This window comes from Salvelinus alpinus, chromosome 2 (assembly GCF_045679555.1).
Source record: "Salvelinus alpinus chromosome 2, SLU_Salpinus.1, whole genome shotgun sequence".
Lineage (NCBI taxonomy): Eukaryota > Metazoa > Chordata > Actinopteri > Salmoniformes > Salmonidae > Salvelinus > Salvelinus alpinus.
Window position 1 is genome coordinate 74,541,496 of NC_092087.1, and position 72,089 is coordinate 74,613,584.

General features: G+C 42.4%; 1 long non-coding RNA gene and 1 pseudogene across 1 annotated transcript; both read right to left on the bottom strand.

Moving 5' to 3' along the window:
* Positions 1 to 8,599: 8,599 nt before the first annotated feature.
* On the bottom strand, positions 8,600 to 44,138 carry LOC139541307 (VPS10 domain-containing receptor SorCS3-like; annotated as a pseudogene).
* A 380-nt stretch (positions 44,139 to 44,518) lies between these two features.
* Positions 44,519 to 53,296, bottom strand: LOC139567739 (uncharacterized). The gene is made up of 3 exons (XR_011673461.1): positions 53,023 to 53,296; positions 52,136 to 52,254; positions 44,519 to 44,608 (listed from the first exon to the last, which is right to left on the bottom strand). It is a non-coding gene; the product is annotated as an uncharacterized lncRNA (long non-coding RNA).
* Positions 53,297 to 72,089: the final 18,793 nt, after the last annotated feature.

Sequence of the window (72,089 nt, forward strand, 5' to 3'; positions counted from 1 at the left end):
ACCACAACATTGCACATCACATGACATCACTGTTTGTGCCATACCACAGTGGGCCTATATTAATACTTATTTTGATTAAGTACATTTTTGAGTGATTATACTGAAAGTCAAGTTCATTTTAGTTGACATATTATGATAAACAACATGTGGGAGGTATGGAGTAATCCTAAAATCATTTATTACAGATAATAATAGCTGTTGAAATGTTTATTTTTGTTATGTTTACTCACAGTCAACTATCCTAAGCACCACAACAGTCTTGGGCCTTGGGTCTCAAAATGTACATCCTTATGATCAAACCACCTCTCACAGGAGTGCCATCCTAACCAATATCAGTGTTATCCTACATGTGGGAGCTCTGCAAATGCGTGGGAGCCCAGCTCACATTAAAACAATGTGTAAATACACTTTTGCCTGGCTTCTATTACCCTACCCACATGTCTATCAGCAAATCTTGCCAATCATTAGAGTATATGTTTGTGGTTCTAAGGCTGTGTTTACACAGGCAGCCCAATACTGATATTTTGTCCACTAATTGGTATTTTGACCAATAACATCAGATCTTTTCACCTCAGTCTTTTTTTAGAGCTGATCTGATTGGTCACAAGACCAATTAGTGGGAAAAATATCAGAATTGGGCTGCCTGTGTAAACGCAGCCTAAGAGACCTGTATAACATTGTGATGGGTCCCAAGGTGAAAGAGGGAGAAAGGCCCCAATATTAATCTAACCCTAGGTATAATGAGGCTGTTCTGAAGGCTTTCACCTCTGATGGCCCTTGTTTATGCCAGGCTTTGCTGTCCAGTGGTATCCTTTTCATTTCCAAGTCTGCCCATCTGCCAACTACCGCAGAAACTGCGAAAGTTAAATAAACTATTCGAAGGACAGTCTTTATTCGCCAATAACTGACAGAGTACATTTATAGTCTGGTGAAGGCCCAATCCCTTGAGAGGACGGTGGCTTCGCAATGCTGCAATCTTTCTTGACAAAGGGTATTTTATCAAGTGCAAAAATTCTGCCTCCAATCAATTCTTCACCGCTTCGTCCACTCTTACCGTCTACGGGCGGCTCGAGGATAATGAAAAAAAAGTAGCCACTTAGACAACGCTCATTGTTGATGTTCGAGTGGTAGCAGGTGTCACATGGCGCGGCTGTCAAATTAAGGGCGATTTACCTGTCAGTGTCAAAAGAATGGCAGTAGAAAAGATCAGAAGGGGAAGTGGCATCCCATAATACAGTGAAGTCATCCTGTCGCCGTGGTGATAATTAAACCAGTGCCTCATAGCAATACCTCATCACCTGTTTGGGTTCAGAAAGGAGACACTCAGTGACCTCGCTACCATAGAAGGAAATTGAGAAAATATTCTAAAGAATTATGACTTCTCTAAAATAGCCAGAGACAGTATATTATCTACAATAACAAGATACAATATAGTATCTACAGTAACAAGATACAGTATAGTATCTACAATAACAAGATACAGTATAGGATTTACAATAACAAGATACAGTATAGTATCTACAATAATGAGATACAGTATAGTATCTACAGTAACAAGATGCAGTATGTTTAACAGGATCTTACTGTATAACATGCCTGCAATATCGGAAGATTAACTTGTAACACATAACCGATTTTATCATTTCTGAACAAGTGTCGGTGACCGCTATCAGAAACTATCCCATTAACAAGATTCATTCTCTACCTTTGTCTTGCAGCCTTTGCAAGTATTTTACAATAACTGTTGTAGCTGCTATTTGCTAATTACATGCCCGTCACTAGAGACACACACATACATATCCCCCTAATAGCTGTAGATAATGTTTTCTCCACACAGTAACATCGTGACACACAGGAATACAGCAGTATATTGTATAAATGCCTGCAGCAGTGAAAGTAAGTGATGGCTGATTCTGATCTGCAGTTTTGGTGCTAGGGAGAGCATTGTGTACACTTTAGCTCCTGGCTGTAGCTTCTGTAGCTGGCTGAAGCAGGTGTAATGTATCAAGGTTTGTCAGACAGTGTACAGTGATGCGGTTTGCTGGCTCCTTAACGACTTCAGTGCTGATGAACTAGGAGAAAGTGGAGTTGTTAGACTTTGAGTAAAGGTATGTGCTGAAGTTGGGCTTTTTAAACACTTTTCCCCAACACTGTTGACACTGTTTTTCAACACTGGTTTTCCCGAAACTATATTTTTCTCTACACTGTTTTAACACTGTAATACTTGGACAAGTGTAATGAAGAAGGAATGATTTGCATAACATCAGTTTAACGCCCATCAATCTATCAAACAAATGTATTTTATAAAGAGCTTCTATCATCAGCAGTTGTCATTATGTGCTTAGACAGATAGCCAGCCTAAAACCCCCAAAGAGCTAAAAAAAATGCAGATGTGAAAGCACAGAGGCTAGGAAAAACTCCCTAGAAAGGCAGGAACCTAGGAAGAAACCTAGAGAGGATCTAGGCTCTGAGGGGTGGCTCCTCTTCTGCCTGTGCCGGTTGGAGATTATAAGAGTACATGGCCAAAAAGGCTAGATCATTCTTCAAGCTGTTCAAACGTTCATAGATGACCAGCAGGGTCAAATAATATAAACAGCGGTTATAGAGGGTGCAACCGCTCAGCACCTCAGGAGTAAATGTCAGTTGGCTTTTCACAGCCGAGCGCTCAGAGGTCGAGACAGCAAGTGTGATAGAAATCTGTGATGGTACTCAAAGTTGTTTTTAACTGTATTGCCGTTGATTGGTCAAGATGACATCCATACAAGCATTATACTCCGATTTCTACCTCAACATAGTGAAGAAAACAAAAGCCTAAATGTAGGCAAATTTTGCTGTGTGGCAATGAGGAGTTTCAGGAAATTTCCCCCACGTCATCTTTCCCCCACGCGTTTCCATGGCATTTCCATTAATTTGGTCGAGTTCCACTGACCTCATTACTGCATCTGTGTACACAAAGATTTCTTAATTTCCCTTTCCCACAATCTTGATTCCCTTTCCGATTTAATAGGTAATCTTATAATAGGTGTTCAATATTTGTACCCAAAAAATAATCAAACCAACTTAATAGAATCTGATGTAAAGCAATGAACACAAGAGAAAACTATTCAAACGAATATTGTAGAATAAAATATCTAAACCAATAAATAAGCAGACAAACTGTAACAAATGTAACAAAACCCAACTACTTTCCCTACAAAACCTGCAGCAGTACAGACAAATATAAACCGGTCTTGCCTCTGAGGGATGTCTGAAGAACTGAGCACTGTTGAATGATCAACGACCAAGGCTAAAATGCCAACGCGTGTTTCCCGCTCATAGGGTAAAAGGAGCTTCGAGGCTCATGGGATGAATGGTTGTAATCCACCCTTCTAATGGCCTTACGTGTCAAAGGAAAGTCTTTCCGAAGAAATTCAGGAGAAATAAAAGGGATTATACATGTGGATGAACTCTGAGTGACCTTTTAGCTCAGCTAGTTCATCTTTGTCTGCCAGTGGAGGAACTGGAGGAGTCACCTTAGGAACTGGTGGTGGCAGAGATGACACAAAGAAAAAACACTTTAATGTTCCCGTTATCTGTCACGACGTTAATCATGTTTCTTTTTAATAAGTATTTGAACAAAGCCGACGTGACATTGAGAACATCAAAGTGAGTTGTCAACAACAAACAAAATAGGGACAATCAGATGAGTGAGGATGATGCAATTGTCGTTCAACAAAACAAAGTGTTGCGTTGTTAAGTCCTGTCAGGAAGAATGCCTCTGTGGATGAAGTTTCATTTATCATAACAACGTTAGATTGTTGCTATGACAACTGCTATAACACTCATATTAAAATGTAACTCCACTCTTGTTGAGTTACTCCACAAATGTAACTCCACAATGTAACAAGGGACTACAGACACAGAAGCTCCACCTCTTTCCTTTACTACTGAACACACTTATATTTATTATATTTTTATTTTTATGTTATTTTACCAGGTAAGTTGACTGAGAACACATTCTCATTTACAGCAACAACCTGAGGAATAGTTACAGGGGAGAGGAGGGGGATGAATGAACCAATTGTAAACTGGGGATTATTAGGTGACCATGATGGTTTGAGGGCCAGATTGGGAATTTAGCAAGGACACCGGGGTTAACACCCCTAGTCTTACTCTTACGATAAGTGCCATGGGATCTTTAATGACCTCAGAGAGTCAGGACACCCTTTTAACATCCCATCGGAAAGACGGCAACCCTACACAGGCAGGGCATTGTCCCCAATCACTGCCCTGGGGCATTGGGATATACTCCAGGAAAGAGTGCCTCCTACTGGACCTCCAACACCACTTCCAGCAGCATCTGGTCTCCCATCCAGGGACTGACCAGGACCAACCCTGCTTAGCTTCAGAAGCAAGCTAGCAGTGGTACGCAGGGTGGTATGCTACACAATCATGGGAATCACTTTCCTTGTGCAACAAACAATCTCTAAACATTCCCATCCTTCTCTCACTCTCCTGTGTGTCGTCACATGCCGACTCCAGGCACGGCATTGTGGGATAGCTCGGCATGGTGCATTCGGTGCTTAACCATCCACCCATCTCCGCTTACCGCCAGACTGGCTACACCTGCTGCCAGGGACCTGTGCGTGACTGGATCTCCTGCTACTCCTGCTAGTGACAGCTTTCAGAGGACTGCATTGCACAGCAGTGTAGTGGAGGAAACTAGCTACTAGATAGCATGTACACTATTGTGTGTATTTCAACACGTAAGGGAATTCAAGTGGTGGAACTTGACTCAACAGTTGGTTTCTAACTTCTAAATGAAGCTGATGAAATGTCTTGATAGTGGGATGATTTGATAAGACTCATATGGAGGAGATGGTGGTTTCAAATCATTGTCTTGTGTAGTTTTTACTCTAGACACCTCATCAGATGAGAGGAAAGTCAACACAAAGTTGTTCTGTTCTCTTCGAGTATGGAAATATTGTTTGAGAGATAATGTTTGAGGAGATTACCATGAAACTCTATGAGAGTTGACATGCTTTACAGAGACAGAACACTCTGTGAATAGATGCCAGCAAAGGACTTGATAAACTATAGAACTGCAAAATACCCCCAAGATACTTGTCCTTGTCACGCTGATGGGCCTTATACAATATACTCATCAGTAAATGCAACTGGCATGTACAACAATGTGTGTGTCACGCCCTGGCCTTAGTATTCTTTGTTTTCTTTATTATTTTAGTTAGGTCAGGGTGTGACATGGGGTTAGGTTTGTGTTTTTGTATTGTCTTGGGTGGTTTGGAGTGTCTAGGGGGATTTGTTAGAGTGTATGGGTTTGTGTTGAGTGGATGTGTCTAGAATAGTCTATGGTTTAGTGTATGTGTCTAGTATAGTCTATGGTTGAGTGTAGGTGTTTAGAAAAGTCTATGGCTGCCTGATTTGGTTCTCAATCAGAGACAGCTGGTCATAGTTGTCTCTGATTGGGAGCCATATTTAAGGGAGCCATAGGCTTTAGGTATTTGTGGGAAATTGTCTATGTAGAACGTTTGTAGCCTGTATGTATGTGCACAACGTTTGTAGCTTCACGGTCGTTTTGTTGTTTTGTTAGTTTGTATAGAGTTTTGTGTCGTGTTCATCTTCGTGGTGTTAATAAAAGAAGATGGCTTATTTTCCAAATGCTGCGTTTTGGTCCGTCTCTCAACCACACGATCGTGACAGAATTTCCCACCAAAGGACCAAGCAGCGTGTGAAACGGCAACAGGACCCACCTACACAGGATTTCTGGAGATGGGAGGACGAATTGGATGGAAAGGGACCTTGGGCTCAACCTGGAGAATATCGCCGTCCCAAAGCTGAGCTGGAGGCAGCGAAAGCAGAGAGGCGGCGATATGAGGAGGCAGCACGGAGGCAAGGCTGGAAGCCTGTGAGTACTACCCCAAAATTTCTTGGGGGGGGGCTAGGAGGTAGTGGGCCGAGGGCAGGTAGGAGACCTGCGCCCACTTCCCAGGCTAACCGTGGAGAGCGGGAGTACGGGCAGACACCGTGTTACGCAGTAGAGCGCACGGTGTCTCCTGTACGTGTGCATAGCCCAGTGCGGGTTATTCCACCTCCCCGCACTGGTAGGGCTAGATTGAGCATTGAGCCAAGTGCCATGAAGCCGGCTCTACCTATCTGGCCACCAGTACATCTCCTCGGGCCGGCTTACATGGCACCAGCCTTACGCATGGTGTCCCCGGTTCGCCTACATAGCCCGGTGCGGGTTATTCCACCTCCCCGCACTGGTCGGGCGACGGGGAGCATTCAACCAGGTAAGGTTGGGCAGGCTCAATGCTCAAGGGAGCCAGTACGCCTGCACGGTCCGGTATTTCCGGCGCCACCTCCCCGCCCCAGTCCTGTTCCACCAGTGCCTACACCACGCACCAGGCTTCCAGTGTGTCTCCAGAGCCCTGTTCCTCCTCCACGCACTCGTCCAATGGTGCGTGTCTCCAGCCCATTACCACCAGTGCCTACACCACGCACCAAGCCTCCTGTGTGTTCCCAGAGTCCTGTGCGTCCTGTTGCTGCTCCCCGCACTAGCCCTGAGATGCGTGTCCCCAGCCCGGTACCACCAGTTCCGGCACCACGCACTAGGCCTAATGTGCGTTTCCAGGGTCCAGTATGCCCTGTTCCTGCTCCCCGCACTAGCCCTGAGATGCGTGTCCCCAGCCCGGTACCACCAGTTCCAGCACCACGCACCAGGCCTACAGTGCGCCTCAGCCGGCCAGAGCCATCCGTCTCTCCAGCGCCATCTGAGCCATCCGTCTCCCCAGCGCCATCTGAGCCATCCGTCTCCCCAGCGCCATCTGAGCCATCCGTCTCCCCAGCGCCATCTGAGCCATCCGTCTGCCCAGTGCCAATAGAGCCGCCCGTCTGTCCCGAGCCGTCAGAGCCGATCGTCAGTCAGGAGCCGCTAGAGCCGATCGTCAGACAGGATCTGCCAGAGCCGCCAACCAGACAGGATCTGCCAGAGCCGCCAACCAGACAGGATCTGCCAGAGCCGCCAACCAGACAGGATCTGCCAGAGCCGCCAACCAGACAGGATCTGCCAGAGCCGCCAACCAGACAGGATCTGCCAGAGCCGCCAACCAGACAGGATCTGCCAGGGCAGCCAACCAGACAGGATCTGCCAGGGCCGCCAACCAGACAGGATCTGCCAGGGCCGCCAACCAGATATGAGCAGCCAGATCCGTCAGCCAGCCATGAGCAGCCAGATCCGTCAGCCAGCCATGAGCAGCCAGATCCGTCAGCCAGCCATGAGCAGCCAGATCCGTCAGCCAGCCATGAGCAGCCAGATCCGTCAGCCAGCCATGAGCAGCCAGAACCGTCAGCCAGCCATGAGCAGCCAGATCCGTCAGCCAGCCATGAGCCGTCCAGCCAGGATCCGCCAGAGCCGGCCAGCCAGGATCAGCCCTTCAGTCCGGAGCTGCCCCTTATCCTGGGGCTGCCCCTTATCCTGGTGCTGTCCCTTAGTCCGGTACTGTCCCTTAGTCCGGTACTGTCCCTTAGTCCGGTGCTGCCCCTTAGTCCGGTGCTGCCCCTTAGTCCGGTGCTGCCTCTTAGTCTGGTACTGCCCCTTATTCCAGTGGGGCTAAGAAAGCGGGTAGTGACTATGGTGGGGTGGGGACCACGACCAGTGCCGGAGCCGCCGCTGTGGACGGAAGCCCACCCAGACCCTCCCCTAGACTATGTGCTGGTGCGCCCGGAGTTCGCACCTTAAGGGGGGGGTTATGTCACGCCCTGGCCTTAGTATTCTTTGTTTTCTTTATTATTTTAGTTAGGTCAGGGTGTGACATGGGGTTAGGTTTGTGTTTTTGTATTGTCTTGGGTGGTTTGGAGTGTCTAGGGGGATTTGTTAGAGTGTATGGGTTTGTGTTGAGTGGATGTGTCTAGAATAGTCTATGGTTTAGTGTATGTGTCTAGTATAGTCTATGGTTGAGTGTAGGTGTTTAGAAAAGTCTATGGCTGCCTGATTTGGTTCTCAATCAGAGACAGCTGGTCATAGTTGTCTCTGATTGGGAGCCATATTTAAGGGAGCCATAGGCTTTAGGTATTTGTGGGAAATTGTCTATGTAGAACGTTTGTAGCCTGTATGTATGTGCACAACGTTTGTAGCTTCACGGTCGTTTTGTTGTTTTGTTAGTTTGTATAGAGTTTTGTGTCGTGTTCATCTTCGTGGTGTTAATAAAAGAAGATGGCTTATTTTCCAAATGCTGCGTTTTGGTCCGTCTCTCAACCACACGATCGTGACAGTGTGATCACCTTGATGAGTCAGACAAAAATTATATCCATGAATCATAAATGGTTGATTCCACTTTTCTCGTTACATTCAAAGGGCAAACAATATAAATAATCCCATGATGTTTATGTCGTCTGTTACAAAGAGTTTAACAGTTGAGATGCAGGTAAAAATTACCACCAATTATGTGTTTTAGTTCATTTCAAGCAGGGGTGGCGTTGCGTTTTCCTGGTTTGTTATTTAGAAAATTATGTCCATCTTAACAGTTAAACCCTTTGTACAAGACAGATACATTGTATAGCCATAAATTAACTAAATTAAGAATATGCGAGTCTGTATATATACTGTATTTAAAAATGACTGAGCTCTTTTAATTAATAGAAAATAACTATTTACAACACTTGCTTATCTACAACACATACATCTCGTCCTTAATAATAACATGCACAAGTCAAGGACCTCATTAAAAACAAAGTTGGACTCTTTCTATCAGTAACATCTTGCTTTTTAACACACTTTTAAGAACTGATAACAGGCCATGACTAGATCTCCTGTGTTCGGCATTGTACTTTTACTACAAGCGTGTGGAAAGTAAATATACATATATTATATACAGAGCGATAACGGATATCTAAAGATAATATGGTACAATTTCAATAATATTCCCTGTTAGATCGGAGACCTAGACATGATGGCTCATACAAACAAAAACTCTTATACCTCATGAAAAGTAAAACATGAAGAAATGTACATCACTCTCTTCGTAGGTTTTGATAAAGGCTTTGATAAAAGTCCATGAAATAAGACAATTACAGAGTGAAAATGTAGAATCCAAATTGTGTAACAGTAAGAAGCTCATTCTTGTAATTGAAACTCGTCACATTGAGTGGATTTCAGATTCGCCGCAAGACACACGTCAGTATAAATCAGGTCCATGGAAAACCGTTAACATTGGGGTTGTGTTTGAGAAATTACAAAAGAAACCAAATAAGAGGGAACCCTCAAAATGGCAATACTTTAAGTCTGTACACATTTGTTGCATTCCTTCCCTGGCTTTACACGCTAGTACAGTTAGGAATCTCCCTTGTGCTCTCGCAGGCATTTCCAATTTGCCCTGGGGTAGAGGGAAAGAATTCAACATAAGAACAACGTGTGTTAGTCCACTGGTATTAGAGGCTTTGGTGTCTGTGAAACAAATACCTACCTTGACAGTGATACTGCCTGTTAATTACTGGGGTTTCATTACAATGTCTTATCAAAAGCTCTTAAGCTGTTGTTTCATATGTGGGACATTAGTGGCTGACCCATTGGTTCGTTTGTTTCCTTATTTCCTTCGGAAGATACACTACTCCTCCTTTTTCCCACCAGTTAATTCCATGTAAAGAAACAATGAAGACTTTATACACTGCAGGTTAAAAGTCAACACTGTTATACATGGAGAAATGACCCATATGTGTTCCTGTCCAATACAATTAGCTTCGACAATATATGTGTCATATTGGTGGATCTTTCTCAACAAGGAAGTTCATAGTCAACAAATCAGCAACTTCCTAATAACACAATAAACAACGATTTATCAGACTATGTATCTTACATTTAACCCTAGTGTCCATCTCCTTCTCCATGACTTCTTTGGCCGTAGAGAACTCACTGAGGGTGGTCTTAGGCGGGCTGTCACTCTGGCTGACCAAACCGATCATCTTCTGCTCTTTCTCCTGGTTCACCTCCGCGTATATGTTAATCCAGGCAATTTTTCTACAGATCGGTAAACGTAGACAGACAACAGCCATGTTACAATAGGGAATGACTATTCAATGATGGTCTGTCCCATTTGCAGCATTTCTCAAAGATGTACACTACCGTTCAAAAGTTTGAGGTCACTTAGAAATGTCCTTGTTTTTGAAAGAAAATCAATTTTTTTTACAATTAAAATAACATCAAATTGATCAGAAATACTGTGTAGACATTGTTATTGTTGTAAATGACTATTCTAGCTGGAAACGGCAATTTTTTTATGGAATATCTACATAGGTGTACAGAGGCCCATTATCAGCAACCATCACTCCTGTGTCCCAATAGCACGTTGTGTTAGCTAATCCAAGTTTATCATTTTTAAAAGCTAATTGATCATTAGAAAGCCCTTTTGCAATTATGTTTGCACAGTTGAAAACTGTTGTTCTGATTAAAGAAGCAATACAACTGGCCTTCTTTAGACTAGTTGAGTATCTGGAGCATCAGCATTTATGGGTTCGATTACAGGCTCAAAATGGCCAGAAACAAATACCTTTTTTCTGAACCTCGTAAGTCTACTCTTGTTCTGAGAAATGAAGGTTATTCCATGTGAGAAATTGCCAAGAAACTGAAGATCTCGTACAACACTGTGTACTACTCCCTTCACAGAACACAGCAAACTGGCTCTAACCAGAATAGAAATAGGAGTCCCGTGTGGCTCAGTTGGTAGAGCATGGCGCTTGCAACGCCAGGGTTGTGGGTTCATTCCCCACGGGGGGACCAGGATGAATATGTATGAACTTTCCAATTTGTAAGTCGCTCTGGATAAGAGCGTCTGCTAAATGACGTAAATGTAAATGTAATGTAAATGAGTGGGAGGCCCCGATGCACAACTGAGCAAGAGGACAAGTACATTAGAGTGTCTAGTTTGAGAAACAGACGCCCCACAAGTCCTCAACTGGCAGCTTCATTAAATAGTACCCGCAAAACACCAGTCTCAACAGTGAAGAGGTGACTCCGGGATGCTGGCATTCTAGGCAGAGTTGCAAAGAAATGTAATGAAGCTGCCAGTTGAGGACTTGTGATATTCTTGTCATTTCTCAGAACAAGAATAGACTGACGAGTTTCAGAAGAAAGTGCTTTGTTTCTGGATGTTTTGAGCCTGTAATCGAACCCACAAATGCTGATGCTCCAGATACTCAACTGGTCTAAAGAAGGCTAGTTTTATTGCTTCTTTAATCAGGACAGTTTTCAGCTGTGCTAACATAATTGCAAAAGGGCTTTCTAATGATCAATTAGCCTTTTAAAATAATAAACTTGTATTAGCTAACACAACGTGCCATTGGAACACAGGAGTGATGGTTGCTGATAATGGGCTTCTGTACGCCTATGTAGATATTCCATAAAAAATCTGCTGTTTCCAGCTACAATAGTCATTTACACCATTAACAATGTCTACACTGTATTTCTGATCAATTTGATGTTATTTTAATGGACAAAAAATATGATTTTCTTTCAAAACAAGGACATTTCTAAGTGACCCCAAACTTTTGAGTTGGTATTTCAACAAGACCAAATTAACCCCTGGATGTGTAATTATCACGAAGCTACTAGATATGTATCTAAGAAAATCTTCATCTCACCATGATTAGAATATGTGTTAATCCACTCGTACTTCAATTTATTTGAAATTACAAGAAACTTAATTGTTGATTGATGCAGGCCCTACCAATCTAGCATATTATTACAATATGCATTTTTAATGACGATTGCAGGTGATTAGAGCAGTGCTGCGATACAGTGTTCAAAGATATAATCATACAGTGCTGTACGTACCTCTTGAATTTGTAGATGAGAAACACTGCTAAACCCAGGAATACTACTGATAGGAGCATCAGCATGGCTGAACTGCTGTGTCTCGGGCTGGAATCCACCAAGGGTGCTGTAACAGAGAGTAGAGGAAGATGAACATTAAACATAACAAGAACAGAACAACACAATAAAGGCTAATCTGGGAATGCCTTGGAAATGTCCCTGCTTCATTGCCAATATTGATCCTGTACATTATAATATTGTGTCACTAATCACAACCATGGAGTACAGTTGAGATATCTATTTTGCATCACAACAGTCTGCTACAGTAGGGCTAAATACTGTGCAGTCAATGCAAACGCTTTACTTGAATCAGTTTTCTTTAAACAAAATGGTATTAAACAGGACCACAGTGTACAATAAAGAATGTTGGTGCCACAACATTGTCAAAAACTAAGCCCTTCCAGTGGTTCATATACAGCAACTAATTGCATTATTTTGTCTGTTTTGTGTGATGATGTAGTCTAGGCTGAAAAGAACAGAGCTGGGACGAGGGATGCCTCCACCGCCAAGTTTATTCAACAGTAAATAAATCCGGTTTTGGACTTTGGGTAGATCCACAGCAATGATAGTGCATTTTTAATATCCCACATTTAAAAGACCGTGATAGCGTAAAATTGCTATTTCTAAATGGTTGCCTTTTCTCTAACTAAAAGCCATCTGCTTAAAACAAGCATAGCGACATTCATATTCCAAGGTAAATGTTAAATTATGCTAAAAACAAGCCTTTTACAATGACAACTTACACAAATAAAGTGCAACAGTTACTGTGGAATAAACTGGAATATTGTGATGCTGATTATACTATTCAACACATCCATCTCACCCTCTCTCTGGGGTAATACATTGACTTTGTAATGCATATTAATATCCATTAGCTAGCACACCGTATATTTTCTACTTTGTATTTTTTTTCCAGCCCCAGCTCTGAGAGGCAGCCTGTGATGTCAATGGCCTTTCTGGAGCAGCTTGAAGGCTCTTCCCATTTTTTCTAAGGTGAGACACACACAAACACAAACACAAACACACACACCTACCCCCCACCCACGCTCCAACTTTAACCCTCAACTCTTCAATATGGACCCAGCTGGTGTGGTAAGTATGGTGTTGTATGAGTATATAGAAGGAGGCTGGACTACTGCTCTGAATCCATTCAATACTCTTAACTCTCAATACTCTCTTTTCCATTGTGGAGGAGATTTTGTGTTGTTTTTGGGTAGACGCTGGCAAATCATTTCAATTGCAGCCAAGAGTAGTTATTTGTTTGTAATGTTGTTGATTATTTTTAGGACATTCTGAATTCTGCATATATTTATAACCAAACTTCTCTTTTTTTGTCATTTTCTCAAGGACTAAATAATCAACAAAATGAAACTCAGTGCAACACTCAATTTGTGTTTGGATGGTTGTTAAAGACAGTGAACAGATGTCGGGCGTCTTGATGGTAGATATAAAATATGCCTTGTCTCAAGAAGTTCCACTTAAAATAAAATCCATCCTTCCCTTCCTCCATTGTCCTCCTCCAATCTTCATACACCACGGATGATGACAAATATATAATGCGTTATAAAAACAGAACAAAACATGTGCTTGGCTTATCCTATCCAAATATGGCTCATGAAGCCATTATCTCCAGTAAATGACATTGCATTTCTGACATTACAAAAATGAACAAACACAGCTAAAAAAACAGAAGAATATGTAGAGAAAATAATGATTTCTCTTGCAGGTACATACAGTTAATATATGTAATTATTTTGATATTGTCACACCCTGATCTGTTTCACCTGTCCTTGTGATTGTCTCCACACCCCTCCGGTTGTCGCCCATCTTCCCCATTAACCCCTGTATTTTTATACCTGTGTTCTCTGTTTGTCCGTTGCCAGTTTGTTTTGTTTGTTAAGTAAACCAACATTTTTGTTCTCAGCTCCTGCTTTTCCCAGTCTCTCCTTTTTCTCGCCCTCCTGGTTTTGACCCTTGCCTGTCCTGACTCTGAGCCCACCTGCCTGACCACTCTGCCTCCCCCTGAGCCTACCTGCTGACATGTACCTTTGCCCCACCTCTGTTTTACTGACCCCTGCCTGCCTTGACCTGTGTATTGCATGTCCCTGTTGGAATATTAAACCATTGCCAATTATACGTGTCTGATTCTGGGTCTTACCTTGTTTCCTGATTGATACTAACTTCTTTCCTTACCCACAGCTAGCTGTGTGATCTAAACGATTACTCTTGCTTCTGGCTTTAGTTCAAACTCCACCAGGTTCTGGTTCAGAGCTCTGGCAAGTATCTCAGAGATCTGTTGAAGGAGATGAAAGAAGCATCATTTAGTCAAACAATTTTCGCCCTTTACAGCTCTTTCAATTCACACACACTGCATAATTAAATATGCATCTTGTCATGATACCGACCACTTTGGTTCAATTGTCGGACTCGGGCGCATAGAATTAATGTGTCTGTGTCTGTCATTTCAACCATGACAATGCCTTTATCCTATTGTGTGAATTGGCGTGAAGGATTGGAAACAATTTGTCATACATGCAATGACATAATTACAATGACACTCAACATGTCAGTGTTCAATGTAACTCTAGATTGCTCTAGCTCCACTTCGCTCTGTTTCTTGCCCTCTGATTGGTTCTTGTGTGGTAACAGGAAGAGCTCAGCGGCCGTTGGCACACCTGGAAACACTGCAACCAATAGCTGATCCTCTGGAAAGTCTGACACCTGTTGACAATGAACAATACTGTTGCAATATGTTCATACTTGTATGGTATTCTTAGTCTACAGTCCAAATTACTGCCCTTAGATTATATACATATTTAATATGTTTGAAATCAAAGGAGAGGGAGGTGACAATTAAATACATTTGGGCTTGACCAAGATGTGGTAATAACCAATACAACCTCCAGGTAAACAATGCTACAATATGTCACCAAACCAATAGATGACAAGTCAACATTAATACAACTTAATTTTTTTGGTGACACTTTATTTGACACCTAGCATTATAATACGTTATGACGCGGTTATAACCATGTCTTAATATGTCATAACATTTTACATAACGTGTCATAACATTTTCATTACACTGTCATTACATATATATTTAGACTTGTTGTGACACACAGTACCAGTCAAACACTTGCTCTGGGAGTGCAGAGCTGCCAGGGACCTGTGGAAGGAAGCAGGCCCAATGATCTCCCCGTGTCTGCCAGCAGGGGAGGACCTTACGCCCCAGCTCGTGCTGTATGGGGTGGGCCGAAGGCCTATACCAAGCTCTGGCCTACCCTCATGTGTCTAGGATGCACTGTGGTCCTCCCGCAACCTGCTGGTAGTTTTTATGTGTATAAAATGATGTGCAGAAATATATGGGCTGTTATAAAGGAATTGAAACAACATTGTAGAATTGTAGAATAATAGTGAAGACATCAATACTATGAAATAACAAATATGGAATCATGTAGTAACCAAAAAACTGTTTTTATGTTTGAGAATCTTCAAAGTAGCCACCCTTTGCCTTGATGACAACTTTGCACACTCTTGGCATTCTCTCAACCAGCTTCACCTGGAATGCATTTAAATTAACAGATGTGCCTTGTTAAAAGATAATTTGTTAAAATTCTTTCCTTCTAAACGTGTTTGAGCCAATCAGTTGTCTTGTGACAAGGTAGCGGTGGTACAGTATAGAGAAGATAGCCATATTTGGTAAAAGACCAAGTTCATGTTATGGCAAGAACAGCTCAAATAAGCAAAGAGAAACAACAGTTCAACATTACTTTAAGACATGATGTAAAGTCACTTTCAAGAACTTTGAACGTTTCTTCAAGCGCAATCATACAAACCATCAAGTGCTATGATGAAACTGTCTCTCATGAGGACGACCACAGGAAAGGAAGACCCAGAGTAACCTCTGCTGCAGACAATAATTTCATTAAAGTTACCAGCCTCAGAAATTGCAGCCCAAATAAATAATTCAGAGTTCAAGTAACAGACACATCTCAATATCAATTGTTCAGAGGAGACTGCATGAATCAGGCCTTCATGGTCGAATTTTTATTTTTATTGTTTTTATTTAACCTCTCTGGCGCAGGCGTGCAGCTAGCGACCCATCTCGACAACAACCGGTGAAATTGCAGAGCGCCAAATTCAAATTACAGAAATAGTATTAATAAAAAACTTTAAAAAATAAGTGTTATACGTCGGTTAAAAGATTAACTTCTTGTTAATCCAGCCACATTGTCAGATTTCAATAAGGGTGGGAACTCTTTCAATACTGTTGGAAAAGCATTCCAGGTGAAGCTGGTTGATAGAATGTCAAGACAGTGCAAAGCTATCATCAAGGCAAAGGGTGGCTACTTTGAAGGATCTACAATATAAAATATATTTTGATTTGTTTCACACTTTTTTGGTTACGACATGATTCCATATATGTTATTTCATAGTTTTGATGTCTTCACTACAATGTAGAAAATAATACAAAATACAGAAAAACCCTTGAATGAGTAGGTGTTTCCAAACTTTTGACTGGTACTGTATGTTAAAATATTTGATGTCTGGTTATGACATCTATGTAAGTGTGTCAAAGCCTACAAAATCTACCACACAAGGCAAACCAATCCATTCTACTTGTACCTAGTATGTTATATAACATTTCCTAAAATTGGCAATTTTACCACCATTGTAATTGTACACACATTGATGTCAAACATGTGCCGAGCCCAATGCTCTGCTGATGACTGAGATGAATGCAGGAGAAGGACACCCTCTTTGGAACGTATAACTGACATATGGTCATGTACGTGATAGACTTATCTGGCTTATATTATTATTACCCTTACAACAACAAAACAATTCCATATTTTGGAAACAAAGTTTGTTTGTTCACAACATTATGTACATGTATACTTAGCGTGTTAATTAACTGCTAACATTAGCTAGCCAACCATAGCTAGCTAGTTGTTGTTCTTTGTCAATGGGTTTTTGTTACATTTAGCACACAAGACTCTTCTATAATGAATTTGTACAAGTAGCACTATATAGAGAGAGTGAATCAGATGTACTGTTGTTGTCTCAACAATGCATTGGGTGTAATTAGTTGTTTTGAACACCCCCCATATTTAGTGGTAGGGAAGCTAACCTTAGCTAAACATACACTACTGTAACTAGATGGTAGCTAACATTTAAGTAGCTAGCTACATAAGTAGTTGAGAGCTAGCTTTAGAAAATAAAACATTTAGAAAACAGGATTGTAATGTATTTGAGAATGTGTGAAAGTGTTTGCTGTTTTCCATAATACAGTATATTTGGTATGGAGTTTTTAGCTTTCTTTAGTGGTGTCACTGCATTGTAGCATACTCTATTATATTCAACTGCTGCATCCAAGGGAAAGGAACCTTCTTGGCAGGGAAAAAACACATTTGAATAAATACTACAATTTAGAGTTAACCTTTCTAGAACCTCAACCCCGGATCCGGGATCACCCCCCACCCCCCACACACTGATTAGCATAGATAGCATAGCTTCAGAAGTAGATAGTAGCATCTAAATATCATTAAATCACAAGTCCAAGACACCAGATGAAAGATACAGATCTTGTGAATAAAGCCACCATTTCAGATTTTTAAAATGTTTTACAGGGAAGACAAAATATGTAAATCTATTAGCTAAACACGTTAGCAAAATACACCACTATTCTAACTCCATCAGTTTCTTACTCCTTCAGGTGCTATCACCAATTCGGCTCAACTAAGATATTGATATCCACTAACCAAGAAAAAACCTCTTCAGATGACAGTCTGATAACATATTCATGGTATAGGATAGTTTTTGTTAGAAAAAAGTGCATATTTCAGGTAGAAATCACAGTTTACAATTGCACCGACCATCGCAAATCGACTAGAATTACTAGATAGAGCAACGTGTATGACCAATTTACTCATCATAAAACATTTCATAAGAATAGACAAAGCATAGCAATGGAAAGACCCAGATCTTGTGATTCCAGACAATATTTCAGATTTTCTAAGCGTTTTACAGCGAAAACACAATAAATCGATAAGTTAGCATACTACATGTGAAAACGTTACCAGAGCATCGATTCCAGCCAAAGAGCGCTATAACGTAATCACCGCCAAAAGATATTAATTTTTTCACTAACCTTCTCAGAATTCTTCCGATGACACTCCTGTAACATCATTTTACAACATACATATACAGTTTGTTCGAAAAGGTGCATATTTAGCCATACAAAACCGTGGTTACACAATAAAAATACTAGGAAATCAAGCCTCAATATGTCTGACGTCATCTATCAGAGTGATCTAGTTTAATTAAAAGCTAATCATATACTTGACTAAAAAATACAGGGTTGACAGGAATCGAAAGACAAATTAGTTCTTAATGCAACCGCTGATTTACATTTTTAAAATTATCCTTACTTTTCAATACAGGGTTGGCCAAGTGAAGCTATACCAAACAAAATGGCGATGTATGCGTTTAAAATATTTCGACAGAAACACGGTTTATCATATTAAATATTGCTTACTTTGAGCTGATCTTCCATCATATTCTTGGGCAATGTATCCTTTCTATGTTATAAACGTCTTTTGGTCGATAGATGTCCTCTGTCCTTCGAAATGTCCACTAACAACGACCGAGACCGCGAAACGTTCCCAAAGCTAGAAAGTGCACGACAAATAAATTCCTCAGAATCGCACTAAACGGATATAAATTGCTATAAAACGGTTAAAATTAACTACATTCTGATGTTTTTAACAACTATAACGACTGAAAACATGACCGGAGAAATATAGCTGGTTAGAAAACGATTTGGAACGAGGCATGTCCGATGGCCTTCACGCTTGAGGCGCACGTTGAGAAAGGGCGGTCTCTGTACATTTTGGTCATTTATAATGGCTGTGAACGTCCCATCGATTTCATTGAAAACGTGATGACGTACAGACACCCAGAGGAAGACGTAGGCAGTGTCGGTTTCTTCATAGCATTCACTGTGGCCTTATAAACAGACCCCAGATCAGAGGTAAAAATTTCTGAAATCTGAACCCTGTCATGAAAAGTGCTGTAAAAATTGTTCTGTACCACTCAGAGACAAAATTTCAACTCCTATAGAAACTATAGACTGTTTTCTATCCAATAATAACAATAATATGCATATTGTACGATCAAGAATTTAGCACGAGGCAGTTTAATTTGGAGACCCAAATATGCTAATGCGGAACAGCACCCCCTATAGTTGCAAGAAGTTAAATCCTTCGATGTTGTTGTAATAACTTTTTTTCATCATATTTTGAATAACCTATGGAAAAAACATACTGTCATGAAGCATTATGACCATCCTGTGTGACTTTACTTGGACTAAGAAAATACAGTTTATGTCACTGTCATTAAGCATTATGACCATCCTGTGTCTCTTTACTTGGATTAAGAAAATGCACTTCATGACACCAGAAAATGTAATATAACATAAACATACTGTTTACAAGTAGGCTACGGTGTAATGGAATGATTTGCTTTGTGTGGTAGGTTTTGTGGGTTTTGACACTCTTATGTAGATGTCATAACCAGCCATAAAATAATGCAATATGTCACAACAGGTCTAAATACATGTGCCATGACAATGTTCTGACCATATAATGAGAGTTTGTTGTTTCAGCTGTTATGACCTACTATGACATGGTTATGACCGTGTCATAATGTGTTATGACCCTAGGTGCCAAATAAAATGTTACCCTTTTTTCAATCCAATCTCAACCTCCATGTTGTCGCGAAAGTGTATTTATTTCTTGATGGGAAAAGTACATCTTGCCAAACAACTATTTTTCCACGACCTCAAAATAGCTGCTACTAAATGTTTTTCTATATAACGGCCTTCATCCACTTTAGATTAGCAGCGAGGCACGGGTTCCAACCAGCAATAAGTGTCCATTTTAAAAGCCACTAATGTTTTTAGGGGTTCTTTATAGGGCTATCGGCGGACAATGGAGTGGCGTAGTCGGCAAGTCACATACACATGAACCACATACATTTTCAAGCCTTAAAATCACTATTTGAGTAGCAAAGTAGTGGACAAATAGAGAGCAAAGGAATGACTTGCAATGAGGGAAAAGAGGTAAAGAAGGAATGGGAGAGGTAAGGGGATAGGATGCAATTGCGATTACTCATTAGTCTAAAAAGCATTCTGGCTCTGAGTACTTGGGTAGCGCTGGCATTTTATGCCCCCCAAACTCATTGGAAAAGTCAATTGAAAAATCTGATATGGGTTAAGGGAGGAGAGCAGGTGAGTCAGACAGATGAGTGAGCGTTTGAGGGAATTTTGTCCAAGCTCAAATGTGGCTGAAAAACCACCTCTGCAGGGCTGTATCTTGTCGCTTTAATAAAGCTAAATAAATAAGATGAAATAGTTGTCAATTACTATTATAAACACACCATGAAGTGGATTCTGTTTTTCATTCGTCGTGAACGATATTGGGTTATTTTATCTCCCTAACTCCGTCCATAGTGCATTATTTCCAACAATGTTGTTATAAATAGGTTATGATGATTCACCTATAACTATCATTTTATTCTGTGAAGTAAAGTACAGTCGTCACCCAGGAAAGGAAGGGGGGGGGGCGAGAATGAGAAAGGGATGCCCACAAGAACTGCACTCTCTTGGGGAAAAAAGAGGACATGTTAACCTCTTGCACCACACTGAGACGTGCATTAACAGGTGGTGGTGAAACCAGGGGTGGCATCTGCAAAACATACTAAATTATATGAATTTTCCAATGGAACTCTTAGCCCCGGCCAGTCACTGTCTGGAACATGAGAGATGGAATGACTTCTGAAAATAACTTAAAATAGCCTCTATTACTGAACTCCCCATTCAAACCTCTATTAGGCAGTGGGTTGGAATCAGCCAAGGAGCAAAAGTGCAGCCCTGCCTGACTCTCACTATTGTCAGCCAAAGAGCTGTACTGTAGTACGGCAAAACTGCAGTTTAATGGACCCTGACTTTAATTGCGATGTGGATGCCCCTTCCTCTCCTCATCTTGGCTTTATTGTGGGGAGTTGTTTACCTTGACATGGAATATGTTTGAACTTGGAGGTGAACTGAATGCGAACCGCAGAAAAATACAAATAAATGAAGAAAGAAAATCGAATAACAATATCTAGGCTATGAACCCTATGTCCACTCTAGCAGTACAAGGATGAATAGGCCTTAATATGATTTTCTTTTAGAGAAAGGGTGAAAGAGATGAAAGGAGGATTAAACTGTATATGGAGGAGCATATGACACATGAACTAGTGTTCATAAACTCAATAGAGACCCATATACCATATAAAGTATCTATTGTAGAGCCTAAAAGGTTGTATAACAAAACGTTTTATATGAAAAGAGGTGCTGTAACACTCTATTGAGGCTAGCAATTAATAGCCCAAGCTAGATCTCTAGCTTTCTATGACTGAGTGTGCCCCTCAGTTCAACACAGTTCAATTGGCTGGTGCTATACTATACTGCCATGGACATATCATGTGGCTCCCAGGCACTCAGGTGACAAAGTGCACTTTATCCCTCACAAAGCCTCACTTTGACCTCTATCACAGTAGCTCCCTCCACTGGCTCTCAGCCTAGCTCACCTGAGTCCCATCTCATGTCAAATCCACGTTGGAGTTGGTGAAGACACAGAGAGACCACAAGTTGCACGCTATAGGCTTAAACCTCCACACAAAGTGGAAGAATAACACACTTAACTATGTCATATCAGCGCTAGCCCTCCTCCGCAGATACTACGCACATCCAATGCCACTAATGGCTAAGATCTCCTTCATTCCAGGCTAATTCCGAAGAACGCAATTCATCGCTCTGACTTCTGAAAATAAGTTATTAGCGCTCATCAAGCTGCCTCGTGGGGGGGTGAAGAATCCGAGCCTCTCGCACCTGTGTGATAACGAATAACATGACTGCCCAAGGGCGAATGCCGAAGCGACTGAGTGGATAGAAAGAGACGAGAGAGAGGGAGTAAAAGAGAGAAGGAAGGAATTAACTCTTACTTGGAGCTGAGCCTTCTCAATGACTCTCCCCAAATCCTGTCTTCACTCAGGGAGATCACTACTGATCCTTACCTTGGACATCTATCGCCTTGGTGTCTTGCAGTATGGCGTTGGCTGAAGACACTTGGACCGTAACAGTGTTCATTGCCTCGCTGGTGAAGGTGTACGAGATGCTCCCGTCTAAGCTGATCACTGGCTGGAGGAAGAAGGAACATGGACAAAATGGATGATCACACTTTGATCAGGTCATAATCCCTTCACCTAAAACATTTACCTAAAACCCCAGAACATGAAACAAACCCATTTCAGATGATAACAACTTCTCCTTCAACTTCTCACTAAGAATAGTCATAACTTCTGACTTGAGTAGTTAGAGTTGATGAAATTCTGACATGAGTAAAACCTTAAAAAAAAACATCCTCCCCATTAGACCTAGAACCAATACAGCTAAGGAAATAACTTATGACACACTAATAAGATGTTTGAACAAAATACAAAATCAGAGACTGCTCTGCCTGTATCTTAGCCGCCTTCAATCAAAGAAAAGGTTAATGTACGTAATACCATTGACATCATGTATAACCCATATATATACAGTGGGGAGAACAAGTATTTGATACACTGCCGATTCTGCAGGTTTTCCTACTTACAAAGCATGTAGAGGTCTGTAATTTTTATCATAGGTACACTTCAACTATGAGAGGCGGAATCTAAAACAAAAATCCAGAAAATCACATTGTATGATTTTTAAGTAATTAATTTGCATTTTATTGCATGACATAAGTATTTGATACATCAGAAAAGCAGAACTTAATATTTGGTACAGAAACCTTTGTTTGCAATTACAGAGATCATACGTTTCCTGTAGTTCTTGACTAGGTTTGCACACACTGCAGCAGGGATTTTGGCCCACTCCTCCCTACAGATCTTCTCCAGATCCTTCAGGTTTCGGGGCTGTCGCTGGGCAATACGGACTTTCAGCTCCCTCCAAAGATTTTCTATTGGGTTCAGGTCTGGAGACTGGCTAGGCCACTCCAGGACCTTGAGATGCTTCTTACGGAGCCACTCCTTAGTTGCCATGGCTGTGTGCTTCGTGTCGTTGTCATGCTGGAAGACCCAGCCACGACCCATCTTCAATGCTCTTACTGAGGGAAGGAGGTTGTTGGCCAAGATCTCGCGATACATGGCCCCATCCATCCTCCCCTCAATACGGTGCAGTCGTCCTGTCCCCTTTGCAGAAAAGCATCCCCAAAGAATGATGTTTCCACCTCCATGCTTCACGGTTGGGATGGTGTTCTTGGGGTTGTACTCATACTTCTTCTTCCTCCAAACACGGCGAGTGGAGTTAGACCAAAAAGCTCTATTTTTGTCTCATCAGACCACATGACCTTCTCCCATTCCTCCTCTGGATCATCCAGATGGTCATTGGCAAACTTCAGACGGGCCTGGACATGCACTGGCTTAAGCAGGGGGACCTTGCGTGCGCTGCAGGATTTTAATCCATGACGGCGTAGTGTGTTACTAATGGTTTTCTTTGAGACTGTGGTCCCAGCTCTCTTCAGGTCATTGACCAGGTCCTGCCGTGTAGTTCTGGGCTGATCCCTCACCTTCCTCATGATCATTGATGCCCCACGAGGTGAAATCTTGCATGGAGCCCCAGACCGAGGGTGATTGACCGTCATCTTGAACTTCTTCCATTTTCTAATAATTGCGCCAACAGTTGTTTCCTTCTCACCAAGCTGCTTGCCTATTGTCCTGTAGCCCATCCCAGCCTTGTGCAGGTCTACAATTTTATCCCTGATGTCCTTACACAGCTCTCTGGTCTTGGCTATTGTGGAGAGGTTGGAATCTGTTTGATTGAGTGTGTGGACAGGTGTCTTTTATACAGGTAACGAGTTCAAACAGGTGCAGTTAATACAGGTAATGAGTGGAGAACAGGAGGGCTTCTTAAAGAAAAACTAACAGGTCTGTGAGAGCCGGAATTCTTACTGGTTGGTAGGTGATCAAATACTTATGTCATGCAATAAAATGCAAATTAATTATTTAAAAATCATACAATGTGATTTTCTGGATTTTTGTTTTAGATTCCGTCTCTCACAGTTGAAGTGTACCTATGATAAAAATGACAGACCTCTACATGCTTTGTAAGTAGGAAAACCTGCAAAATCGGCAGTGTATCAAATACTTGTTCTCCCCACTGTATATATATATATATATATATCAGTGGAGGCTACTGAAGGTAGGACAGCTCATAGTAATGGCTGAATTGGAATGGAACTGGAATGGAAACCATGTCTTTGATGTGTTCGATGCTGTTCCACTGATTCCGTTCCAGCCATGACAATAAGCCTCTCCTCTGATTTAGTTACAGTGACACCAGCCACCACTGCAGTACATGTACACTATATGGCATTATAGGGCAAGACCCCTTTTGAATACTGTCAGTTCCCCTCTACTAACGTTGTATAGTTGGTACCCCACATACAGTATACTGTATACTATACACAACATCAAAAGAGGATCTGTGTCTGCACCATGTGGTCGCACTAGTGGAGTCCCACAGGGCTCGGTTCTAGGCCCTCTTCTCTGTACACCAAGTGTTTAAAGTCCAGTTTACTTCATTGCTGTTCCCCAGTCACCAGAAATAGGTGAGGGTCCTAGAGTGGACGGGCCAGACCACCGCTGGTTTGCTTCCTTGTTCTTGATGGCCACAAACGGACGTGATACATTGCCACAGGACCTGATACAAACACAGAGAAGGATTCAGATTCAGTGTTGGATGATTCAGACTCCGTATTGGATGATTCAGACTCCATATATGATTGTAATTACATGGATATTGTTTCAGACTACCTACTTCACAATATGAAAAGCACTCGCACATTGAAATATTATTTTTAGATTATTTTTTGTTTAAATATGAAAAGCACTGGCACATCCGAAGATTACTTTTACAGTTGTGTTGAAAAAAAGAAATAGCAACTGTGTTAAATGAAGAATTAGAGAAAACAAGATCTCCCACACTGCGCTTGCCAGTATCATTTATCAATATCACTGGGGTAATGTGTGGGATCTTCTTTTCAATAAGACTACTTTATCTGAAAACGGAAGGTGAATGAAATCTTACTCAACAATTATCATAACTGTCATAAAGTTTTATAGTTTTGATGGAATTTAGTTGAAGAACTAGATTTATTCTCGACTTAAAACAAGTTGGCGTCATCCTGTTTATGACGTGATACCTTGTGAGTAATACTGTGGTCTGCCATGCTGAGACCGTAATGGGAGTTGACGTGGGTGTACGTGGCATTACCGTGATCTAAGCGGTGAAGTTTCCTATAGTGGAGATGTAACGATTCTTGTTCGGTGAAGGAGAAGAGGACCAAAATGCAGCGTGGTAAGTGTTCGTCATAATTTAATTGAAACTGAACACTACACAAAAATAACAACGAGGAGAAAATGAAACAGTTCTGCAAGGTGAACACACACTAAAACAGAAAATACACACCCACAACCAAAATGGGGAAAACAGGCTACCTAGGTTTGAGACAATGATCGACAGCTGCCTCTGATTGAGAACCATACCAGGCCAAACACAGAAATACAATAACATAGAAAAAAGAACATAGACTACCCACCCCAACTCACGCCCTGACCAACCTAACACAAAGAAATAAAAAAGGAACTAAGGTCAGAACGTGACAGGAGAGATATAACACAGTATTTTAACAGTAAAACTCCGTCCGACAGTGGTGTGACTTGGCGCTCTGACGTGTACGTCTCTGTACGGCTTCTGTTAACTCTTATCATCTTTAACTGAGACTAATCTTTATCATTATCTTTATCATCCTAGCTTTGAAACGCATGCTGTGTATGTGTGTGTGTGTGTGTGTGTGTGTGTGTGTGTGTGTGTGTGTGTGTGTGTGTGTGTGTGTGTGTGTGTGTGTGTGTGTGTGTGTGTGTGTGTGTGTGTGTGTGTGTGTGTGTGCGCGCATCTGTGCATGCGTGCATGCGTGCGTGCGTGCATGCGTGCGTTCGCGCGTGCGTGTGTGTGAGTCATTTGGCTCCCTAAACTGTGTCTGTTGTAAAAAAAATATTAAAATTGTAAATATGTGGTGGTATTGTGCTAAAAGCATCACCTGCACTCTCTCTCCCCTGCAAATGACCTCAAAATGTTGCAAACCATTGAGAAAAATACACCAGCAGCATATATGCCATCAGAAAAGTGTTGTGCTGACCAGACACAACATTTAAATGGCACCTTCACTAATTGATGAAAGCCTCCCTGATATTATTTACTTGACATTTGGCTGGCTTCTTCACACAACAGTATTAGGCCTGATTACCAACAATGACGAGACAGAGTACAGGGAGGAGGTGAGGACCCTGGAAGTGTGGTCCCATGAAAATAACCTCTCACCCAATGTCAACAAAACAAAGGAGCTGATCGTGAACTGATCGTGAACCCCCCTATCCACATCGATGGGACTGCAGTGGAGAAGGTGGAAAGCTTCAAGTTCCTCGGCGTACACATTTCTGACAATCTGAAATGGTCCAACCACACAGACAGTGTGGTGAAGAAGGTGTAACAGTGCCTCTTCAACCTCAGGAGGCTGAAGAAATGTGGCTTGTCACCTAAAACCCTCACAAACTTTAACAGATGCGCAATTGAGAGGATCCTGTCGGGCTGTTCACCGCCTGGTGCGGTAACTGCACCGCCCGCAACCACAGGGCTCTCAAGAGGGTGGTGCGGTCTGCCCAATGCATCACTGGGGGCAAACTACTTGCCTTCCAGGACACCTACAGCACCCACTGTCATAGGAAGGCCAAAAAGATAATCAAGAACAACAACCACCCGAGCCACTGCCTGTTCACCCCGCTATCATCCAGAAGGCGTGGGACTGAAGGTGAGAGACTGAAAAACAACGATTCTATCCCAAGGCCATCATAATGTTAAACAGCCATCACTAGCACATTAGAAGCTGCTGCCCTATATAAATAGACCTGAAATCACTGGCCATTTTAATAATGGAACACCAGTTGACATATTTTGCATTATTATCGCCCAAATATTTGTATATTCTTACTTCCATTCATTTACGTGTATTTTGTGTTTTGTTGTGAAATTGTTGGAGCTAGAAACACAAGTAATTCGTTACACCCGCAATAACATCTGCTAAACACGTGTATGTGACATTTTATTTGATTACAAGAGGAAAAGAGCAAGAGAGCATCAATGTGCTGTACTATGTGCAAAGCATTCTGGTACTTTGCCTATACCTGGCTCCAGTGTACACTGCTGTATACTTAGAAAGGTGGTTATTTACAGAGAAATATGAGGCAGAGATATTTAATTATGATCCGTGAGAACCACATCACTGCTGTTTTCTATCCTTTCCCTCCAATCAGGGACTGATTCAGACCTGGGTCACCAGGTGAGCAACCACTCTGGCCAATCAATGGCCGACATAACAGTAACTGACCAATTATCTACCAGGTATAGTAGAAACAAAAACCAGAAGTACTTCATTCCTCGATGGCGGAAATTAAATATCCCTGACAAATAGATTAATGTATAGCGGTGACGTACACGTAACATGGAGTTACAAGGTGGAGGTATCAAATCCCACGGTGTTTTCCGCCAAGGCCGAGAAACGGAATATCCAGCAGCCTTGTAAATGTGTCTGATCCCCTCGTCGATCCAGCTCAGGTAGGATTAGGAGACTGCCGTGCCATCTCCGAAATCCAGTTGGATGTTGGTTCTCATTGGGTTACCCTGGAAAACAAGTAAAGTCTCAAGTACGGACTACAGATGAAGAAAGAAAGAAAGAAAGACAGAAAGAAAGAGAAAGTTCATCATTACTAAAAAAAATACAGCAATTGTATTTGAGAGCCCAGCCAGATGCTTGCACTTGTGTTTATTCTAGACCTAAATGCATATCATTGTTGAAATGGGGTTTAATACAATGCCCCAAAACCACAGTACCACTCAGTAATCAGCACTGAGCATGCATGGGCACAGGCAGGGCATCATTCTTTGTTTTTGTCCAAATCCTAACAGCTGGTGTGACACATTAACGTGCATCCTGAGTCTGACATGTTACATAACACCACTGGGAGTCTCTGGCTCCTGTGGTGTGTGTGTGTGTGTGTGTGTGTGTGTGTGTGTGTGTGTGTGTGTGTGTGTGTGTGTGTGTGTGTGTGTGTGTGTGTGTGTGTGTGTGTGTGTGTGTGTGTGTGTGTGTGTGATGGAGAGAGAGAACCACAGGGAGGTCGAGGCAGTGTAGTAATCAAGAGACAGTAGTGTGGCAGGTACACTAGTCAACAGACTGCTGGGTTAAATTCACACACAGACACAAGCAGTCAGAACTACCCTAAACATTGGGGTTGCATCATATTCTGCCCCACGGTGAGAGCAGTGTGTTTGCCTGTTACTGCTAATGGGGTCTCTCTCTCTCTCTCTCTCTCTCTCTCTCTCTCTCTCTCTCTCTCTCTCTCTCTCTCTCTCTCTCTCTCTCTCTCTCTCTCTCTCTCTCTCTCTCTCTCTCTCTGTCTCTGTCTCTGTCTCTGTCTCTGTCTCTGTCTCTGTCTCTGTCTCTCTCTGTCTCTGTCTCTGTCTCTGTCTCTGTGTGTGAGAGACTACCTGCTCTGCCTCTACAGAATCTGCAGCAGTTGTCAGTGGCTCCAGCTGCCACTGTGACCAAATTCTCCCACTTATCCTGCCGGTACCCTGCGAGCAAACACAACTAACTCCCAGCCTCCCTGCAGCACATTGTAACGCAATTCAATTGGGATCTTTATTTGTAACAATGCATTTGCACAAGGGGGCTCCAGGCCCGAAACAAACACAACAATAACAAAATGCAAAAAAACGATTTCTCTCTCTCCTTATTCGCTATCTATTTTGCTTCGTTTCAAGCGCAGCAGAATGTGAAAACACGGGAGGGTTGTGTATGGGGGAAGGCTTCTGGGGGTATATTTCACGCCATTATGCCCAGAAAATGTAAAACTATGAATAAGCCAAATAAATAAAGGCAGAATAAAATGGAAGAAAAGGATTACAGTGATAGCTACTGTGTGGAACTGTAATGGCCCACTATCCTTTGCCAAAATGGCACTCGGAATAGGTCTTCGGTGTCGTCGATGTAACACAGGCTTTTGTTGGTATCCGTTGTTCACACTCTGGACACTTCTAGTTCTCTATCAAGGTGTCCTGGGATCACTAGCTAATCTGCATGAGACTGATTCTGGCCTGCTGGCTAAATGTCAAGCTTTGTGTCCGTGGCTCCATGTGTGACTCAGAGGGCCTCCAAATCCAAAATGCATAATAGGGTAAGTGTCATGGTCTGGACAGCAGTGCTGGTTGACAATAAGGGGTTTTGTTAGTTCAGGTCCAGACACAGTAGGACTGTGTAAAGGACTCTTGTTCAGGTGAATGTCAACACACAAAGGATGGTATAAACAGTGTGTTGTCAGTGCTGTCGTGTTGATGGAGTGTCATACCTGGGTTCAAATAGTTTTAGCTTTCTTTCAAATGCTTTGAGCGTTTGATTGAGCCTGCTTGGAGAGCTAGATGGACGGATTGGCACTTTTGGGATTATTCCATCTGTTCTGGTTAAGCGGTACCAGAGCGCCAAGTCTAGGTCCAAGTGGCTTCTAAACAGCTTCTACCCCCAAGCCATAAGACTCCTGAACATCTAATCAAATGGCTACCCAGACTAAATGGCTACCCTCTATGCTGCTGCTACTCTCTGTTATTATATATGCATAGTCACTTTAATAACTCTACCTACATGTACATATTACCTCAATTACCTCGACACCGGTGCCTCCGCACATTGACTCTGTACCGGTACTCCCGGTATATACTGTAGCCCTGATATTGTTATTTACTGCTGCTCTTTAATTTTTTGTTATTCTTATCTTTTACTTTTTTGGGGTATTTTCTTAAAACTGCATTGTTGGTTAAGGGCTTGTTAGTAAGCATTTCACTGTAAGGTCGACACATGTGGAATTCGGCGCATGTGACAAATTCAATATGATTTTATTTGATTTATGGTTGGTGTAGACATGACATGCTATAAGATCACTTTGTGATAATGAAATCTTGACTTGTGATAGTAATAGTTGTTTTGACTTTTTGTTGGGACTGGAATTATTATATGATACATTTCATAAACGTTTTGACCACATGGCATGTGTCTCTCTTATCAGAGGATGCCTTTCTTGAAGAAATAAATATATCTTCATTTCCTCAACTCATCACACTGTAATATGTCAGCTGGGCCCGGGAGAGACCTCGTGGGAGAGACACTTACGTCTTAGCTGCAGTGCAGGGGGAAAGCACCGCCGCACCGAGCAGAGCACTACCTCACTTATTCCACCTGTATTTCCAGATAGGACGCCTGAGGCTGTATGAGGTCTGAGGAGAATGGAAAATCCTTCATTTATGCATTCGCTTCCCCAAGGTTAAAGGTCAAGTTTTGTCTGGAGTTAGTAAGCATGTTGGAGTTTTGCCAATGTGACCGACAACTACTGTACGTCTTGTGTCAGACATTAACTTTCAGGGTTAAAAGTCATGTTTTGTTTAGTAATTACTAAGCATTTTCAAGTTTAATCAAAGAATAGCAAGTCTTGTTCACTAGCTCTGTCACTTCCACAATCACTTTCAGGTTAAAAATTATATTTTTGCGATTTCTTGTCAACCTTCATTGATGAACGTGACCAATGCCTTAGCCTTGTTAACTAGTAGTGTCATGAAGCCATAACCTCAGTAAACCATACTAAACATGTACTAACTCATTCATATGGTATCTTCTTAAGGTACCGAAATGTGGTGTCCAACAACTGCATCAAGGGAGTCAAGGACATGTACACACCCAGGAAGCAGATGTGTCCCAACAGGGCTCCAAAAGGCCTTTCTCTCTCCACCAGAGAGGGCAAGCTTACCGCCGACCTGCACACCAACGTCACCTTCCTGGTGCATCTGGATGAGGTAGGACTGGGCCAAAATCCAAAATGGCCTCCTTTTTGTATATCATTCTTATGGGCCTAGGAGCCCAAATGAATCTGTGTCCTAGGACTCTTGAAAGACCTTTGTAGCTCTCAGCAGTACACAATGTCACGCAGTATAGATCTACTGTCTTGTGAATGACTCAGGTCTAAATAGCCAATATCACTATTCACAATAGGAGCCGTGCCAGAGGGTGTGACACCCTGACAGTGTTTCATTACAGCGGGAAGATGGGAAGATGACGAGCATTGGCTAACCTATACAGAGAGATACTGTAGCCACTGTAAGCTTTAATGTGTTTTTGTACCTCTCTTTTGAAATGTGAGATACCTATTCAGGCTTTTTAACATGGATCATATTATAACCATCATAATGTTTTACAAAATGAAATGGAAAACATTCAATGAAAAATATTTAACCTTTCATTGAGCAGAAATATACAGAAGGGTTGCCTTCACTTAGAATAGACAACATAGAAATGCTACAAAATAGTGTCCCTATGTGCAACTCACCCTGTGCTGTTGAGGTAGTTCTGTCCTTGGCTGCAGCTCCTTGATACAACAGCTGGGTTGAACCAGAACGCTGGTAGACAGTTCCCTTCTCTACGCCGTTCATAACCATAATCACTATAACAAATCACATACAGAATGTGATCAACATCAACACTTTACCTCTACCTACTGTATATGTACATATCTACCTCAATTACCACATACCCCTGCATGTCAACTCGGTACTGGTACCCCGTGTATTTAGCCAAGTTATCGTTACTCATCATGTATTTATTATTATTTTTCTATATTTTCTCTCTGATTGTTGGGAAGGGCCCGTAAGTAAGCATTTCACTGTTAGTCTACACCTGCTGTTTACGGAACGTGATAAATAGAATTTGCACAGAAATACTTTGACGAGGCCCTGAGGCCCATTGTGAGGCCCATTTCTTTTAGGTATCTATGACCAACAGATGTATACCTTTACTCCCAGTCATGTGAAATTCATAGTTTAGGGCCTGATTAATTTTTTCCAATTGACTGATATCCTCATATGAACTGTTTCTCATGTTGCATTTATATTTTTGTTCAGTATATAACCTCTGATTTCAGTTTAGTCACTGTCCCACTTTGTAATCAACCCCGGGACCTTTTGTTCACAGCACAACAGAACAACAGGCCGGTGCATTGTCACCCTCTAACACAATACACAATCAGTAAACATTTCAGACCTTCACTTTTGTGTACACTTCAAGGTCAATTAAAAGTTTTATTGTTATTCACTCTGAATGTTGAAGTTTCTCAAAAATATTTATATATTTATTTATTTGAATTTCACTGTCTCTATCACCAGCTGTAGAGATAGATAGAGAGAAGGAGAGAGAGAGAGAGAGAAAGCGAGAAAGAGAGAGAGAGGGAACGAGAGAGAGACAGCGAGAGAGAGCGAGAGAGAGATACATGCTATGTGGTCAGGAAGTTTGTGAAATGTATCACATAAAAATTTCATTCCCAAAATAATTAAAAACAACTATCACAGGAGACTAATGGATTGCAATTAAAACTCATACAGTCTGACCTGAAACCGCTGGCATTTATATACAAATGTATCATTAATTTTCTCTTCCCTGACTTTAGAAAATGAAAAAAACAACCCAGCAGTCCTATTAAAAGCCTTCATCTTCTAAATGAATGGGATCCTGAAATAGTGAATTAAATGCAAAATTGGCTTAAATGGGACAACTTACACAAAACATCATACAAAATGTCTCTCTCTTTTATGGACAATGAATGCTGAACTTCTGTTTATCTACTCATGTTTAGATTTGAGTTTAAAGGAAATGTTTTCATGTCTTCTATTTTACTGCAATTGCGAGTTATTATACTAGTATATTATAATTACCATTCAAAGTTGTGGGCCTGACATATACACAACTCAGCAGAGAGGACTTTTGCGTGGTCTTTTCCCAGCATGCAATGGTTTCCTGGTCTACATTTCATATAGATATCTACCATGGAAAAACATTTCAGTCAGGGGGAGGGTTTAGAATTTTTTTATTTAGTCCAGGGGAGGGTCAGGACTTTTGTAATCGATTAAATGCCAAATTTCTCAGGGTTTGAGAATTAGTTGCTTATTATATTATCTTGATGTGTGCCCGATGATGCCCTTCTGATTCTCTGCTGGGCACGCAATATCAAGTGCACCTAGTGTGGTCTCAATAAAATGATCCATAGCCAGTGCCTTCGGAAAATATTCAGACTTTTTCCACATTTTGTTACGTTACAGCCTTATTCTAAAATGGATTTAAAAAAAACTAAATTCTCAGCAATCTACACACAATTCCCCATAATGCCAAAGTGAAAACAGTATTTTGATAATTTTTTAAAATGTATTAAACATCTAAAACAGAAATACCTTATTTACATAAGTATTCAGACCCTTTGACATGAGACTCGAAATTGAGCTCAGGTGCATCCTGTTTCCATTGATCATCCTTGAGATGTTTCACCAACTTGATTGAACTCCACCTGTGGTAAATTAAATTGATTGGACATTATTTGGAAAGGCACAAACCTGTCTGTATAAGGTCCCACAGTTGACAGAGCATGTCAAAGCAAAAACCAAGCCTTGAGGTCAAAGGAATTGTCCATAGAGCTCCGAGACACGATTTTGTCAAGGCACAGATCTGGGGAAGGGTAGCAAAAAAATTCTGCGAAGTTGAAGATCCCCAAGACCACAGAATGGAAGAAGTTTGGAACCACCAAGACTCTTCCAGAGTTGGCCGCCCACCCAAACTAAGCAATCGGGGGAAAAGAGCTTTGGTCAGGGAGGTGATCAAGAACCCGATGGTCACTCTGACAGAGCTCTATAGTTCCTCTGTGGACATGGGAGAACCATCCAGAAGGACAACAATCTCTGCAGCATTACACCAAACAGGCCTTTATAGTTGAGTAGCCAAACGGAAGCCATTCCTCAGTAAAATACACATGACAGCCCTCTTGGAGTTTGCCAAAAGGCACCGACCATGTGAAACAAGATTCTCTGGTCTGATGAAACTAAGATTGATTGAACTCTTTGGCCTGAATGCCAAGTGTCACGTTTGGAGGAAACCTGTAATCATGCCTACAATGAAGCATTGTGGTGGTAGCACCATGTTATGGGGATGTTTTTCAGCGGCAGGGACTGGGAGACTAGTCAGGATCGAGGCAAAGTACAGAGAGATCCTTGTTTCATCAAGGAAAACTGATGCTGCTCCAGAGCACTCAGGACCTCAGACTGTGTCGAAGGTTCACTGTGCAACAGAACAATGACCCTAAGCACACAGCCAAGACAACGCAGGAGTGACTTCAGGACAAGTCTCTGAATGTCCTTGAGTGGCCCAGCCAGAGCCCGGAGTTGAACCCAATCCAACATCTGGAGAGACCTGAAAATAGCTGTGCAGCAACGCTCCACATCCAACCTGACATAGCTTGAGAGGATCTGCAGAAAAGAATGGGAGAAACTCCCAAAATACAGGTGTGCCAAGCTTGTAGCGTCATACCCAAGAAGACTCAATGCTGTAATCGTTGCCAAAGGTGCTTCAACAAAGTACTGAGTAATTGGTCTGAATACTTATTGAAATGTGATATTTCAGTAGTTTTTTTGATAAATTAACAAACATTTCTAAAAACGTGTTTTTGCTTTGTCATTATGGGGTATTGTGTGTAGATTGATGAGGAAAAAACGATTTAATCAAATTTAGAATAAGGCAGTAACTTAACAAAATGTGGAAAAGTCAAGGGGTCTGAACACTTTCCCAAGGCACCAAAAATGCTATAGGCCTAGGCGTTACGAATAGCATTCAAGGAGAAGCACAGGGCAAAGTTATATTTCTAAGAAAACGTACATCCTTGCAAGTTTTTGCACTGCTGGCATGGTGTATATAAAACTAGGTTACACTGCATTACACACTGCAATGGATAGGCGTTCCCAATCATGAGCCCCGGCCTGCCCTGCTCTTGCTGATGTAAACCCTTTTGTGGTGCCTAACAAATGACTGTGCTGTGTAAGGTGGCACTTTAGGAGGCGAGTCAAAGGCTTCTTCTGGATTTTTCATTTGTCAAAAAAAGTATATATCTGTGCACGCGGACCAGGCCTACTGATTCAGTTTGAGAGGGAGAGAACAAAGATGAAAAGGAAGACCCGAGGTGAACTTGCTACTGATAGATTTGATTTTAATAAAAACTATATGTTTTGTTGCCCATAATGAAGCTACTTATCAGAGTGTTTGACCTCACAATAAGCCATATTAAGTAATTTACAGAACTTACATTACTATGAAGCAGCACTAGTTTAATTTGACTTTAGGCTATTAACAACAAGAGGGCTTTATGTTGGAGTCTATTTCTTCCTATTCAAGAAATAAGAGGTAGACCTACCTGTTAGGCAGATTCAATTATAGTCTACTATCCATAGACTTTGTCAGCCAAGTCCTTCGGACACCAAACACTCCTTGAATATCTCAGTGTCAGTGAAGAGCTTGGTGTATTAAGTTAAAACCAGGGCTCGAATTGAGGGGGTATGTGAGGGTATTGTAGCTTTGGTTTAAATAAAAACAATTCTAAATGCATAAGCCTACCCCGTTGTTAATTTGGGAAAAAACATTTATGGACCTGATTATATAAAGTGAACTATAATGATGCATTAGTCCGCAATGCTAGAAACAAGCTGTGAAATGGCGGGTAAAGACGTGACTCCAATGCAGATGGGAAATCTTTGGTTTGTCTTTATGACTTTCAAAGTCTGTGCTACAACCTTCTATAGCTGAGGAGACAAAACATGTACTTTGCTTGAGAAGTAATGTGTGATTCTGTCACTATCAATTGACGTTTGACATTTCAACAGGTTATTAAACAACATAATAACTCTAAACGAGTCAGGAGCAAAACATGTAGCCTAAGAAGGAATGAAAACTAATGATAATACAGTCAGTGGCTTGCGAAAGTATTCACCCCCCTTGGCATTTTTCCTAATTTGTTGCCTTACAACCTGGAATTAAAATAGATTTTTTTGGTGGTTTGTATCATTTGATTTACACAACATGCCTTCCACTGAAGATGCAAAATATTTTTTATTGTGAAACAAACAAGAAATAAGACAAAAATAGAAAACATGAGCGTGAATAACTATTCATCACCACAAAGTCAATACTTTGTAGAGCCACCTTTTGCAGCAATTACAGCTGCAAGTCTCTTGGGGTACGTCTCTATAAGCTTGGCACATCTAACCACTGGGATTTTTTCCCATTCTTCAAGGAAAAACTGCTCCAGCTCCTTCAAGTTGGATGGGTTCCGCTGGTGTACAGCAATATTTAAGTCATACCAAAGATTCTCAATTGGATTGAGGTCTGGGCTTTGACTAGGCCATTCCAATACATTTAAATGTTTCCCCTTAAACCACTTGAGTGTTACTTTAGCAGTATGCTTAGTGTCCTTGTCCCGCTGGATGGTTAACCTCCGTCCTAGTCTCAAATCTCTGCAAGACTGAAACAGGTTTCCCTCAAGAATTTCCGTGTATTTAGCACCATCCATCATTCATTCAATTCTGACCAGTTCCCCAGTCCCTGCCGATGTAAAACATCCCCACAGCATGATACTACCACCACCATGCTTCACAGTGGGGATGGTGTTCTTGCGGTGATGAGAGGTGTTGGGTTTGCGCCAGACATAGCGTTTTCCTTGATGGCCAAAAAGCTCAATTTTAGACTCATCTGACCAGAGTACCTCCTTCCATATGTTTGGGGAGTCTCCCACATGCCTTTTGGCGAACAACAAACATGTCTGCTTATTTTTCAGCAATGGATTTTTTCTGGCCACTCTTCCGTAATGCCCAGCTCTGTGGAATGCACGGCTTAAAGTGGTTCTATGGACAGATACTCCATCTCTGGTGTGGAGCTTTGCAGCTCCTTCAGGGATATCTTTGGTCTCTGTTGCCTCTGATCTGTTGCCTCTGATCCCCTGATCTGTACTTCTCCACAACCTTGTCCCTGAACTGTTTGGAGAGCTCCTTGGTCTTCATGGTGTCACTTGCTTGGTGGTGCCCCTTGCTTAGTGGTGTTGCAGACTCTGGGGACTTTCAGAACAGGTGTATATATACTGAGATCATGGGACAGATCATTTGACACTTAGATTGCACAAAGGTGGACTTTATTTAACTAATTATGTGACTTCTGAAGGTAATTGGTTGCACCAGATCATATTTAGGGGCTTCATAGCAAAGGGGGTGAATACATACACACACACCACTTCTCCGTTTTTAAGTTTTTCGACTTTTTTGAAACAAGTTATTTTTTTAATTTCACCTCACCAATTTGGACTAATTTGTGTATGTCTATTACATGAAATCCAAATAAAAATCAATTTAAATTACAGATTGTAATGCAACAAAATAGGAAAAATGCCAAGGGGGGTGAATACTTTTGCAAGGCACTGTATACTTTAGCTGCCCGTTATTGAGCCTGCCTGGTCTAATGAATCCAATGGAATCTGCCCAAAAGTGCAAACTCTGCACATCTGGCACTCCAGACAATTAAATGGCTCAATTAAACTCTGAAATGAAACAAATACTACTTGAACCGTGGTCTGCTATGAAAGCTTCGACTGCGTTCCTTTCCTCCACTAGTGCACTATTAATCATCTAGGAGACACAACCAGGAAGGAAGGAATCATCCACACTTGACTGGTGCTAAAAGTAATTTCAAAATGTTTTCCAAAAGTGAGATAAGAAGTAGAGATGTGGTTTCAGTTGAGTTGTTCATCACTGAGGCAAAACGTGGGAGCTCCAACTTAGAAGAGAATGGGCAATATGTTAAAGTACTAAAAGGAGACTTAGTGAAGAACACTTTCCCCCAAATTGATTTCTGATGTACTTGTTGTATATTTATTGCATATGTTTGTGCTTTGCAAGTTGTTCCAACCTTGAATACTGTCTATAATCAACAGATAAAGTGAAATAAAAAACGTTTTCTTGTTATCAATAGAAGTGATAACATATTACAGCAACCAATTTACAGAGATACAAACAATGATTTAGGTTTAAACCTACTGTTAAACCTACTGTAAATGTTTACAGCGACAAGGGCCCCTCATCATCCATAAACCAGATGTTGTGCTCCTTCTCGAATATCTGAAAGAGTACACACAGACAATTCAATAGAATAGAATATTTACATAGTTTGTACCATATACCTAGTGTACACATCTATCTCTGGATGTAAGACACTACAGCAGTTTACTGCTGAATAATGAGAGTTTCAAAACACCTCATGATCAAAAGGCAGAGACAGCAGTACATGTCCAAAATACTTATTCCCCAGTATACAATATTCAGTGTCTAAACTCACGTCTCCAGTCGTTACCAGCATCAGATGAGATGAACATTCCAACATTATTGTACGACAGGTCAGACTCAATATTCCCTGTGGTAAAAATACAACAAACATGAGTTTTGAGCTGCATCATGTTTGTCAGGTTCACCAACTGATCTCTCTCTGCACCAGCTAACTTGTGAGTGTGTGTGTACGTGTGCGTGTGCGTGTGTGTTCGTGTGTGTGTGAGGGCGCAAGGGCGAGTGCTTTACTGGGCCGAGGCAGAGGGTTATGTAGAGATACCCGAACTCACACTCACACACAAACATAATAAACTGTGTCATGTGTTCTCAGTCTGCACTTGCCCACTTAAATAAACCGGGTGACTGTGCGTCACCAAAACCTAACATCAAACATTAGAAGTGTTATAGTGTGTCTCTGGACAGATTCAGTACATTTATACAGGCTCACAGTGGCTTAGGGATCTCACAGATCCATTAAGAGATTAGAGGATAGGTGGAGGGGACAAACTATTGTTTTGGTGACAGAGCAAATATTGTTTGTGGACAGAGATCAAGAAAGCATATTCCTGGATGTAAGTAATTTTTTGTGGTTGTTGCTAAGATACAATATTTTCCCACACAATCAAAGATGAGTTGTTTATAGCAGGACCTGCAGATCCCTATCAGTAATGTTAGGGATTGGATAATCATCATAATATTCACAGTCAAATGGAATTTCAGCACTGACCTGGAAAAGATACAGTTATTCTCCTTTTGTAACATTACCTAAATTGAATAGAAATGTCTTTCTATTCAGCCAAGTGAATTTCCACATAAGTGGACATCAAGGGAATATAGTCTAATACATCAAATGTTCATTCTGTATTCTCTCACCTGTGGCCACTATGATTCCCGGTACTGAGGCCTTGGTTGATATGCTGCCTGACACGTAGGGGTTAAGACATTTGCAGTTGGATATGGAGCGAACAGAAGGGCTGAGCGGTGAGAAATGACAGACAGTCCATTATATTTGACGAAGCCATTATACACTGGTCAATCAAATCACCAATGGTACATAGAACACTATAGGGTTGATCATCAAAGGCTTACAAAGCATATGCTTTTTATTTCAAGAGAAGGTCCTTTAGATAAGGAAAAGAAAAGCTGCTATTCTGTCTTCATCTCCGAAAAGCCTGAAGATACAGACTAATAGAATCCTTTTGATTCTGAATTCTTCCAGTGAGTTACATTTACACCAAATGCTTACAACAATGCTAACATAGGCAGTTAACAATACAACAAACTATATTTGGCTAACAAAACTAAACACAACTAAGCCAATATCCCGCAGCCTCCCTCCGACAAACCATGATGCGCCTCCATAGTTTGTTGTAATTGTCGTTATCAGTCATTAATACAGAGACAGAGGGAGGATTTTTTTATGAAATCATCAGGTCAAGTCTCAGCGGCGAGCCGACAACAAAAGACAATCATATCTGTTCACAGAGCCCCCCCCCCCCCCCCCACACACACAAAAAATGTCTGCTTTAATCTTTGCCGTAAGGACACCAAGGGTAATGGGATTTGACAGTGTAATCAAAAATCATCTGTAATTAGAATGTCACATGAATGGCACAATTGTATTCAACCTGTAGCCCACTCAGCGTACAGCGTGCAGCCCCCACAATTGCCTCCCTAGGCTTTTAAGCAGTATGAACTCTTACCGCTAATTGCTCAAAGTTATAGTCATCCTTTACAGTCACGTCACATGGGATAAAAAGAAAGATAGGGCACTTAAATGAATAATAACTGTAAATAGCAAGGAGTGTGTACACAATTTGTCTTCATATCATAGTTTAAATGTGATTACGTAAATACCTTGAAGAGAACTGAACACATATTCCTGGATTAAAATAAACTGTCATTGGAGATTATCTATTGAGTATGCTTTTTTAACTCCTGGACTAGGCTTAATCTGGGTCTGGGAAAGCACCTCAAAGAGTCTTAGATCATGTATGATCACCACAACGATGAGCCTTCCCTGTTAGCTTCAGTATAACTCACCAGTATACAGTGGATGTCGTTGCCAGCCAGGTCTGTCGCCGGGGCCTGCAGCAACCTCCAATCATGGCCCTTGTTGTAGGTGATGTAGGTCTTCACCTGGTTGTCTAGCCTCCTGTTTGCGATCAGCATGCCTTTCATACCTGCTACCTATGGAGAAATAGAGAAGAAATCTTAAAACAGACACTAAAACTAGCCAATCCAAGCACCAGAATTGTTAACGTTATGTTTTGTTTTCTTTTTCAAGCACTAAACAGTACCCAAACTGCCCCCCGACAGACATAGGGGTGCTAAGGATGCTGCAACACCCTCTGAAAATAAATAAATAATATATAAAGTAATACAAATATATTTATATATACTGTATATATAGAACATTAGATTTTTTTCACAAATAAATCACAGACAGTTTCACTAACAATGCACCCCCACACCATCACACCTCTTCCTCCATGCTTCACAGTGTGAACCACACATGTGGAGATCATCTTCACTTGCACCTACGCTGCATCTCACAAAGACACGATGGTTGGAACCAAAATCCTCAAATTTGGACTCATCAGACCAAAGGACAGATTTCCACCAGTCTAATGTCCATTGCTTGTATTTCTTGGCCCAAGCAAGTCTCCTCTTCTTATTGGTGTCCTTTATTAGTGGTTTCTTTGCAGAAATTGGACCATGAAGGCCTGATTTACGCCGTCTCCTCCGAACAGTTGATGTTGAGATGTGTCTGTTACTTGAACTCTGTGAAGCATTTATTTGGGCTGCAACCTGAGGTGCAGTTTCACTCTAATTAACTGATCCTCTGCGTAGAGGTAAATCTGGGTCTTCCTTTCCTGTGGCGGTCGTCATGAGAGCCAGTATCATCATAGCGCTTGATGGTTCTTTCAAAGTTCTTAAAATTTTCTGCATTGACAGACCATGTCTTAAAGTAATGATGGACAGTTGTTTGTCTTTGCTTATTTGAGCTTTTCTTGCCATAATATGAACTTGGTATTTTACTAAATAGGGCTATCTTCTGTATACCGCCCCTAACTGTTTGGCTCCAACGCATTAATTAACAAGGAAAGAAATTCCACAAATTAACTTTTAAAAATACATACCTGTTACTTGAAATGCATTCCAGGTGACTACCTCATGAAGCTGGTTGAGAGAATTTCAAGAGTGTGCAAAGTTCTCATCAAGGCAATGGGTGGCAACTTTGAAGAATCTCAAATATAAATAGATTTTGATTTGCTTAACACTTTTTGGATACTACATGATTCCACATGTTTATATCATAGTAGTAAAAATAAAGAAAACCCTTGAATGAGTCGGTGTGTCCAACATTTCGACTGGAACTGTATGTGTGGATGTCATGTAATAGTAATATTACATATGGACCTGCAGGTAACTGCCAAAATAAAGGAAACTCTTGGGTAAATGAGGGTTCTGGCGGCTCTGTTATGGTGTGGGGTACTTTTTCCTGGCATGGTTTAGGTCCACTCAACCCCTTAGAGGGCATGGTAAATACCAATAAATACACAACCATTCTGAGGGATAAACTTCAACCTATGGTGAAGCAGATCTATCCTGATGGCAATGCTCCCATCCACAGGGTCACTGAATGGTTTGATGAGCGTGAAAATTATGTAAACCATATGCCATGGCCTTCTCAGTCACCAGATCTCAACCCAATTGAACACTTATGGGACATTCTGGAGCTGTGCCCGAGACAGCGCATTCCACCACACTCAACAAAACCCCAAATAATGGAATTGTGGAATAATGGTGTCCCATCCCTCCAATATAGTTCCACACACTAGTAGAATCTATGCCAAGGTGCATTGAAGCTGTTCTAGCTTGTGGTGACCCAACGCCCTATTAAGACGATTTATGTTGGTGTTTCCTTTATTTTGCCAGTTACCTGTATGCGTGCGTGTGGAAACATCTATGTAGGCAAAACAACAACGTCCAGCACTATAGTAATATTAAATATAGACTGATGTATGCATGTGGATCCATCTACATAGACAAAACAAACAACACAACAACTTTCAGCACAGTAGCACTAGTATGATAAACGACCACTGAGATACCAGACTTCCCTCAGTACGTGCACTCGGTCTCCCTGCAGACAGCCTTTTACAATCTCTCAATATGCATTAATGAAGATTTCTGCAATCTATTAGAAATATGGATCCACTGCTGAATCAGGGAATCAGAGATTCTGAATGGGGGGGAAATGGGGGGAGGGGTTAAGAGTGTTGGCAGAGAGCTAATACACTCAAACACACACACACACACACCGCTAGACTAACAGAAAGGAGCATCATCATCATGACCATTACATTACCTAAATCATCTAGCTAACCCTCCCTCCCTCCATCTCTTCCTCCCTCCCTCCTACCACTCACTCATTCAAAAGCTATTTATAGCTCTGAGTGAGTAGGGAATCAGGTAGTTCATCATTGGGCTGTCGTTGATTTGTAGGCCTACCACTCTGATTATTAACTGTGTTAGGATGTTCTGTAATATTCAGTAATGAAGTTCATACCTCTGGGAGATGGATTTAATCAAAACCGAACACTAAATGGCTAACTTTAACTCGAAAAACAGAGAAAAACATTTCGATTGAAGGAAAGATTGTCCAGATTGAATCCAAGTGACACTCAAATGACTCCCATTTGGCTAACGTTGGAAATATATCTTTTTTACTTCAGTGAATAATATAATTTATTTGAGAGAAAGAAAGACTGAGAAAGACAAAGTGAGAGAATACTGACGAGGGGCAATGAATTATTTGATCTTTCACTCAGTCTCTCTGTTCCCTGTTGAGCTCAAAGTACTTAGTGAATGATTCCTCTCTCAGAGCCTTTGAGGCGACTGGGTTTCTGAAGCCCAACACTCCAGGGTATGTGACAACAATACTTCGGACTCCAACAAAGTACTTTGGACAGAATTATATCTTATAGTCTTTTTCAGAGGAACTCAGAGGCATAGTCTGCCTCTTCAAAAAAAATATTATTAAAGTGAAACTTTGAAGTGATACATACAGCATAACTTCAATTTACAATAGTTTGTAATTAGCATATGCATGCATACCCAGAGGGCTAAATTAGTTAAAACAACGTCATACTGAATGGAAAACTGGATTGGCTTCATTTCAACCAGTTTTACCGACCGGGTGTCACCATCAATTTCAATACTAAGCCCGTTTTGTAAACCATTAACACACATGTTAGGAGTAGCAGGTTCTAACTCTAAAGATCAGACCCATATCTCACTCCTCTACCTCCCTCCATCACACCTGCCAGTGTCTGGGTGATAAACTGGGGATTCATCCTGAGAAAAAGGACTGGGGACAATCTTCAATGATTGTTATCTTTTATTTAACTAGTCGAGTCAGTTAAGAACAAATTCTTATTTTCAATGACAGCCTACCAGGGAACAGTGGGTTAACTGCCTTGTTCAGGGGCAGAATGACAGATTTTTACCTTGTCGGCTCAGGGATTCGATCTTGCAACCTTTTGGTTACTATTCCAATGCTTTAACCACTAGGCTATCTATGTGATGATATAGGGAATAAGAAGGCTATTACCAGTCCGGTGGTGTCGGTGGTAGGTGTCATCCCATGTTCACACACACACACACACAGTTGTTACAACTGTGAACACTTACCTCATACAGGTCCAGCATCTGGGTGGTCTTGACGTTCTCAATAGCCAGGGTGTCAGAGAGGTACAGGTTGTATGTGTCATTCTGGTTCCACTCCCGTACCGCTGCGATGATGGATCTTATGGGTTGGGGTTGTAACAAGCCGCCGAGTACGTGTTGTGTGTCACAAGATCAGGTCTGGTGTGCATACTGAATGTTTAACACTATAGCTGCCAATGCTCTCTACACAACATATAGTGTCTTTTAACAGCTGCAATAGAAGAGTGAGACTACACACTATGAGACTACACACCAGTGTGTAGTAATGTTACAAATTACTTCAAATCAAATCACATTTTATTTGTCACATGCTTCGTGTACAACAGGTGTAGACGTTACTGTGAAATGCTTACTTACGAGCTCTTTCCCAACAATGCGGAGTTAAAAAGTAAAACAAATTTGCTAAATACTAAAAAGTACTCAATCTGAATATTTGATCAACTGCATGTACTGTATATCCGGAGGCATGTGTGTATCACTGTAAAATGAATGTTGCTTACCTTAGGTAGAGAATATTTCGGCAGTTTGATTTTGAGGAATGGATCCCTCTGGTAGGACACATAGTAGCTGGCCTGTCCTGCTGTTGTAACCTGGAACACATTTAGTCAAAACACTGAGTATTCCTTTTGTGTTCACTTGTATCATTTGTCCATGCTGCACATCTGTGACTCATTGGTGTCAACATTAATTAACTCCTTGGATGAATCTAAAACCTTCATAAATGTATCAATCATTACTCATCTTGCATCCTTCAAACAAGTGAACATGCATGACATTATTTATGATGTAAAGATATACACCGAGTGCACAAAACATTAGGAATACCTTCCTTATATTGAGTTGCACCACCCTTTGCCCTCAGAATAGCCTTAATCCGTCGGGGCATGAACTCCACAATGTGTTGAAAGCGTTTCACAGGGATGCTGGCCCATGCTGACTCCAATGCTTCCCACAGTTGTGTCGAATTGGCTAGATGTCCTTTGGGTGGTGAACCCTTCTTATTACACACAGGAAACTGTTGAACATGAAAAATCCGGCAGCGTTGCAGTTCTTGACAAACTCAAACCAATGTGCCTGGCATCTACTAATACAAATAAAATACAGCAGAAACTGCTCCTCTCACGTCCTCTCCTGTTGTCAATGCCCTTTGTGGTTTTGAAGGTAGATGTGGGCAAATCAAATCAAATGTTAGTGATGAGCTTTGATGGCAATATGGTGGTGACCACTGAGCTGTAGTTAATGAATAGCATTCTCACATAGGTGTTCCTTTTGTCCAGGTGGGAAAGGGCAGTGTGGAGTGCAATAGAGATTGCGTCATCTGTGGATCTGTTTGGGCGGTATGCAAATTGGAGTGGGTCTAAGGTTTCTGGGATAATGGTGCTGATGTGAGCCGTGAATGTTGACCTGTTTAAAGGTCTTACTCACATCGGCTTCTGAGAGAGTAATCACACAGTCACCCGGAACAGCTGGTGCTCTCATGCATGCTACACTGATAATTGCCTCGAAGCGCACATAGTCATTTAGCTCATCTGGTAGGCTCGTGTCACTGGGCAGCTCACGGCTGTGCTTCCCTTTGTAGTCTGTAATAGTTTGCAAGCCGGTGTAGTAGGATTCAATCTTTGTCCTGTATTGACGCTTTGCCTGTTTGATGGTTCTTCAGAGGGCAAAGCGGGATTTCTTATAAGCGTCCGGGTCCCTTTAGCTCTGTGCGGATGTTCCCTGTAATCCATGGCTTCTGGTTGGGGTATGTACATATGGCCACTGTGGGGACGACATCATTGATGCACTTATTGATGAAGCCAATGACTGATGTGGTGTACTCCTCAATGCCATCAGAAGAATTCCAAAACATATTCCAGTCTGTGCTAGCAAAACAGTCCTGTAGCATAGCATCTGCGTCATCTGACCACTTCTGTATTGAGCGAAATACTGGTACTTCCTGCTTTAGTTTTTGCTTGTAAGCAGGAATCAGGAGGATAGAGTTATGGTCAGATTTGCCAAATGGAGGGCGAGGGAAAGCTTTGTACACGTCTCTGTGAGTGGAGTAAAGATGGTCTAGAGTTTTTTCCCCCCTGGTTGCACATGTAACATGCTGGTAAAAATATGGTAAAATGGATTTACGTTTCCATGAATTAAAGTCCCCGGCCACCAGGAGTGCCGCCTCTGGAGGAGCATTTTCTTGTTTGCTTATGGCCCTATATAGCTCGTTGAGTGCGGTCTTAGTGCCAGCATCGGTTTGTGGTGGTAAATAGACAGCTATGAAAAATATAGATGAAAAGTCTCTTGGTAAATAGTCTGGTCTATAGCTTCTCATGAGATATTCTACCTCAGGCGAGCAAAACCTTGAGACTTCCTCAATATTCGATTTTGTGCACCAGCTGTTATTTACAAATAGACACACCCCTTGTCTTACCGGAGGTAGCTGTTCTATCTTGCAGATGCATGAAAACCCCAGCCAGCTGTATGTTATCCACGTAGTCGTTCAGCCACGACTTGGTGAAACATAAGATATTACAGTTTTTAATGTCCCTTTGGTAGGTTAGTCTTGATCAGAACTAATCCATTTTATTATGCAATGATTGCACGTTGGCAAATAGGAATGGTTATTGTTTGTTTTATTTTATTGAACCTTTATTTAACTAGGCAAGTCAGTTAAGAACAAATTCTTATTTACATTGACGGCCTACCCCGACCAAACCCTCTCCTAACCCGGACGATGCTGGGACAATTGTGCGCCGCCCTATGGGACTCCCAATCACGGCCGGTTGTGATACAGCCCGGGATCTAACCAGGTTCTGCAGTGACACCTCTAGCACTGAGATGCAGTGCCTTAGACCGCTGCGCCACTCGGGAGCCTCTTCTTCAAGCGAATGATGGGGATTTGGGCCCTGTCCGACTCGTTAAAGAAATCTTCATCCAGTTTGAGGTGAGAAAATCGCTGTCCTGATTTTCAGTCACAAGAGAAACATTATGTACAAAATAAGTTACAAATAATCAGATAAAAACACACACAATAGCACAATTGATTAGTAGCCCATAAAACGGCAGCCATCTCCTCCGGCGCCATTACTTCCAACCATCTAATTGAGACAATCAATATCCTCATTATTTTTTGTCAAAATAAATCTTTATTTTGCAAAGCAATGCTCAGCGGCCTGTCTGAGGAAAGTCATCCTATATGATACCAGTGCCTCGGCAAGCAAACACTTGAGCTGTTAGCCTATGCAGTCCAAACACCGCAAGCAGGGAAGAAAGTGCTAGAAACCTGTAATTAGAACACAGGATTCGGAGGCTATCAGGATAGGAGAACATTTTTGGTCAACAAAAGTGTGATTTTCCTAGCGTCAGCACTAAGGAGAAATGTATTTAATTCACTTACTCTTTCGTAATTCCATTAATCGAGAATGTATCTGGTATCTGGTATCTGCTGGCTTTCTGGGTAGGAAATGTTAGGGAGATGTATGAATGTGGTCAAACATGGTTGAGGGATCTGGTAGACCACAGATATATATTTCAGACCATTATTCTGTCAGAATGAATGTAAAGGCTGTCGCTCTCCTCATCCTCGGACGAGGTGAGGAGAGAAGGATCTTCAGACCAAAATGCAGCTTGAGGGAAATAAGCCATCTTTATTATAAATACGACGATGGCAACACGAAAACACAAACACTTTCAAATTTACAAAAACAAGAAAACGACGTATACGAAACCTGAACATAAACTTACATAACTAATACGTAACACTTACGGACAGGAAACATACTACATCGAAACGAAACGAACAACCGAAACAATCCCGTATGGTGTAAGACATAACACAGACACAGGAGACAATCACCCACAAACAAACAGTGAGAACACCCTACCTAAATATGACTCTTAATTAGAGGAAAACGCAAACCACCTGCCTCTAATCAAGAGCCATACCAGGTCACCCAAAACCAACATAGAAACAGATAACATAGACTGCCCACCCAAAACACATGCCCTGACCATAAACACATAAAAAACAACATAAAACAGGTCAGGACTGTTACAGAACCCCCCCCTCAAGGTGCGAACGCCGGGCGCACCAGCACAAAGTCCAGGGGAGGGTCTGGGTGGGCAGTTGACCACGGTGGTGGCTCCGGCTCAGGACGCTCTCCCCACACCACCATAGTCACTCCCCTCTTCTGTCTACCCCTTCCACTGACCACCCTAAAACTACCTTCCCCTAAATAAACGGCCAGCACCGGGACAAGGGGCAGCACCGGGACAAGGGGCAGCACCGGAACAAGGGGCAGCACCAGGATAAGGACCAGCACCGGAATAAGGGTCAGCACCGGGACAAGGGGCAGCACCGGGACAAGGGACAGCACCGGGACAAGGGGCAGCACCGGAACAAGGGGCAGCACCGGGACAAGGGGCAGCACCGGGACAAGGGGCAGATCCCGGCTGAAGGACTCTGGCAGGTCCTGTTTGGACGGCTCTGGCAGGTCCTGGCTGGACGGCTCTGGCAGGTCCATGCAGGCTGACGGCTCTCGACGCTCATGGCAGACTGACGGCTCTCTACGCTCATGGCAGGCTGACGGCTCTCTACGCTCATGGCAGGCTGACGGCTCTCGACGCTCATGGCTCTCTGACGGCTCTGGCTGCTCATGGCTCTCTGACGGCTCTGGCTGCTCATGGCTCTCTGACGGCTCTGGCTGCTCATGGCTCTCTGACGGCTCTGGCTGCTCATGGCTCTCTGACGGCTCTGGCTGCTCATGGCTCTCTGACGGCTCTGGCTGCTCATGGCTCGCTGGCGGCTCTGGCAGATCCTGTCTGGTTGGCGGCTCTGGCAGATCCTGTCTGGTTGGCGGCTCTGGCAGATCCTGTCTGGTTGGCGGCTCTGGCAGATCCTGTCTGGTTGGCGGCTCTGGCAGATCCTGTCTGGTTGGCGGCTCTGGCAGATCCTGTCTGGCGGGCGGCTCTAGCGGCTCCTGTCTGGCTGACGGCTCTAGCGGCTCCTGTCTGGCGGATGGCTCTGTAGGCTCATGGCAGACGGGCGGCTTTGCAGGCTCATGGCAGACGGGCGGCTTTGCAGGCTCCTGGCAGACGGATGACTCAGATGGCGCTGGGGAGACGGATGGCTCAGATGGCGCTGGGGAGACGGATGGCTCAGATGGCGCTGGGGAGACGGATGGCTCAGATGGCGCTGGGGAGACGGATGGCTCAGATGGCGCTGGTGAGACGGATGGCTCTGGCCGGATACGGCGCACTGTAGACCTGGTGCGTGGTGCCGGAACTGGAGGCACCGTGCTAATGATAAGCACCTTCCTACTAGTGCGGGGAGCAGGAACAGGGCACACTGTACTCTCAAAGCCTACTCTATCCCTGATGTGAGGTACCGGCACTGGTGACACCGGCCTGAGGACAAGCACATCAGGATTAGTAGGGGGAGAAGATACAGTGTGTTCAGGGCTCTGGAGACGCACAGGTGGCTTAGTGCGTGGTGCCGGAACTGGAGGCACCGGGCTAGATACACGCACTACAGGGAGAGTGCGTGGAGGAGGAACAGGGCTCAGGATACGCACTGGTAGCCTAGTGCGTAGTGTATACACTGTAGGTACTAGGCTGGGGCGGGGAGGTGGTGCCGGAAATACCGGACCGTGGAGGCGTACTGGCTCTCTTGAGCACTGAGCCTGCCCGACCTTACCTGGTTGAATGCTCCCGGTTGCCCGACCAGTGCGGGGAGGTGGAATAACCCGCACCGGCCTATGTAGGCGAACCGGGGAAACCATGCGTAAGGCCGGTGCCATGTATGCCGGCCCGAGGAGACGCACTGGAGACCAGACGCGTTGAGCCGGCCTCATGACACCTGGCTCAATACCCAATCTAGCCCTCCCAGTGCGGGGAGGTGGAATAACCCGCACTGGGCTATGCACTCGTACAGGAGACACCGTGCGCTCTACTGCGTAACACGGCGCCTGCCCGTACTCCCGCTCTCCACGGTAAGCCTGGGAAGTGGGCGCAGGTCTCCTACCTGCCCTTGGCCCACTACCTCCTAGCCCCCCCCAAGAAATTTTTGGGAATTACTTACGGGCTTTTTGGGCTTCCGTGCCAGACGCGTTCCCTCATAGCTCCGGTTCCTCTCTCCGGTAGCCTCTGCTCTCCTCAGTGCCTCCAGTTGTTCCCATGGCTTTTCGGGCTTCCAGCCACGTCTCCTTGCTGCCTCCTCAAACCACCGCTCCTGGGCTTTAGCTGCCTCCCTCTCTTCCTGAGAGCGGCGATTCAGTACTGCCTTAGCCCAGGGACCTTCTCCATTCGATATCTGCTCCCAAGTCCAGAAATCCTTGTTTTCCTGTCCCTTACTCCGTTGACTCCGCTGCTTGGCTCTGGTATGGTGGGTGATTCTGTAACGGCTGTCGCTCTCCTCATCCTCGGACGAGGTGAGGAGAGAAGGATCTTCAGACCAAAATGCAGCTTGAGGGAAATAAGCCATCTTTATTATAAATACGACGATGGCAACACGAAAACACAAACACTTTCAAATTTACAAAAACAAGAAAACGACGTATACGAAACCTGAACATAAACTTACATAACTAATACGTAACACTTACGGACAGGAAACATACTACATCGAAACGAAACGAACAACCGAAACAATCCCGTATGGTGTAAGACATAACACAGACACAGGAGACAATCACCCACAAACAAACAGTGAGAACACCCTACCTAAATATGACTCTTAATTAGAGGAAAACGCAAACCACCTGCCTCTAATCAAGAGCCATACCAGGTCACCCAAAACCAACATAGAAACAGATAACATAGACTGCCCACCCAAAACACATGCCCTGACCATAAACACATAAAAAACAACATAAAACAGGTCAGGACTGTTACAATGAAGCCAATCATGTGTAGGGCCTGGAGTTTTCCTGAACATGTGACCTGACTTTGAAGAAGTCTTGTTCCCGAGTAGGCTATAACTACATGCCAGAATTTTTTCAAGGCATCACGTGTAGGGCTAGGAGTTCTTCCTGAACCCCTGACTAGAGCCTAGAGTTTTCCTGGTGAAGCCACTTGCTCAAGAGAGAACTCCTGGCTCTAATTGAAATAGTTTGGACAAGGAGCTTTACTTGACCATGTGACCTGACTTGGAAAAACATGTGGGCCTAATTCATGTTCTAATAGAAATACATCTATATATCTCCCATTCAAATACTTCAAACAACTACGTATGCCTTTGGAGTTCACTTTGGATAGAAACATTATTTATACTGGACTGGATTGGCGGAATATTTATTCCACTTTTCCTGTTTGCTTTTAAATTTGTGCGTCCTCATTTGCACAATGTCAAAGAAAATGCTATTCAGGCGGCGGGGGGGGAATTTAAACATAACCCCAAAATCGCACCAGCATTACTTAGAATTCAGAACATTGCCATTTTAGATTCCTCTTTCTCGCACAAATTATGATTAATATGACATATTTGGGGACTGGTGTGGAAAAATATAAAACTCCCTAGGTTTCTCATCTGAACCAGAATAGAGTGCAAATGCAGACTCTCAAATGAAGGTTCAAATAAAAGGTTTGCATATTTTACATATGTCATGCGAGGTGCATTTTCTTTATACAGAATGTGTCTAATGTTTTTTTGACAATGTAAATTATGGAAATAGTGGAAAATTATGGAAAAATAAAATACCCGTGCAGCATAGCAACTGTTCAAGGATCAGAGGTGAGAATGACTATTACATAATTACCAATACATATGCATATTCAGATTGCAAATTAAGAATTAAAACACTTTGTGTCAATCAATGGTCCCCATATCTATTCTAATCAAGAACATGCTGCAGTTAATACAATGTGTCAAAACAAGAATGAATCATAAATATTAATATGTTTTATGAATTACAGTTGGATAGCTCTATCATACCATTTCCTCACACCTGAGGATCAACTAGTTGTTGCAAGTGGTGCTATAAAATATGTAAATCCCCTCCCAGTCCTAGACAAACCAAGTTGTGCGTAATACACAACACATGCCCATATCATTCAAGGCTAACGATATGCATCCTATGCAATGCATCACGGTCTACATACAATATGGTACAATATATTCTCCTCAGACAGAACCTTACCTGAATAAACATAGAGTCATCTTGGACCACCAGTGAGCTGATGTTGATCTAACCAGGGAAGGGGTAGTTTCTGTTGGGCTCTGAGCACGTTAGAGCCCGGCATGTTAATTACTGAATACCTGCAAGATGAGGAGATAGAGATGACTGGAGATCTGGATTCATCCAGCTGTGGATCATGCCTCTTATTCCTGGGAAGGTGAGGATACCTGGAAACCGAGGCTGTATGTCTGTATTAATTGAACTTCAGGGCAGTTCTGTATGGTTTGTGATTGACATGCAATAGAGGAGATAGTGTTAAACTTGTGACAGTATACTTACTGTGTGTATATACAGTATATATATATATATATATATAATTTGACCAGTATGTTGTGGTTTCCATTCTATAATGGTGATTGGTTCATACATGCAATACGTGAAGTTGTAGATTTGTCACTATTCAACATGATCAACTATGATCATTCTCTGTGTACAGAAAACTAAACTGTCTCTGATTCCGGGGCTCTACCAACAGCAGCAGCAGATAGCTAGAATAAACAATTTCACAATTTCACCTATGGAGGACCTTGGGTGGCGTTGCCGTGGCGAGTTATAGAGCTGACACTCCCAGAGTGAGAGGGATGAGAGGGAAAGGCCATATTAATCAAGTGTCATGCACTGCATTTATCAGTGGGGTAAATCCACTGTCTCTCCCCTGGGACACGACGCTCTAAACCCAGGGTGCAATTTATTCCTTGACAGACTCACTCTCTTCTATCGTTAGAGAGCTGATAATTGGACTGCAAATGTGGGGGCGTTTCTCTGCTGTGTGTGTGACAGAGAGAGAGAAAGAAAAAGAGAGGTGTGTTTGTGTGTGTGTGTGTGTGTGTGTATGCGTGCCTGCGTACGTAGTGCTTCTCACGTCCATTGGGGGTGTGCCTCCATGTGAACCAGATCTGACTCCTTGTCTAGACCCGTTACAGACCTGGAATAAAGAAGAGGAGGAGAGAAGGAAGGATGAAGAGGAGGAGGGGGAAGGAGGGCTAAAGTAATGAAAAGAGGGGAAGAGGAGGAGTGGAGACAGATAGAAGAAGAGGAGAAGAGGAGAGGAGGAGGGAAGAACAGGATGGGAGAAGATTGGGTGAAGTGAAGAGAAGGAGGAAAAAAGAGGTGAGGAGGGAAGAGAAGGAGGGAAGAAGACAATAAACAGAGGGAGATGAGTCTCAGCAGAGGTATTCCACTCCAGATATAGACTTCTCATTTCAGCGTTGTCTCAACAATGATTTCTTTCCATGTGAGGACATTCTCCCCAGATCTGTGTCACAAAATGTCAAATTACCTTAGCAACAGCCAGATACTGTGTGTTTGTTATTCTACCAAAAAGTGGTATCCGTCACAAAGCATAAATAGGCAGCAACCTAAATATGGAATTTCTTAAGTCAGGCACTGTACAATGGCAAGGCTGTGCTACATAATTCAAATTAGAGTCACTGTACTGTATTTCACTGTATTAATCTATCACATGTCAAGGTAAGACCCAGATGCAGACAAAGTTGAATTTACAAAAGTGTAAATGCCCCCCCCAACAGGGGCAGGCAAAAGACAGGTCAAGGGCATGCAGGGGTCAGTAATCCAGATAGGTGGGGCAAAGGTACAGGATGGTAAGCAGGCTCAGGGTCAGGGCAGGCAGAAAAGGTCAAAACTGGGAAAATTGGAAAACAGGAACAATCAAGAGACAGGAACAGAGGGAAAAAAGCTGGTAGGTTTGACGAAACAAAACAAACTGGCATCGAGCGATAGAGAAAAAGGGACATTTATCATGGATATAATCTAGGCCTGTCTTCACATTAATCATATACCTTGCACACGAACCGCCACCGTTTCGGAATAAGAAGCAATGAATGTATTTACGTGTTTGAATGCCGTCGTTCGTCATCTATCTCTGTTGAAACCAAACCTTCTTGTTTGGTTTCAACAAAACACATGCTCTGATTGTCCACCAGATGTCACAATGTCCTTCTTCTTTGTTGTCTGGTCTCCAATGGGCTGGTTTTGTTCTGAAATTGTTCTTAGCGCGTGTGGATAGTCAGAGTTTGAACCCCTTTATATGGACAGCTGCAGCCTGTTCATGTTTGGGTATAGTCTGTTGAGGTTATCTTCTTCCTCTCGTGTTGTTTCAACCATTTCCCACATGTAGCTAACGCTCCACGTTTCCTGGTCTGATATGTTCATTCTTACCCAGTTCTTTTAAGCACTCTGATCGAAAAGAGGTTCCATCACACTGACAAGCTCTCTGACCTCACTCGGGGCGTGGCTACTTAATGTGCAAAGTATACTCAAAACAATTATCTTATTAGAAAACTAAAATCACATTCCTATTTTAACAAAATTACTTTCATAATTTGTCATATTGTCTAAACCACATATTGGATGTAAACTTGACATATACAGTGTGTACACTTTCCAAATTACAGTATTTTCATTATACAATTTTATACAATTTTTAATGACATCACAAAATAGACATTCATTTTCCATGTCTACCCATTGACCATTTCCCACATTCGGATGTTAGACATATTTGATCTAAAGTTCACTTTTTGGACGTTAGAGTTTTTGGCTGGCAAAAGTCTCTCTCTAGACAAAGACATTCTGATCCCAATACTGAAGAGAGAGAGAAAGGTTCCCCCTCTAGAGATTTACAGCAGGGTGTGAAGGGTGACCATCCAGCAGCTCCCCCTGTCCTCTCTGTGTTAGAGAGAGAGGCTTGGTTACTGTCACCCCCCCACCCCCCATCAGTTTGATCTTTCCATTCTGATCCTCACAGGACAGTCATGACAATACTGTAAATTATGGATATACGTGTCCAAAAATAAATATATTGCCCTGTTGACGAGCAGGTGTAGTAGTGCCCATGGCCTAATTTCATTGTTCTAATTACATTTCCCACTTCCTGGGTGCATAATGACAGGGTGCATTTTGTTCCAGTTCACTGATTGATGGTACTGATGTTGCTTTCTGCTGGCTGTCTGTATTGCTATTTTAGTCCTACAGTCAGAGTCGGTGACCCCAGTCAAACTCCATGCTAATGTTCTGACATTCAACTCCGAGGCCAACAATCATCAAACACCAGATGCACCTTGCCATATTTGCGAAATATTTGATATTTTTTTATTAAACCTTTGTTTATACAGGTTTTTCTCATTGAGATAAAAATCTATTTTTCAAGAGTTGTTGTGCACACACAATTAAACTGTCATCATCATAATCATCCTGTTATTTATCACTGGCTTGGTACCAGATCTGATCCTATAGTTAAACCATTAGTAAATAAATAGCAGTTCCAAGCCATGTTCCACTTCATAGGATCCTGCATGTGCCAGGCAGGCGGAGCCATGTTCCTCCCAATAGCAGTCTGTGGTTGCAGAAAGGTGAAGCCATGTTCCTCCCAATAGCAGTCTGTGGTTGCAGAAAGGTGAAGCCATGTTCCTCCCAATAGCAGTCTGTGGTTGCAGAAAGGTGAAGCCATGTTCCTCCCAATAGCAGTCTGTGGTTGCAGAAAGGCGAAGCCATGTTCCTCCCAATAGCAGTCTGTGGTGGCAGGCAGGCTGAGCCAGGCAGCCGGTAGTTAGGCCGGGCTAGTCTCTCATCACTCTGGACAGTGACATACAATGCCACTGGGTGAGCTCAAGCTGCACTCATTCATCAGGCCAATTATATTTGTATTCTAAAACTCAGAGCTTTAAAAGTAGAACATGTGGTTTACCAGGAAAGAGAGACGGAAAAAGAGAGTCATGATTGTTGTGCCTGAGCTAGGTTGGTAAACCATGTAAGCATTTGAGAACATGTCAAGTGGACTAACGAAAACATCTGATTATGTACAAGAAGAAAAACATCACAGCGCGTGAGGACGTCGCACAGCAGGTGTTGCATCTTCATCTAAAGAGTAATTTGTTCTAATGTGGTTTTAGGGAAAACGCAGAACATTATACGAGCACAAACATTATCGCTGACGCATATGGTGCGTTGCGGCCCCAAAGAGTGGGCATCCTGCAGTCTGAATCACAGTCAAGGCTCCAAGATCTCACACAGGCCTTTTTACAGACAACAAGAGCTTTTATATTGTCTGCATCCAGCCATTCAGAACGTTTACAGCTATGCCTTGGTCTCTAAGGGAGGGAATACATGGGATTAATTTTAACATTGGCAATATGACTGATATCAGTTCGATGGGAACATTGAATTTCATATCTGGAGGTGCTTTTTATAAGTGAACGTGAGCATATTACTGTGATTAATACATCACAAGCTGTAAGTCATGTCTCCACAAGGAAAAGTTCATCACCTCTTAGCAAACAACGTATGACAAAGTCTTGGCCAGTCTGACAGTGTCTTGACCAGTCTGACAGTGTCTTGACCAGTCCGACAGTGTCTTAACCAGTTTGACAGTGTACAGGCCAGTCTGACAGTGTACAGGCCAGTCTGACAGTGTACAGGCCAGTCTGACAGTGTCTTGACCAGTCTGACAGTGTCTTGACCAGTCTGTCAGTGTCTTGGCCAGTCTGACAGTGTCTTGACCAGTCTGACAGTGTACTGGCCAGTCTGAAAGTGTCTTGACCAGTCTGACAGTGTCTTAACCAGTCTGACAGTATCTTGGCCAGTCTGACAGTGTCGTGGCCAGTCTGACAGTGTACTGGCCAGTCTGAGAGTGTCCTAACCAGTCTGACAGTGTCTTAACCAGTCTGACAGTGTCGTGGCCAGTCTGACAGTGTCTTGGCCAAAGATATCCTGTATAGAAGCTGTACTATACAGTATGTGGTATGCCTTCTGGAACATGTGAACTTTCATGTGACTTAGTAACAAATGTGTATGCTATCTGTAAACACAAATAAAATTGTTAACTTCACTAGAGTAGGGGGCAGCATTCGGAATTTTATATGAAAAGCGTGCCCAAATTAAACTGCCTGCTACTCAGACCCAGAAGATAGGATATGCATATAATTAGTAGATTTGGATAGAAAACACTCTAAAGTTTCCAAAACTGTTAAAATAATGTCTGTGAGTATAACAGAACTGATATAACAGGCGAAAACCCGAGGAAAATACTATTATTTTGAAAGGCTGTTTTCCATTGAAAGCCTATCCACCATACAAAGACTTAGGACCCAGTTAATGAGCTCTGTGTCTTCCTCTACATGTGGCCAGTCTTTAAGCATTGTTTCAGGCATTTACTATGAAAAATGAGGGAGATACAGCACTTTCAATCAGTGGCGAGTGGACATTTCCATTCATCAGCCATGCGCCCTGATCAGGAACGCGCCTTTCTTGTTTCTCCTTTCCTATTGACAAAGCTTTTGTCCGGTTGAAATATTATTGATTATTTATGACATAAAACAACCGGAGGATGGATTTTAAACATAATTTGGCATGTTTCTACTAGCTTTTATTGTACTTTTTAAAAACTTTTCGTCTGGAATTAGTGCACACGCCTTTTATTACTGGATTACTGGACAAAACGCGCAAACAAAAAGGAGGTATTTGGACATAAAGAGGGACATTATTGGACAAAACAAACATTTATTGTCTAACATGGAGACCTGGGAGTACCACCAGATGAAGATCATCAAAGGTAAGTGATTATTTTTTATGCTATTTCTGACTTTTGTGACACTCTCCTTGGCTGGAAAATGGCTGTATGGCTTTCTGTGGCTAGGTGCAGACCTAACATAATCGCAAAGTGTGGATTTCACCGTAAAGCGTTTTTGAAATCTGACACAGCGGTTGCATTAAGGAGAAGTTTATCTATATTTCCATGAATAACACTTGTATCGTTTATCAATGTTTATGATGAGTATTTCTGTAATTTGATGTGGCTCTCTGTACTTTCACCGGATGTTTGTTTGAGACAATGCATTTCTGACCATAACGCGCCAATGTACACTGAGATTTTTGGACATAAATATGAACTTTATCGAACAAAACATACATGTATTGTGTAACATGAAGTCCTATGAGTGTCATCTGATGAAGATCATCAAAGGTTAGTGATTCATTTTATCTATATTTCTGCTTTTTGTGACTCCTCTCTATGGCTGTATGGTTTTCTGTGACGAGGTGCTGACCTAACATAATTGTTTGATGTGCTTTCGCAGTAAAGCCTTTTTGAAATCGGACACTGTGGTTGGATTTACAAGAAGTTTCTCTTTAAAATGGTGGATAATACTTGTATGTTTGAGGAATTGTAATTATGTGATTTCTGTTGTTTTGAATTTGGCGCCCTGCAATTTCACTGGCTGTTGTTGAGGTGGGACGCTACCGTCCCACTTGTACCAGAGAGGTAACATTATGAGCCTAGTTGGTTATTAAGCCATGGAAAAAGTTAGCAACCTTCCCGTTAGCAATGATTGGCAGAGATAATGAGTGGGCTGGACATGCCGAGAGATGATTTCGAATTGGTCTACCATGAAGCACGCTTCTGTCTATAATATGAACTGGTCATTATGTGTAGGTAATCCTTTCTAATGCGACTTTTTTTAACCCTTTCATGCGTGAATTCCAAATATCTCTAATGGTCGCTCCAGCCTGAGTTTTTTTATGTACGTGATGTTAGAACGTTCTCTCCATTCCAGAATGTGATTGTTACGCAACAGTACATTTAATCCGCGCTGCCCTCAAATGAAGGCACTTAGCCTGTTTTTATTTATAGGCTGTTTCAACTTCAATTTCAAATGATTTTCTAACAAGTTTTTATTTTCAAAGAATAGTTTGAATTGAGGTGTTTTCTGTCTCCTCATTCATTCACATAAAAATAGTAATTTTTACTTTTGCGGACAATTCATTTTTGGGACATTTCTGACCCGGACAATATTCCCCAAGCACTTCCCAATTGCTTGCATGCATTCAGATTATTGCATAGATTGCAATGGGCACATATCATGTGTGTAAAATACTTTTTTGAAGGTTGTACTGATTATAATGAGCTAAGCTAATTCCAGCTGTGTGTAGCCATGTTTGTTGACATACAATGCATTCTAGGTTTCACGTAATCGTCTGTTGGACCAAAGATGTTATAACAAAATGAGGTGAGTAAGGGTTCACTCAATTTTTGAGGACTTCCGGAAATGAATGGTAGGATGTGAACGATGGTGGACAACACCCCCCCCCTTGAACTGGCATACGATAAACAGACCAAACTCATCTTGTCTCCTCTTATTATCTTTGGTTTCTGTGTGGGGGGAAAAAAGCATGGCAGCGCACAGAAAGTACCCATCGTCTGTCACGCCCTGACCATAGTTTGTTGTGTATGTTTCTATGTTTTGTTTGGTCAGGGTGTGATCTGAGTGGGCATTCTATGTTGTATGTCTAGTTTGTTTATTTCTATGTGTTTGGCCTGATATGGTTCTCAATCAGAGGCAGGTGTTTGTCGTTGTCTCTGATTGGGAGCTATATTTATGTAGCCTGTTTTGTATTGTGGGTTGTGGGTGATTGTTCCTGTTGGTGTGTATTAGTGTTCACTAATCAGTGTTACTGACCCGTCGATGTGGATAGGGGGGTGCTCCCTCTGCTGTTTCCTGAAGTCCACAATCATCTCCTTTGTTTTGTTGACGTTGAGTATGAGGTTATTTTCCTGACACCACACTCCGAGGGCCCTCACCTCCTCCCTGTAGGCCGTCTCGTCGTTGTTGGTGATCAAGCCTACCACTGTGTCATCCGCAAACTTGATGATTGAGTTGGAGGCGTGCATGGCCACGCAGTCGTGGGTGAACAGGGAGTACAGGAGAGGGCTCAGAACGCACCCTTGTGGGGCCCCAGTGTTGAGGATCAGCGGGGTGGAGATGTTGTTACCTACCCTCACCACCTGGGGGCGGCCCGTCAGGAAGTCCAGGACCCAGTTGCACAGGGCGGGGTCGAGACCCAGGGTCTCGAGCTTGATGACGAGTTTGGAGGGTACTATGGTGTTAAATGCTGAGCTGTAATCGATGAACAGCATTCTCACATGGGTATTCCTCTTGTCCAGATGGGTTAGGGCAGTGTGCAGTGTGGTTGCGATTGCGTCGTCTGTGGACCTATTGGGTCGGTAAGCAAATTGGAGTGGGTCTAGGGTGTCCGGTAGGGTGGAGGTGATATGGTCCTTGACTAGTCTCTCAAAGCACTTCATGATGACGGAAGTGAGTGCTACGGGGCGGTAGTCGTTTAGCTCAGTTACCTTAGCTTTCTTGGGAACAGGAACAATGGTGGCCCTCTTGAAGCATGTGGGAACAGCAGACTGGGATAAGGATTGATTGAATATGTCCGTAAACACACCAGCCAGCTGGTCTGCGCATGCTCTGAGGACGCGGCTGGGAATGCCGTCTGGGCCTGCAGCCTTGCGAGGGTTAACACGTTTAAATGTTTTACTCACCTCGGCTGCAGTGAAGGAGAGCCCGCAGGTTTTGGTAGGGGGCCGTGTCAGTGGCACTGTATTGTCCTCAAAGCGGGCAAAAAAGTTGTTTAGCCTGTCTGGGAGCAAGACATCCTGGTCCTCGACGGGGCTGGTTTTCTTTTTGTAATCCGTGATTGACTGTAGACCCTGCCACATACCTCTTGTGTCTGAGCTGTTGAATTTCGACTCGATTTTGTCTCTGTACTGAGACTTAGCCTGTTTGATTGCCTTGCGGAGAGAATAGCTACACTGTTTGTATTCGGTCATGCTTCCGGTCACCTTGCCCTGGTTAAAAGCAGTGGTTCGCGCTTTCAGTTTCACGCGAATGCTGCCGTCAATCCACGGTTTCTGGTTTGGGAATGTTTTAATCGTTGCTGTGGGTACGACATCGTCAATGCACTTCCTAATGAACTCGCTCACCGAATCAGCATATTCGTCAATATTGTTGTTGGACGCGATGCGGAACATATTCCAATCCGCGTGATCGAAGCAGTCTTGAAGCGTGGATTCAGATTGGTCGGACCAGCGTTGAACAGACCTGAGCGCGGGAGCTTGTTGTTTGAGTTTTTGTTTGTAGGCTGGAATCAACAAAATGGAGTCGTGGTCAGCTTTTCCGAAAGGGGGGCGGGGGAGGGCCTTATAAGCGTCGCGGAAATTAGTATAACAATGGTCTAGTGTTTTTCCAGCCCTGGTAGCACAATCGATATGCTGATAGAATTTAGGGAGTTTTGTTTTTAGATTAGCCTTGTTAAAATCCCCAGCTACGATGAATGCAGCCTCAGGGTGTGTGGTTTCCAGTTTACAAAGAGTCAGATAAAGTTCGTTCAGGGCCATCGATGTGTCTGCTTGGGGGGGAATGTATACGGCTGTGATTATGATTGACGAGAATTCCCTTGGTAGATAATGCGGTCGACATTTGATTGTGAGGAGTTCTAGATCTGTGTAGTAGTTTTATTTGTATCTCAGAGCCATTTGCATTGATAATTATAGCCTAATGATAGGTATGTAATGACACACTATCTAAACTTTTATAGTGTTTTATTTACATTTTAGAGGTGATAACTTGGACAAATTGGGTGAAAAAAGCCATTTTGGCTCGTCTCCCCATTTCCCTATCACGCAGTAGGTTTTGCTTCCCCATCCGTCATTTTAAACAAGACCCGATGGAGCTCATTGCCTTCTTCAATCATGCAGAAACGGGCAGCATGAACGTCTCGTCATTGATATTGCTGGAAAGGGGAGAAATTGTGAATTACAATGGTATTCAAATTACAGTTGACCTGGAAGTATTATGTTTTTGGGGTGCTAAAATAAGGTCAATTGTACGTTACAGCACAATGTACTGAATGTTGTTCAGTGCGTTAGTTTACAGTAACTTTATGAGTTGGGATTATGGCTAATTGTTTAGCTAGCGAACTACATGTCTAAACAAAAGACTTCACTATGCAAGTAACTATTTCAATAGAATGTTTATGATGTCACTGTGACAACTGTAAATAGACGTAGCTGATAAATTCGCTCTGGCTATCTACTCCGATTTCAGAGCACTCTCATCTGAGAATAACTGACTGGTGTGTCAGCAGAATAACTGACTGGTGTGTCAGCAGATTAACTGACTGGTGTCAGTAAACGTTGGCAATTTTTTAAAATTAATTTGTTGCCAGCAGCAGAGTTGCAGTCACTGATGCTCTTCATAACATAAAAACAGCCTAACCAGCTCCGCTAGGGCGAATAAAATGGTCAGAGTGAGCTGTTATTTTTTGTCTGAAAGTAGCTAGCAAGCTTGGGTCAGATTAGGTCAGAACGCTCGGATCAACACCGCTATTTACGAACACACCCGTAGTATAAACCAGCCTTTAGTCTTGAAATCTTTGGTTGTTCAGTACATACCCTCACTGTCACACCCTGATCTGTTTCAAATGTATTGTGCTTGTCTCCACCCCCCTCCAGGTGTCACCCATTTCCCCCCATGATCCCCTGTACATTTATACCTGTGTTTTCTGTTTGTCTGTTGCCAGTTCGTCTTGTCTCGTCAAGCTACCAGCGTTTTTTCCTGTACTCCTGTTTCGTGGTAGTTCCTGTTTTCTAGTTCTCCCAGTTTTTGACCATTCTGCCTGCCCTGACCCTGAGCCTGCCAGCCGGTCTGTACCACTTGACACTGACCTGGATTACTGACACCTGCCTGCCCTGACCCTGAGCATGCCTGCCGTTCTGTACCTTACGGACTCTGCCCTGGATTACTGACCTCTGCATGCCCTTGTCCTTGACCTGCCCCCTGTTTTGTAAATACACTTTTGTTATTTTGAACTGTCTGCATCTGGGTCTTGTCCTGAGGTCTGATACTCACATGTGAATCCTTAAAGAGATGGGTGGGGCTAAAGTTTAAAAAGGTTGTGAACGATGCCAAATTGGTATAGACGAATAAGAGCTCTACAGTAGGTACCAAAACATTCAAGGCCCATTTTCTCAAAAGTGAGGTTACAAGTTAATCAACTTTCAAAGCAGTATTACTTTCCCGTTGTTCCTCAACTGTAGTGTATGACATACCATTTTCTAGCCTTGCGTCTTTACTTTTATCCAATGTAAAAAACACAATTTCAAATTTTGCTACATTAGACTGAATTGAGCTGGTTGGTCAAATACTGTATGTTACAGGTCAACAATCAACTCTACTTATTTGATTAACTTCATACAGTAGCAGATCAAGTATAGTAGGAACTAAAATGGGATTTCAAGCCAATATTATTAGAGATTGTTAAGTTTGTTGTTGCGGTACTTCAGGCTACATACTTCAGTTGTTTCTGGGTTTCATTCTGAGTTACTCAACTTCAATCTTTTTTTCACTAATATTCTTGCCCCTGTGGTCAAGATATGTAAGAAAAACAAGATTGCGGTCACAGAAAGGTTATCTGGGGTTCTCATTATCCTACTTCCTTCTTTCATCTAAACCCTGGAAGCTAGATTTCACAACTGACCTCTCTTTCTCCATCAAAACATCCTCATTCATTAAATTAAAGGTCCAATACAGCCGTTTTTATCCCAATGTCACCAGGAAGGCCAAAACTCCATCCCACCACAACAGGCGGAAGTTTCAGGAAATCTATTGAAACAGCTTTTAAATTAAATGGCATTATCATAATTTTCACAATTTCACAGTATTATTCAATAGCGTGGACATACTGTATATATAAAACACAGATAAATCACATTTTTGACTGGATTGGTCCTTTATCCCCCCAATAGCACCCTAATGGCAGAATCTCCTCCCAACTGAAATAGGACATGTGGAGTTATGGAAATAGTAATGGCGTATTACAGACCCTGTGTCCTGAAAAATTACGATAAGTCACTTTTACAACACCTAATTAAGCCTCCTATGAATTCCTTAAGCATTTATGTACAGTACTCTAAATCAAACCGCACCGGTTGACAGTGCCTTGGCTCTGACTAGAGCGGAAGAGGAGGTGATGGGACAATTTTTTCTGGAATTTATGGAGCCAGGAGAATGCAACGTGGCGGTGCTGGAGACGATCCTATGGAGGGGAATGTGAAAGTGTATGCAAATGAACCATCTGGATTGTTTGAGCTGCCTGGGTGTTGGGGAATAAGAGGTCTCTGATCCGGAGCACAATCTACTGCATCACTTGTATGTTCTATAGAAACAAGACTGTGAACAGTCCCAAATGGGCCCATATTCCCTATATAGTGCACTACTTTGACCAGAGCACCATAGGGAATAGGATGCCATTTGGGATGTAAACTATGTCCATATACTGTACAGTAGAGCTGATACTCTGTAATGAACTCCAGAGTTAGATATAGTTAATTTGACCGTTGTGTTTGAAATTGATGAACAAATACTTGAAATGGAATTAGACCGGATGATACTATATGGATGTCCATCATTTTTGCTAGGTGCCATGCTGTCACTGCAGTAAGAATATGTTTAATTCCCAGTCTTACAGATTTATAGACCTGTAATACATATTTCAACACAGCATTACATCCTCACTAAACTATGAATCGAGAAGGTGATAATCTTCAGAGTTTGAGAAATGAAATACACTGCAATGGCAACAGCATGTATTCTCATATAGCATACCGTATCGCTAAACATGTAAGGTGAAAATCTCATGTTGCTAGTAGTTTACACTTGCCAAATAAAACAATTATCTCATGAGATGAACTTCATACACTAATGGAGACCACTTTACTATAAACCAATACCAATTCCCTCTCGCATTGTGGTGACGTATTACCCACCACCGTCCCTCAATGAATCTTAATAGGGCACACATCTGCACTACCGCAGTTAAATAACAAATGATAGTAGCCGTTTAAATGGCGCTGCAACTGTTTTGGTTCACAATGTCACCAAATGTGTAATCTCTGGTGGGGAGGAATGACGGCTGTTGAGCTCAGTCATCTATTCCGCTCGGTTGTATTCGCTCTGCAAACTCGTCAACAACAACCTCCTCCTAGAAACCCATCCACCTTTTATAGGTGTAGTGTAGTGGTGTGTAAAGAGATTTTAAAAAGGTTAATGTTATGGTGGAATAATGTGTGTGGATGTGTAAGCAAGTACATGACTTTCGCATTTCTAGACTGCGAAAAATCATTTGGTGATTCACAATGCAAATTAGTAATATCCAGCTAAGTACTTAGGCTCGGTATGTCTGCATTGTTATCCAATTATGCATAATTGCGCTGTGTAGTGCTATGAGGTAAACACAGAGAAAATTACACTATTAGTCCACTGCCAAAGGCAATATGGGTGCTTATTAATCCATTGTTAAAGGCAATATGGAGGTCTGCATTGACATGATAGTGTGTTTCAAATTAAAGTCCATTAAAGGAGTCCTGAGAGGACCTGCTGAGTCCAGTAAGCTGCAAGGGGAGCCAACCTGTTGCAGCTCCAGCTGACAAGTGGGCTGAGCACTAAAGATACCTTCCATCTGGATTGGCATTGAGTTGAGAAATGCACCACAGTGGAGGATGAGAAGGAGCAGCCATTTTGGCTCTGGCTCAGTAACACCTTGCAGGGTCGCATCCAGATCTAAGGTGGGTGGGGGAGCGGAAGCACTGTGGTGGTGGTGGAGGCCATTTTGGTTTTAGATCAGCACATACTATTAGTAAATGAATGGACACGAGTGTGTTTTTATTGTGGAGGAACCAATTTGGGGTCTGACTCCGCAGCACCTTGCTGGTTGCGTCAAGACACAGTGGGCCTATGCACTGCAGTGGTGGAGACCGGGGAGGCCATTTTGACTCAAGATCAACATCACCTTCGAGGATCAGTTTATGCAGAGGAGTTAAACTGCTGACGTATGGAAGCCATTTTGTCATGCATTGAGGTACATTGCAGAGTCTGCACCACATAATATAATACAACCACAGTTGGATACTAAACTTTTACTACCTGGCTACAGGTCTGGGAACGCATATAAGAGGTAGATGCTGCTTCTGCTAACACAACACAAGCTCCTTAATCATAAAAATGGTTTACTGCTCTCTCTCTCTCCCTCTGTATTGCAGTACATCTATTTAAGTCTTGTCGATGTCAGAAACGGTAGGTTTTAGAATGAAAAATCAGTATTGAGCAGCAGAAAGGTGTCAGCCGCGGATTACAATGACAAGAGACAATCCTGTAAGCGAAATCGCTCTGGGATTTATAAATTCACTGACTCCTATCAGACAAGGATTGATTTAAACCAGCTTATCTGAAGGAGACTCCTCCAACGACAAGAGCTGAGACCCATCCACAGAAAGACAATATCCCACATATTACTATTATTAACACATAATTGGAAATGCTAATGCATTTTTATAAAGTCAGTTTAATGCAAATGAAGACAGAAAAAAAAAATATATATATATATTTATGTTCTCGCTCTGCATACTTTATTGAGACAGATGTTCCCTGTTGCATTTGGACTAACGTTTATCGGTGATACGATTCCGTGTAGAAAATAATTAACGGCATACATTTGCATCCATAGGGTGGATTAAGTCAAGCAATGTTTCCATATAGAAGGACTGGAGGGACTGTGTGGCTTACTCAAAGACGCTCTTTCCTACCATTTCCCTGATTTGTTTTTTGGTAGCTACCCCACTGGATGAAGGGATTGGAGAAAAACAATTCACTCTGCTGGCAAGTTAAGTGCCAACAGCCAACATTCTGACATATATGTATTTGTGGCCTGTGTGTTTTGAAAAGCAAAACAATGGCAAGCGATAAATGTCGGAGGAACCTAATCACCAAAGTTAATGAGGTAGAAAGTGTCAAGAGAACGACCACATATGTTGTTTTGATGATATAACACCTTAGCGATTAGCAACATTTTACCTCTCCCTGAGTCTTCTCCATTTACACAACTTAGTTCTGCCACAAAAGTTATGTGCCCATTTTCCTCAACAGTCAGTGTTATTTTCTAATTTCCCAGCCTGCCTCTCTCTCCAGACTGATTATACCTCCAAATCCTAAGACCCTGACAGACTGACGGCAGGTTTGCCCAGATGTGGGCCGCTCCTGTTCAGTACGATCTCTGTGAAACCAGGAGAAGCCAAAATATCCTCCAGACATGTTCACATGACCTTGAAGTGTATGGTTTGCTCTGGGCCGCACTCAACTCCTGTTCATGACTTTATCTGAATAACAGAGAGAGGATGATAGGAGGGGGAAGGGAGGATAGGGGTCCATCTATCACCCTACTCAGGATGAGAGACAAAAGGTACAATGTACATTTCAGGCTGTTCTCTCTTTCATTATTCAGCCCCCTTGACTTTAATTTGCTCCCCATCCAAAATGCTCCCTGCTGTTTCTTAAAAACACTATTCTTATACTTCCAGGTCTTGCTCTATAAGTAAGTGTGCCGTACAGTTGAACAACATGTCATATCCTGTTGGGTTTCAGAGGATATTTCCTTCCCACAATGACCTGAATCACGCAACCTAGTATACTACAAAGTAGGCTGTACAATGACATATTGGCAACATTATCTACAATGTTTGTTTCATACTCAATCGAATATTAAACATAAGAGTACATGGAATATGCCATAGTGGAATTGTGATGTTGCTATAGAGTATTTTGTACGGCAGTCTACTAAACAATAGGTTTGTGTTTAAAGCAGGAATCCTTAACTGTGAAACTCTCATTTGCGTTTGCAATATTACAGCAACAAAGAAGTTACTTCAAACAAAAAAATACTGTTTTTTTTCCCACTGACATCAACGCGCAATAAACAGAAGATTATGTACTGTGATTTCTGTTTACTGCGATGCTGGATTCTCCTCTCCTCCATTTCTTCAACGAAACAAAGGCAATAACAAATGTGCTGGGTGAATAGTGGCACTGTTTCACCTTATGGGAAGCTTTAAAATAAGCTTGGGAATGTATATTTGTATATATGGACGTTCTGGTTTTTATCTCCGTGGAGGCACAATGAACATAATTAAAACCCCAACATGCATGTTAGGAATGCACATGCAGTTGCTAACGTGACAACCGTCTTGCCATTAACCTCCAATGGGATTTCCTAACACATAGGGAATGAACTAACAGCAACAGCATTATACCACAACCCAAAATGGACCCTGTCAACTTCAGTCACCCATTACCATTAGTCAACCGGTAGAGTAATTCAACTTACCTCATTACACCAAAGACAACAAAATGGCAAGAGGATGTAATTAGTGATAATTTCTTTTGAAAAAGCTTATGACAACGAGATTGTGCCACTTCCCTCCAGGACATTTGGTAGATTTTCTCTGAGAGCGGATAGGTGGAAACCACATAATGTCAAGACACTTAGTTTCACTACTGTTTCCGATTTATAGGCTCCTACGATCATTAGGAGAATATGTGGGGGAGTACGACCAGTGGTGGAAAAAGTACACTTATCATACTTAAGTAAAAGTAACAAATGTCAAAAATAAAAATAGTAAAGTACAAATACCCCCCAAACCTACTTAATAAGTACTTAAAAGTATTTTTTCTTAAGTACTTTACACCACTGGGTACGACTAGAGTGGATTGGAAATTACATACATTTTTCTGGTGAACGCAGCACTTTTCAACTATACATCTTTGTCCTCCCTCCGCACTATTTATTCAATGGCATTTTGTGCAAAGACAACTCCCTATAATTTCACACTCCAATTTGTACATTCCTAATGTTGTCCTAAAGAGCCAATCTCGGGGCCACATTAAACAAAAAAGTTCTAAAACATCACGTCGATCATTTTGTCTTCCCCACAGAAAAATGCTGGAAGGATGGCAGCTCTGTTAATGATCCCCAGCTCATCCTATTTTTAAAGGTAAATGTCAGCCTTGTCCATGGCCGAGATACTGAGATACACACTCTGACTTCTATCTGCGGCGGAGGAGAAGAGGGGGATTCAAAGACAGGGACAGGAAGAAACAAGCGAGGGAGGGAGTGGGAGAAGAGAAATAAACAAACACAGACACACACACACTCACACTCACCTTCCCTGCATACACACTGTACACCACCCATATGACTTGACAGACAAATACCAATAAACTGACAGCCCCCCCCAACACATAAAGGTTTTAATGCCACTGAAATATCAAAGCCTCCAGGTGAGTGGATAGGAATTCTAAATACACCCTGTGGACGTGTGGTCTTCACCAAGGGCAAGGAGGGCTACTCATAAGACATAACCCAATACCCAATAACCCAGTATCTGTATGAAGGTAGCCTGCCTTAGCCTTGCAACTGGGGCTTGGAATGCAATGCAGAAGCTGCCCATACTAAAAAATGGATGCCATACCCACTTACAGTCAGCTACAAAATATTTGACACCCTTGATAAAGATGAGCAAAAAATACTATAAAATAAATAATAAAAATACTGAGCTAATAAAAAAAAGGTAAATTATATGGTGCATGGCCAAAGATCTCTATTTTCATGACCATAGCACAGGTTCCAAATCAAGTGGCAAAGCCATTTAGCAATCTCGAAGCATTTACGTCACATCTGCTCCTGCTACGCCCTCTGTCTTCTTGACCTGCAGTTACTCCCCCTGTACACACTCACTCTCTCCTTCTTCCTCTCTGTGTGATTGTGTGGTTGGAGACAGGTGTGCTGGAGTCAGAGGAAATCCCTACCAGCTGCAACTCGTTCCATAATCAAGACATCTACAAATAATCCACTCTTCCAGATCGTAATGATCAGTCAGTTCATGTTTCTAGGCATTTACGATTATTCAAGATCCTGTTACTCTGCTGTGCCTGTTTCCCTGCCTGACACCGTTTATCCTCTCATTTCAGTTTACCGCTCTGTCTCTGGCTCCTGTCTCCCGTTCCACATCTCACCACCCAACTACCTTGCTCTGAATTTTACTCACCACCACTACCTTGGATTCCCCTCAGGACCTGTTTACCCTGTTCTACTCAGCTAACTCCAACCTCAGTCTCCACATCTGGTTTTTCTGCAACTCATCCAAGCTTCCCCGGATCTGCACTTCATATCTCCCTGTGTAACAATACATAGTTGGTTCATTCATCCCTGTTTCTTCATCTGAGCCTGCTCTTGAGTTCCCCTGTGTCGCTCTGCTTAACAATTTACACATATAGATCCTCCAGAACAACACCTTCTCCAGCTTTATCCTCAACAATAAGACCCCCTTCACAACACCTTCTCCAGCTTTATCCTCACCAGGAAGACCACCTCCACAACAGGTTCTCAAGATTTACCCTCACCAAGAAGACCCTCCTCCATAACACCTTCTCCAGCTTTATCCTCAACAGGAAGACCACCCACCACAACACCTTCTCCAGCTTTATCCTCACCAGGAAGACCCCCCTCCACAACACCATTTTATTTTATTTCACCTTTATTTAACCAGACAGGCCAGTTGAGAACACGTTCTCATTTACAATTACGACCTTGCCAAGATAGAGCAAAGCAGTGCAACACAAACAACACAGTTACACATGGGATAAACAAATGTACAGTCAATAACACAATAGGAAAGTCTATATACAGTGTTTGCAAATGTAGTAAGATTAGGGAGGTAAGGAAATAAATAGGCTATAGTGGCAAAATAATTACAATTTAACAATTAAACACTGGAGTGATAGATGTGCAGAAGATGAATGTGCAAGTAGAGATACTGGGGTGCAAAGGAGCAAAAAATAATAACAATATGGGGATGAGGTAGTTGGGTGGGCTATTTACAGATGGGCTATGTACAGGTGCAATGATTGGTAAGCTGATGACAGCTGATGCTTAAAGTTAGTGAGGGAGATATAAGTCTCCAGCTTCAGTGATTTTTGCAATTTGTTCCAGTCATTGGCAGCAGAGAACTGGAAGGAAAGGCAGCCAAAGGAGGAGTTGGCTTTGGGGGTGACCAGTGAAATATACCTGCTGGAGTGTGTGCTACAGGTGTGTGCTGCTATGGTGACCAGTGAGCTGAGATAAGGCGTGGCTTTACCTTGCAAAGACTTATAGATGACCTGGAGCCAGTGGGTTTGGCGATGAATATGAAGCGAGGGCAATCCAACGAGGGCATACACATCGCAGCGGTGGGTAGTATATGGGGCTTTGGTGACAAAACAGATGGCACTGTGATAGACTACATCGTTCGAGGCTATTTTGAAAATGACATCGCCAAAGTCAAGGATCAGTAGGATAGTCAGTTTTACGAGGGTATGTTCGGCAGCATGAGTGGAGGATGCTTTGTTGGGAAATAGGAAGCCAATTCTAGATTTAATTTTGGATTGGAGATGCTTAATATGAGTCTGGAAGGAGAGTTAACAGTCTAACCAGACACCTAGGTATTTGTAGTTGTCCACATATTCTAAGTCAGAACCGTCCAGAGTAGTGATGCTAGACGGGCGGGCAGGTGTGGGCAGCGATCGGTTGAAGAGCATGCATGTTTTACTTGCATTTAAGAGCAGTTGGAGGCCACGGAAGGAGTGTTGTATGGCATTGGAGCTTGTCTGGAGATTTGTTAACACAGTGTCCAAAGAATGGCCAGAGGTATACAGAATGGTGTCATCTGCGTAGAGGTGGATCAGAGAATCACCAGCAGCAATAGACTAGTTATAGTCATAGTCTATTGTATTTTAATCTATTGGGCTCTGAACCATCATTCCCACACTTGACTAATGACACGAATCCTGATATCTGTAACAGGCAACACACCTGATGCAGACAAGCGGCCTATCAAATCCCCTTTTCCACTGTAGGGCAAGTGAGTTAGAGACTAGAGAGGTCACAAATAAACCTTAGATACCCTGACACTTTATTCTAGCGGCTCTGTCTGGCAATACAGATTATTTCCCCCAGTGGTAGGAATTACAAATAATCCAAATGGGGCTTAGGTGGTGTGTTGGGTTGCCTGCAATGTAATTACGGTGCTGGGTGACTAAGCTTCAAATAGTGTACGCAGGTGATAGACTCCAAACGCATTGGTTTTGATATATTACATTTGCTAGAAAACGTGAGCTCGTTTGACCGTGTGAAGAAATGTGACTTGTTTCTGTTGATACATCTGAGGTGAAACGTTTTTGCTCACGTTTTT